Raw genomic sequence first — 72,089 nt, forward strand, 5'->3', positions numbered from 1 at the left:
TTATTTTGAAATTGCCTAAGTGTACTCATTTGCACTCATACTTTACTATACACTAATACACTAATTGACAGGTGCTTATATCTCATGGAGGACGATCATGACCCTCATTGTGTATAGGACATTGACAATAATGAGTATGAGGACGAGGATGAGCCTTATGATGTGAACAAGGAGGATGAATTGGGTGAGCTAGAGGACCAGGCTCAAGATGCGTTTGAGCGTAGGCTTAAAAAATTTGAAAATACAGCATGTGAGATTGTTGGTGAGAACCCGACTCCTGAAACTCATGGCTAAGGACAAGATCAAAACAACATAGGTGGTGGAAAAAGGGTAAAGGCACCGGCTCAAAGAAAGGGAAGGGGTCCGACGAGAAGTTTTAAGAAACCGGACGGTCCCATGGTCATGGAGTATGGCAACAACGGCCAACCCGGGGCCAAATGGCATCGACAATATGCTAATCAGGTTGGCATGTGTGCGCGGAAAATCCCCATTAAACTTGTAATGCGGAAAGTACCTCCGGGTTTGTTGGGATGATACAAGGGTAAGTGTGTTTTTGGCTCATTTAGACATTTTAAGAAACCTTAACCTTATGGTTGTTAGTAAATAGAAACTAATAATCGATTTTTATTTGTGCTTGCAGAGGCTGTTTTCTATTCCTAATGATCCCGAGAAGAGAAGGGTGTTTGAATCTTAATTAGCGTAAAGATTCAGAGGCTTTTTGTCCAACTTAACTAATGGATGGATCTACAAGAAGAAGAAGAAATCAAAGAAGAAGAAAGCTGATGAGGATGACCTTCTCCCTTGGCAAAATGGACGACCGTGTCAAAAGAAGACTGGGAAGAGTTCGTTAGAATGAAGACTCAAAAGAAATCCATTGTAAGTTTGTGTAAATTTGATCTCAATTAAATAATAGCTTGACTCTTTTTGTAGCAATGATACTAACATTCGTTTTTATGTAGGATCTTTGAGAGAAAAATAAAAAGAATGTAGAGATGAAGGAGTACGTCCATCGTATGGGGCCTAAGAAATTTGCTGAAAAGAGACCTGAGTGGATCGATAAGGGTTTATACCCTTAATCACTTCTAGTGGCATCGAAGGAACCCTCTAGTTCCACGATCACTACTTTAGTGAGTCGTGCTGGTGATTTCTTTTGTTCTCTCCATACGTTTGATAAGGAAACCGGAAAATGGGTCATTAAGGGTCCGGAAACAAAAAAAATGGCAGATAAGCTTGTAAGTTAAGTCACTTTTGCATCAAAATCACTATACAAACCATTAACTGTCTTACTGACATCCTTTTTCCTTTTGCTATGGCTTGAGCACACTCAAGAGATGGTGGAGGGCAAATTTAAACCAAGTATGGAGAATGACCCTTTCATCATGGCTTTGGGAAGGCCATACCATCCAGGGCGAGTAGTAGGTTTGGGAGGGTCATTTCTTGGATGGCAAAAGGTAATGGGTCCAGAATACAAGAAATCGGGTAGATCTCACCAGAGGAGTTGGATGCCAAGGTGACATCAATTAAGGAACAAGTACGCAAAGAGTTAGTAGATGAATTCAATGCTTGGGCAAAGTAGATGAACTTACCGACTTTGCCGTTCCTCGTGAGTACACCAGTCGACTCATGTTCTCAACTAAAAGGACAAGGAGAAGGAGATAGAAATGGAGGAGATGAGATACGTGGTGAAGATGTACCACCTGAGGTAATTTCAATCGGGTTATTAAAAGTTTTAAAATACTAAGTTAATTGAGATCTGAGGTCGCATGATTGATGTACTGTTGCAGGTTCCTAATCCTACACATGCGGACTCGAGGGAGTTGATAATCCAACACCGCATGAATATCCAAAGTTACGGGTGATTTGTAACCCTCTACCTTAATGAATTTCTATAAATTATCTATGCTGTAGTAAAAGACTTATTTAACAATCTTCTTTTTTTACTTTTTTAGGAAGACACCCGGTGTGCACTTCTAGCCCCGGGGCATGCAAAAAGTATGGAGTTGAGTTTCGTGGCGTATGGTAGTGCCCAAGCGACAACCGGTGCTACGGCGGGGCTAAATCATTACTCGGTTGGGATCGATTCGGTGGTTAAGGGGTTCAAAGACATCCCACTACCCGTACCGATAGATCAGGTTGAGATAACAGAGCTTTGGCAAGCTATAGGTAGCTTCGTTGATTGGCCACGTGCGTGGGTCATGTTGATTAAGGAGGTAATTTATTAATTTCTCAATTTTTTTATTGTAAAATAACCGTTAGGCACTCTCTAAATGCACCTCTGAAAAAAATTCGCCGAAATAGCACGACTCCTTGGCCCCCATCTCTGATGCCGAGGAAGCGGCAGCCTCGGCAAGTGCTCCCTACGATGCTCTGGCCTCCGGAGCGGCTGCCCGGGCAGCTTTGACCTTAGCAGCCGCTGCCCGGGCAGCTTTGACCTTAGCAGCCGCTGCCCGGGCAGCTCTAGACTCGGCAGCCGCTGCCAGGGCTGCTCCGGCATTGAAATCACCTGGCTGCCTAGAGCACCCCAGGCAGCGGCTTCTAGGGCTGCTGCACCCCTGGCAGCGGCTACCTGGGCTGTTGAAACCTCGGCAGCCCCTGCCTGGCTGCTGCAACCTCGGCAGGCGACTGCCTGGGCTGCTGCAGCTTCGGCAGGCGACTGCCAGGGCTGCTTCAGCCTCGGCAACAGCCTGCCTGTGCTGCTGCAGCCTCGGCAACAGCCTGCCTGGGCTGCTGCAGCTTCGGCAGGCGACTGCCAGGGCTGCTTCAGCCTCGGCAACAGCCTGCCTGTGCTGCTGCAGCCTCGGCAACAGCCTGCCTGGGCTGCTGCAGCCTCAGCAGGTGGATGTCAGCGCTGTTGTGGCCTTGGCAGGGGCTGCCTTTGCTGTTTCGGCAGCGGGGGTGGCTCCCTCGGGTGTTTCGGCCTCGGCGGATGTTGCATATTTTTTTTAAAAAAAAATTTTGAGCCAAATTTTTTTTTTTCTCAACTCACTAGGCGGAATGGCTTCTCACATGCCTATTTTCTTCATTTCTAAACTTATGAACTCATTCTTTCTCAAACCATATCATAATTACACATTTATAAGTGAATGTGACTTGAAATGATATAAAAGAAGCTAATTTCTTTGTTTTTTTGCTCCATTTCATCAAAATAAAGCAATTTCTTTCCAAAACAGCTTCTCACTTGCCTATTTTCTTCAATTCTCAACTTATGAACTTATTCTTTCTGAAACCATCTCATAATTACATATTTATAAGTGATTGTGACTTAAAATGACATAAAAGAAGCTAATTTCTAAGTTTTTGGGTCCATTTCATCAAAATAAACCCATTTAGAGCCGAAATGGCTTCTCACATACCTATTTTCTTTATTTCTCAACTTATAAACTTATTCATTCACAAACCATCTCATATTTACATATTTATAAGTTATTGTGAGTTTAAATCATATAAAACAAGCAAAGTTTTAAGTTTTTGGGCGCATTTCATCAAAATAAAGCCATTTTGAGCCGAAATGGTTTCTCACTTGCCTATTTTCTTCATTTCTCAACTTATAAACTTATTCATTCTCAAACCATCTCATAATTACAAATTTATAAGTTATTTTGAGTTGAAATTACATAAAACAAGCAAGGTTCTAAGTTTTTGGGCCCATTTCGTCGAAATAAAACCATTTTGAGCCGAAATGGCTTCTCACTTGCCTATTTTATTCATTTCTCAACTTATAAACTTATTCATTCCCAAACCGTCTCATAATTACATATTTATAAGTGATTGTGAGTTGAAATTACACAAAATAAGCAAAGTCCTAAGGTTTTGGGCCAATTTCATTAAAATAAAGCCATTTTGACCCAAATTGGCTTCTTACAGGCCTCTTTTCTTCATTTCATAACTTATAAAATTATTATTTCTAAAATAATCTCATAATTACATATTTATAAGGGATTGTGACTTGAAATGACATAAAAGCAACTAAGTTCTAAGTGTTTGGGTCCATTTCATCAAAATAAAGCCATTTTGACCCAAATTGGCTTCTTACAGGCCTCTTTTCTTCATTTCATAACTTATAAAACTATTATTTCTTAAATAATCTCATAATTACATATTTATAAGGGATTGTGACTTGAAATGACATAAAATCTTATTCTTTCTCAAACCATCTCATAATTACATATTTATAAGTTATTGTGAGTTTAAATCATATAAAACAAGCAAAGTTCTAAGTTTTTGGGCGCATTTCATCAAAATAAAGCCATTTTGAGCCGAAATTGTTTCTCATTTGCCTATTTTCTTCATTTCTCAACTTATAAACTTATTCTTTCTCAAATTATCTCATAATTACATATTTATAAGTTATTGTGAGTTAAAATTACATAAAAAAGCTAACTTCTAAGTTTTTGGGTCCATTTCATCAAAATAAAGCCATTTTGAGCCGAAATGGCTTCTCACTTACCTATTTTCGTCGTTTCTCAACTTATAAACTTATTCTTTCTCAAAACATCTCATAATTACATATTTATAAGTGATTGTGAGTTGAAATTACATAAAAGAAGTTAAATTCTTAAGTCAATGGGTTCATTTCATCAAAATAAAACCATTTTAAGCCAAAATAACTTATAATATGCCTATTTTCTTCATTTTTCAACTTATAAACTTATTCTTCTTAAACTATTTTAGATTTTGCAGGGAAGCAAAACTTCAAAGAGAAAGAGGGTGGAAAATCCTAAAAGCATTGATCAACCTAAGAAAAAGCTAAGTGAACAAAGGTCCAAGAGTGAACAAGTGTCGAAGTTGCACTCTTCAAAAGGTTCACCCATGCAACCTACTCCACTAGTTGAAGACATTGTTCTTCAATTTCTCTCTGCTGACATGACATTTCTTCACAAACGTGATTGTCATTTGGTCGATCCCATGGAATTTGCACTTCCTACGGCAATGTTCCACTATGATGAGGATGCAGTTGCATGGATTAACAAAGAAGATGTGAAGGAATTTCTACATGGTGCAAAGCTTAACATTTCCCCCATTCAGACATTCATGAGGTACTTCAATGCCAACATAATCTACACTTTTTTCAAGTTATTCATATTTATGGTGATTATCCTACATGTGATTAATTATTCAATGTTCATGCACGCAGAGCACTACAGGAGCACTTAACTAAAACTGATTCTCCTTATAAAGTTGGGTGGTTATGCCCCGATCAGTTATCCACAACTAGAATCATAGGTAACCCCAATGACGTGTTGTACTATGTTGAGCAGAGTATCAGGGAATCAGCGCTTGCGGGAGACAAGTTCATATTCGCCCCATGTTATAAAGAGTAAGTCTAAACATGTCAAATTCAATCGATTTGGCCTCATTATATGTTAAATCCTAAATATTAATTTGCTTGCCTATTGTGAACTTATGTAGGGAGCATTGGAGCCTCATGGTGATTTGTAATTCCAATAACACAATTTATCACCTTCATTCAGCTCAATCATCAGAGAAGTGGCTCGTGAAGTCTATATTGCAAAAGTAAATATATATAGCTACCTAGTGATGTTTATTGCTAATAATAACTAATTAAGTAGTCAAACGACTAATCAAATTTGAATGTACTTTTATTTAATACAGTGTTATGAAGAAGCTACATTGTCGTGCTCCACAGGGTCCAACATGGAAGTCACCGTTGGTAATTTACATGATATTGTGATTATCTTCAAAATATGTGTTAGTAAATATTTGCTAATTTCCTTTGCATGTTTCATTGATGTGATTTGTTTGTCATATGCTAGTGCGCACAACAAGAAAATGGACTTGATTGTGCTTTGTATGTGATGAGATTCATGCTTGACATAGTGACTCGTTGTACGGACAATCAACATCTTGATGAGGTAAGTCCTAAAACTTAATGAAATGCTATATTGATATGATTTCTAGCCTTAGACACCTAATATTACCCAACATTAACATGTTATGAGTAATAAAAAGGTCATTTTGCAAGAAAGGTAGAAAATGGGCTGAATAGAAGTCATATGGGCCATATTTGGGCCATTTTGTGTAAATATACTCTTTTGATGTGATTTCATTCCTTATACACCTATAACTAGATAATATTGACATGTTATGAGATAAATAAAGTTCATTTGATAAGAATTGTTGAAAGTGGGAAAAGTAAAGTCATATAGGCCATATTTGGGCCATTTTGAGTAAAAAGCGTCTTAAACCTTGGTGACATATATGGGCCATATTTGGGACATAAAATGCTCTTTTGATTCAATTTTAGGGGTTATACACATAAAACAAGGTGACATTGACATGTTATGAGAAACGAATAGTTCATTTGATAAGTAATGTAGGAAATGGGCTAAATAGAAGTCGTATAGGCCATATTTGGGCCATTTTGAGTAAAATGCGTTGTTAAACTTAGTGAAATGTTATATTGATGTGATTTCTAGCCTTAGACACCTAATATTACACAACATTGACATGTTATGAGAAATAAAAAGGTCATTTGACAAGAAAGGTAGAAAATGGGCTTGCATACCCTTATCATATAGAAAATTGTTAATTCACTTGTATTTGATCATTTGCAAAAGTCCATGTCAAAAGATATTTGTTTGAAATTTTTAATTTGACTCTTTTCCAATGTTTTGGCTCATTTTTACCAAGAGTTTTGGGTCAAACTCTTAGGATACCCAGACGAGACCTCACTCGTCCTTATTGGCGACTTTGGGGTTTAAAGGGCTTGTTGTAGCTAAAAACAATCGTGGTTCCTACGAAAGTTAGTCTTAGTGAATATTCTTTTCTCTTTGTTCCCTTTTCTTTGTTTGAATAAGTCTTTCTTCCTAATTCTTCTTGCGTTTGTTTTGCTTGAGGATGAGCAAAAGTTTAGTTTGGGGGATTTTTGTGAGTGGCATTTATGGCACACATTTAGTTTCTTTTAGTATGAAATTTTTTACTTTTGCTTCTTTTTTATTTCCTTTTCTCTAGTTTTTACTTGTATTTTCTCTATTTTGCATTTTCTTTGGTTGCTTTCTTATTTTCTTGTTGGGGTTTGGTGAGTCCGACTCACCATGGAAACAACCCCGACCCAAAGAACCACTCGCAATTAATAAAACCATAAAGCATAACAAATAAACATAAAAGGATAAAATCGGAATTTACCTTTGAAGCGTGCTTTGCCCTCAAAGTCGGACTCTTACTTGAAAGATTAAGCTCCTAAAATACGCGAGCCTCCAACGGAAATCCACCTGCAAAAACTACTAGCGACTTTTAGGTCAGTTACCTCGAGGTTAGCGAGGTCCGACCAAAACCCGAGTATTATATGAGTTTAAGAGTTTTTGCTAATGCAATGATCTATTGAACTCCTACTCAAGCAAGGAATTCTCATGCCATACTTTGACTATTTATAAGGAAGGATAGCTTGTGAATTCCACTCATCTTTCGATGTGGGACTTTCACAAAAAGATCCCACATGGAAAGATTGATGAATTCAATCCTTAGTTAAATAAACCAAGGAACAAGTAACAAGTGTCACATGGTTAGGTGAGGACCACTTTCCAACTTGGTCCCCAAGGTATTTCACATGCAATGTGAACTAACCATGTGTCACCCAACCTTGAGCCCCAAGTTGGCTTCGGTTGGGCCATTTTATTTTGGCACGTGTCCATGACCCATCGCCCCGGGTCCACGGCCCTTGCTACATGTGTCGCCACAGTGGCGCGCTGCCTACGTGGCACGCTACCACTTGGTGGCTACCACTAGGTGGGGCCAACGTGGCGGCTGCTACATGGAGTTTTGCCATATGTGCTGCCACCTGGCACGCTCCTATTGGGCGCGCTTTCCTAGCCTTTCGAGTGGCTAGGATTTTACTTGTTACTTGAAACATTTTCTCGTCTCGCCAAATCCTAAATTTTGGCTCGACATTTAAGATTCTCCGACGCTCGGTTTCGACTCTCCATGATCGAATTACCAACGTCTAAATATTTAATACTCGGGCGACGAATTAATTTCTCTCGAATTAATTCGTCTAGTCGGTTCGTTTACTGCTAAGGGTGTGAGCCAAAAAGTTCAGTCAAGATTAAGATGTAATATTAATTATGCATTAATATTACTGATCGGAAGCGGCCTCTACCTAGGAATTTCGATCACTTGACCTTACTGAATATATTAGCTTTCTAATAATTCTTAACCCACTAACGGAATAGTACACTTGTTCAAAGGACACCATTCCTTTCAATCTCCCACTTGTCCTTCCGGACAAGTGCGCATTTAGTGTACAACCTTTTTCCTATGACGCATAATGTCTCTTCATGAACTATAAGGTAAGATTATTTTGTCATCCTTATTACGTCCAGAAGTGTTTCTCGATTCCGAGTCCGACTGTCAATAAAGACATGATTTCTGAAATCCATCTGAGCACGACCATGCATTTTCACAGTCTCGCTCTACGAGAGGCCTTGTATACAACAAAGACATCTTCCCTATTTTAGTAGGGGACATTCCCAGTCTTGTAATGTAGCTCCTCTTACTGAGAGGACCTAGTCGTCCGAGTGTTGCCGTTATAATCCCCTATTATGGCAGACGTTTGACAACATCAAAGCGGACTAGTACTCAAACAAGAGAACTCACAATACTCATGGTCGAGCAAATAGGTTCCGATAGCCATAATGAGAAGTATACTTATGACGATTTTTAATCTCTTAAAGTATTCTCATAGGTCGATCCAGTATGGTTCTAAACCAATTCCTATGCAAATGATTTATGACATTCATGTCCTCGTAGCACAAGAAGCGGTGATATTAATCAGACTACACGCTAATCTCAATTGGTCATTAATCGTCCATCATTTAAATGACCTCGATTATGGATAATTTTCCATAATAATATTTAACGTTCACTTAATAGGTGTTTCCTTATAAAGACTGGTCTTGATACCCTATTTTGAATATTCTAAGAATCGAATGGAATCATTATTTAATTCTAAACCATAATTAAATAGCAAACGGAGTGAAAAAATTACATGAAATTTTAAATTACTCCAAAACCTGAATGGTTCATCTTATGATAAATGGTTTTTTCCGAATAGTTTAAGAGTATCACTCTTTATAAAACTTTATAGAAATCACACCAAATCTAATATGCTTGATTTCTTTCATGCAATTGTGAATGTTGTCGTTCACTCATTGCATAGGTTTAGTTATAATTACTTTGCTAATCTTAGCATCTTCATTACTGATCACTTTCATAATAAGATGATAAAATTTGAGAGTGTCATGGATTATATGTGATTTAGGATTTATTGTCCAAGTGATGGCTCCCACTCATTTTCATGATTGAGACCTTCAACTTGACGACCTACAATCATTAACATCCAGCAACGAACTTTCCATAGAACATCTTCTTTATTATCGCCATTAAGGCAATAATATTCTCAACATATATTTTAGTAGACTTCCTGATGATGCTTTGCTTGGGTTTCATTCCAAACGACTCACGATGATTAAGGATACCCTAATCACTTGTGATCATGGAAATTTTCCTTAAATTCCTGCACATTACACATGGATCCACGTCCATGTTACCATTCTCAAGCAACGACTTATTGTTAGCTCGTGCTTATAAACATCTTCCTTGTTAAGGATCTAATCCTTATTAAGGTTTGTGCTTGTAACATCAATTCTCAAATCGTATTTGTTTCCACAAGTCAAGATCTCATCCTGTTACTTATCCAAGTACTTTGGATGTTCTTTGCCATAATCTAACGATCTATTACATAGATTCAGGTTGATTGGTACTATATACATACTTTAGATGCTCTATTCAAGTAAGTCGTACGACGATTCCATATCACAGCGTGCATGATGGATTAAATTGCTGAGTAATTCTCAATCTTATTCCATCAATTTTTCATTTTAGCTTATTTAGTTTCACCGAGTCTTTGCTAAACAGTTTGCCTAGCTTATACTTAGTTCAAACATTTACTTAGTTTTATACATACGGTTCAAAAGTCTTTCAAAGTCCTTCAATTTATGTTTAACACGGTAAACTCCTTTACACGTTCAAACATTTTATTAAGTCTATACAATAGAACTTAATACCCAATACGTACTAAGTATCGTCTTTTTCTTGGTGCATTGTCAAAAATACTTTCAAATCTAAGCATTTAGCATTTGATAGTTATTTCACAATAGAGTTCGTAAACTTCTCATTGGACCTTTACTTTTGCTCCCACTAAATTTCTTATTCATGTGAATTTCTATGTTTCTCAATAAGTCAATCCTCTTATTAACTTTATGAGAAAACATGTTCCAATTCCTCTATGCAATGCTTCCTTTAATCCCATGACAGATTCCTTGAGCTTGCTTTCAAATCTAACATTATTTAGATTTTCAAAACCCTTAGACTATTCCATAGTCACTTCCAAAATCCTATTTTGGGAAGGCGGTTTTGGTATCTATTTTGCTATATTTCATATGAGCAATTTTGCTAAAACAATCACGAAAAGACTTTAGCATTCCGATTGGTGAATAGGTTTTTATTAAAATCAACTCCGTGAATTTAATTGTATCCTTTTCATCCAATGTAGCTATGTTTGCATATACATTTCCACATTTGTTAGTTTTCTCCTTGAAAACTTATTTGCAATCGATGGGTCTTTCACCCTTTATGCAAATTAATCAAGTTTCAAACATGATTTTCAAACATGGAGTCTATCTCGGATTTTTATGGCCTCTAGCCGTTATTCAAAATTTGGATTTGTCGTAGCTATCTTACAAGAAATTATTCCTTTAATATCTAATAGTAAATAGTATGATTGTAAGACTTAGGTTTATTTCTAACTTAATAGAAAATTTATAGGATTCAACCCAAGCCTTTGGTGAATTCTATGCCTATACGGGGTTATTGCATCAAACACTGAGTTTCAAAGCGCTTCCAAAGCCCTTTGATATTCTTATCTTACTCGAAATTCTCAAAAGTTTTGTGAGAAATGAATTCTCTTTTAAGGCACTTGTAAAGTCCTTTTGAGTATTCTTGATCAAGTATTCTCACGAAGCCCTTTTAAGGTCTTCCGAGATTCTCAGTTCTAGTTTGTTGCTAAGCTCGATGGTCAACGAGTTCATTTTCCTCCCACTTGTTGTTTTGGAAACGTGTTATTTTCTAGAAAGGCACCACTTAGAGCAACAAACCCTAAGTTCTCAATTAGGTTGTGGAGGTAATGCCCATGGTCTCACTTGAATGCTTACAAAGAGACATGTATATTGTCTTTGGGTAAAAGTTCGTCGTGATGAAACAAACAGTTAGCTCCCACTTGAGCTATCTTAGCCTTTAATGAGCCATTAAGCTCCCACTCAAACACCTAGCTCTTGCTAAGCTGGTGAGCTCCCACTGAGTCACTTAGCTCCTACTAAGCCAATAAACTCCCACTGTGGCTAAGAGTTTTAGACATGTACTTGAAAAGACATTTAGAAGATAATTCTACCCATAACTGAATATGGCGTCCTTTCTTAGCTTTGACATTTTTTTAGAGTAACATTAGTCCTTCGTTCAAATCTTAAGAAATTTATAGGAAGGAATGTGATCCATCATTGTTCGAGTCATTTTTAAATGGCATCAAGGTCTCCGTGAAGACATACTATGTTCTTTGTGTAGTTATTTATGAAAATTTCAATTTCATAACTTTGTGATGGTCACGCTTGGGTCAAGCAATCATCGCTCGATCTAATCTAGACGTTTTGATATCTTGCCAAGTCGATTCTGTACTTTACTGAACTCTTGAACTATTCAAGGTCAAGTTTGTTCACATTTGATGAATATAGCCATATTCTTTCAAATTCTTTGTGAGACGTTGAAGTAAATGAATCCTCTTTAGCTTTCGGAGTCAATTGTCTATACCAAGAACAATAGCTCTTTACATTGTCGGTTTCAACAAGTAAGACTTGCTTATCTTAGAACACTTCCGAATTGATAAACTATCAAGAGCCTATCTAATAGAGCGTTGAGTACGTTCTTGTCGATGTGACATTGCTAAAGATGTTCGGAATGCAAATCATGCCCATGAATTTGAGCTTTTTCTAGTTTGTCATGCTAAGATAATTTTTGTTTATAATCAAGAATTCTTGAGTCATGGTTTAGACAACCATGCCATTCAAATATATTTGCAATTATTGCTCATTGCTTTGAATGTGAGTCTTTCCGTGTGTAAATGGATCAATTGCTGATTATGGAACACAATAAACATTTATTTGTTCCAGCCTTAGCTTAAAGGTCTTTAAACAAAGCATTCATCCTTACAACTGATGTAGCACCACTTGCTTCATTCTTAGCTTGTAACTCGATAACTTTGCTTATCTTCAATAGTTTGAGGTCACTTTCAAAGTGGAACACTTAAGCAGTATTCGATACTTGTGAAGATAACGAATTGCTAAGTTAACTACAATAATATGAACTCATGGTTTGAAATGGAATCTTATTCCTTTTCTTCGTTCATAATTCCTATATGTCTTATCATACTTTATCTCATAATCTTTTAAGAACCATTTCTTTAAGAGTCTTTGACTTTTATACTTTGTTAGGCATAATTAAGCATCTAATGCGCCGTAAAAAAAGTTCAATATTTTCCTTTAATTCACGCTTGAATTACTACATCAACGAGTGCTTCTCATCTATGTATTAAGCGAAAACATATGTTGGTTATCAATATTGACAATTTTAGTTTGCAACTCAATACTTCATGTTTTATCAAAACTACCTAGTATTTTGAATACATGATGTCCAATCGTCCTTTCGGAATTTGTTATAAAAGTCATTTATGAGAATTGTATTTTAGACATGCTTTACTTTTCTTTGAGAACCATTCTCAAATATTTCCTTTACCAATCATGGAAAGCAATACAGTTTGATTTGGAATTCTACAAATATAAGTGCAAAGTATAACCATTTATCAAGTAAATAACATAATAAGTTGAAAATTAAAAGGTATTCATGCAAATCTTCAATCTTATTAAACGTCTTATCCACGCATTAAAATTGTCCCCATTTGGTGAGAATAAGTCGATTCCAAGATCCAAAGAAACAAAGAGTGGTTAAGCATGCTTTGGCTTGTCTTAACACTCAATCTCCTATGGTAAGCTCACTCAACAATTTATTCACTTTGCCACGACATGTTAGGGCTCCATCACTCATATCGTTGAGTACAACCAAAACCAACTTGCATACCCGGTATGCCTTACGTTCCTTGGAGAGTTAGTGATGCCTCGCTTTGGCGTAGCCCACCACTACCCTCGTTCGGTTGGTAAGTGTTATTTTGGAATTGTAAGTTTTACTCAATATTTAGGGACCTAGGGTTTCTATGTTGGTTGATTTAAGTGAACTAAATTAATCATAACAACATTCGAAATCCTAAACATGCATCTAACATATAATTCATATGCATAAACATAAATATATATCGAAAAACATAAATAGAGATGCATTTGGCAACTAGCATGACCCCTTGAGATCTTCTAATCTTCAAAAGGTCTTCATTTGCAACATCATGGCTTCGTGTTCCAAGACTTGACCAAAATAAATGCAACTACTAGCATCTACGATTAGGACTAATCTAAATATTAAGGTACAAAAATACTCAACGGTTCGCAGACCGTATTTAGATTTACAAAACTACATCACGGATCACAGTCCGTATTTTCTATCCTAATCAGGCCCCACTAGTTGCCATTTCATAAAACCTGTGACAGAATATACATTTCATTCATCCATTCACTATTTGTGAATGGCTCATGCATTTTACAACGATAAACAAGTAACAATGCATAAAACACATGCCCGCACTAGTAACTAATCTAGGTGGTTAATCCGATTAACACGCCTAATTAAAACAAGTCAAAGTTGTTTTAACCGATTATATAAATAAGCGCAATTAATATTTGAAGCTCCCACTAAATTCCGCATCCAACTAAATTAATCCAATTAATTAAGCCGGTAAAACCCAAAATTTGTCAAAATAAATTTTACCAATGCCGCTCAAAAACCGAGGCCTAGCCTCTAAAATTTATTAAAATAATTAAAACCAAATTACATTAATAAAATATTTCAAACGGCAAAATAAGCAAACACGAAGCCAACCGTACTCAAGTGGTTCACACACTACATACGTCCAACAACCCCCGCACCATATGGCTTGGCGCACGTGCCTTCACCACCCCACGTAGCACTAGCTAGGTACACCCTAGTAGCATTTGCTACGGGTTACAAGGTGCTAGACACAAGGCCAAGGCTGCTTGCCCCTTTACACAAAAACACCAAGCACATACATGCACTAAACGCTCGCACACCCCATGCACATGGCTGCACGCATCGAGCATGCCCTTGGCAGCCACATGTGGACTACTAGGCAGCCCGGCTAGCCACAGGAAGCTTTGCCTCAATTTGCGTGCCATAGCCTCGGGATTTTAATCCCAAATTTCCGGTGAAAATTTATTAATTCTAAATTAATTTTAGAGCTAACTTTCGTGAGCAAAAATGAAAATTTAAACAAGTCTAACTTAAATAAAAATTCATCCAAGTGCATATAACCAAAATTATTTCTAAGAACCATTCTTTAATAAAATTGGTTTAACTTGGTGCAACAAAAATAAGAGAGCAATTACTCACTATCAATTTAATTAATCTTGAGTTTTTGACAAAATAAAAGGGAGTTCGAAAAATGAACATAAGTTCAATAAAGATTCCAACTTTAATACTTGTGAATCCTTGAAAAAATTATATCTTTCAATATGAAGATAAACAAATTTCTATTACAAGTTTCAAACTTTATGAATTCAATCAAATAAAAAATGATAAAATCAACAAAGTTCAACAAAAATTCATGGAATTAGTAACTTAAAGTTTCAATCACTTAACATAATTAAAGATGGAATCTTTAGTACTTGGAAGCCTCAAAGAACAACAATTTCACACTTAATGCAATTAGTTTGCAATTATGTGAAAAATAAAACCAAGCTTTCAAACAAAAATTACCACCAAGTAATCATGCCTCAAGAGGTTTAAAATTGCATATAAAATATGTATATGCAATTAATTTTCAAAGTTAGAAAGACTTAAAAATTTTCGTAAAAACAAAAAATCCCTCGAAAAGTGCACTTCTGGTCGTTTTTTGATTAAAAACCGAGTCCTAAAAGGGTAAAAATTTCTAGAACGCCTTTTCCACCCAAAGTTCACTATTTTTTGGTCAAAATCCGGGTTCATGAGCTAAAGACAGCTCTAATACGAGGTTAAAATAGATAAAACGAGCTACTAATCTAATTAGCAACTTAATACCAGAAAAAATTAATCCATAAAAACACCTTGAAAAATATTATGATTTTAAAAATAAACGAGCGAGGCTCCGATATAGCTGTTGGGGTTTAGTGAGTCCAACTCACCGCGTACACAACCCTGACCCAAAGAACAACTTGCAATTAATAAAACCATAAAGCATAACAAATAAACATAAAAGGATAAAATCGGAATTTACCTTTGAAGCGTGCTTCACCCTCAAAGTCGGGCTCTTACTTGAAAGCTTAAGCTCCGAAAATACGCGAGCCTCCTACGGAAATCCACCAGCAAAACTACTAGCGACTTTTAGGTCCGTTACCTTGAGCTTAGCGAGGTCCGACCAAAACCCGAGTATTATATGAGTTTAAGAGTTTTGGCTAATGCAATGCTCTATTGAACTCCTATTCAAGCAAGTAATTCTCATGCCATTCTTTGGCTATTTATAAGGAAGGATAGCTTGTGAATTCCACTCATCAATGTGGGACTTTCATTAAAAGATCCCACATGGAAAGATTGATGAATTCAATCCTTAGTTAAATAAACCAAGGAACAAGTAACAAGTGTCACATTGTTAGGTGCGAACAACTTTCCCACATGGTCCCCAAGGCATTTCACATGCAATGTGAACTACCATGTGTCACCCAACCTTGAGCCCCAAGTTGGGTTCGGTTGGGCCATTTTATTTTGGCCCGTATCCATGTCCCATCGCCCCGGGTCCACGGCCCTTGCCACATGTGTCGCCACAGTGGCGCGCTGCCACCATGGCGCGCTGCCTACGTAGCACGCTGCCACGTGGCGGCTGCCATGTGTGCTTCCACATGGTGTTTTGCCATGTGTGTTGCCACGTGACACGCTCCTATTAGGCGCGCTTTCCTAGCTTTTCGAGTTGCTAGGATTTTACTTGTTACTTGAAGCATTTTCCCCTCTCGCCAAATCCCAAATTTTTGCTCGACATTTGAGATTCTCCGACGCTCGGTTTCAACGCTCCAAACTCGAAATACCGACGTCTTAATATTTAATACTCCGGCGACGAATTAATTTCTTCTGAATTAATTCGTCGAGTCGGTTCGTTTACTGCTAAGGGTGTGACTCAAAGGGTTCAGTCAAGATTAAGCTGTAATATTAATTATGCATTAATATTATTGATCGGAAGCGGCCTCCACCTAGGCATTATGATCACATGACCTAACTGAATATATTAGCTTTCTAATAATTCTGAACCCACTAACAGAATAGTACACTTGTTCGAAGGACACCATTCCTTTCATTTCTTGCTTTTCTAGTTTATTTTGCATTTTCCTCTTCGATTGTTTGCTTTTCTAAGATTCTAGGAAGTTGGCGATGATCGAGAGGCTCAATGGCTGTAGACACCTAACTGTGTATCCCAAAAAACCAAACCCAGTGATGAATACTTTTCACATCGCTTGATTATCGAACGAAGTTAAAGTGTAAAAATTCTTGTGATGTAGTCCTTTTAATAAATCTTTCTTTCTTTTTTCGAAAATCTACTCTATTGATGGAGAAAGCTAGTCTTATTTAGCTTGGTCCATAATAAGGGTCCAATAATAGAGTAGTTTGGTCGAGCTCGCAAAGAGCTTTCTAATGATATGTTATAAGCCTAATTCTGGTGACTTATGAGGAAGTTATAGCCAAAATACTGAATTGGGTGTAAAATGGTTTTATGGCCCAATGGTCTAGTGGATGGCCCATTAATTATTATTTCTAAAGTTATTAGTATTGATTCTAATTTACTAGAATAGTCTAGAAGGTTATTAGAGTTAGGATTGATAATTATTTTTGTAGAAAATAATAAATTTGATTAGAAATAAAATAAGTGTTTTATTAAGATAAAATCTGATTTAAAACTAATAAACATGGAGTTTGATTTCTTAATTATATTAAGTATTGGATTCCGTACAAAGGCGCATTTTATATTTTAACCAGCGCCAAACGACAAGGTTGTCGCCAAAGGGACAGAGCCTGTCACCATGCGTGATGGTTGTCGTTTCGCTCTGGATCCTTTCGGTGGCGACAGGAGCCAGTTTTATTCCGATTCAAATTCTAATTCTTTTCTATCGTTTCCAGACTATTTTCTTTAAAAATAGAGTCGCATTTCCCCGTTTTCAATGATCAAGATTCACATTCATCAACAATCATGAATAATTTCTCTCAGGCAATAGCTTACTCTTCTCCCTCTTTCTAAACTTTTCTTTTTACAAAATTCCGCATTCACAAGTTCTAGACACCCCTAGCCAAGTTCAAAGTTGGCTTCACCCTAAACGTGAAATGTTGATAATTTTTTAGGGTTTGGCTTGGTCCCAAATCTCTATTTTGATTAATTAATTGTTTGATTTAATATTTTCATTGAAGTTACTAACGCGTGTATTTTGTTATGAGAAAGATATATGAGGCATCGAAGTAAGTAATTTTACTCTTATATTGATATAGAAATCGTGCTTTGATTGTTATTATTCAAAGTATCATGTTAGGATGCTTTTATTGCTTTCTAGTATCATGTTTAGGGTCGCTTCGTATTCTTTCATCTAACACGTTAGTATCATGCAAGGGTTAAAGCTTTGATCTTTTAATGTTTAGTGACATGTTAGGATTTGTTATTAATCTTTTTAGTATCATGCCAGGGATCTTGTTGTTATTATGTTTTGATGAGATTGGTATTATTATGATGATTGTTGTTATTATGTTTCTTGATATTATTGTTATTTCTTGATCACGTGCTCTCTTGCAGGATTAAAGGGAATTTGTACTTGTAATCACGGTTAATAAGATAATTAATAATATTGTTTAGGCTAATATGATTATAATTCAAATGATCTCCAATAATAGATTTGTTTGGGCATTAATATTCAACCAACATAGATTAAACCGGATTAGAGGTTAACATATTGAATGTATGTTAGTGTAGACATCTACTTTTGGCCTCCTGTCCCTACAGGAAGTGCAATGACAATAAATAAAGCCATCTTCGTGTTGGATCAAAGTGAAGAATACTTATGGATAACTGGTTAAGCCACAAAACACAAAAGACTAGCCCAAATTAAAGAAAAGTCAAAACAAAGGTCCAATTACCTAAACCCGATCATAATTAGGCTTAAGCCCGTGCTTAAACCCTAATAATGACGGATTTAGGAGCGCCTAGGTTAAAATTTAGTGTTGCCCCAGAAAAAGCCGTGCGATCTCACAAAGTCGCGCTGGGATGCCGCACGCAACTATTTTAGTTGTGCGCGACACCCACCACAACTTTTAGAGTTGCGCTACGGAAGATTTGTAATTATTCGAAAATTATACGAAAAATATAAAATATAATCTTACCATAAAGCAGCGCGCAAGACCAATAGTTGCGTTTCACATAGTAGCGCAACTCTATAACTTGCGCTGGGTTGCCGCATGCAACTTCATCTGTTGCGCGCGATACCTGCTGCAGCAGAAAGCTCAAAACCCTAAACCTTATCCTTCTCTATAAATAAGAGCTTAAACCGAGGCTTCAACAGACAGAAATTAACCTAAAACTCTGGCTAAATGATTTGTGAATATGTGCAACCTAGCCCTCTTGCCCTAAACACTCACCCTTTCGATACTTTGTTACTACGGTGGAGGTTCCCCAACAAGAAGATGTCCATAAGTGTTCTAAACAAAGATCTAGCAAAGAGAAGTGGTAAATTCCCGAGCACTTAATTAATTCACCTTTATTTTCTTGTTTAAAAGGACTTTAATTAATTAATTAGTGTTGTTTGACCACTTTTAAAATAATTAATTAATCAATTCAACATAGTATCTTACGTTAAATAAAGACTAGAATTGAATGAAATAATTGTTGGTTGATCACTTAAGTCAAGGCAAATCATGTTTATTTATTGTTCTTTCACGAATATTATTAAATAAGAATAACGACTTTTGCAATGTAATTCCTACGTGAATTAATGCTTGTAAATAAAATCAACTAACATAGTTTTAGATATCACGTTGCATATATTGTTTGGTGATGAAATTGTGAAAAAGGAAGAGCTAGTAGAGGTCGTACTAGGGCTAGGATGACGATTCCCCTCTAAAAGGAATGTTATCTTAGTACCCTCACTCCCGAACTCATTTCTAGTTTATAGACCAATTTGGGCATGGGTAAACTTATGATTTGTGCTAATTATTCCATGAACTCGACAGAGAAGAAAGGCATGAACGAGGTTTTTGAGTTTTTTCTAAAACTCATTGGCGACTCCTACTTGTTTCTTATAAAAAAGTGTGATGATAGAATAAATTCTAATTCAAGGTCCCCCAAATAGTTAGGAATTCAAATCCTACTACACCTTAACAAGTGTAAAGTCCTAGGCTTTTAAGTGGCCAAGGGCATTTAAGGAGAGTACCCCTTACGATGGGATCACCTTCGTTACTGTGGAGACTCCGCTGGGGACTTAGATGTTACATGATTAATTCGTAGTTATGGTCCAAGGTATCAACCACTAGGTTGCCTATGGGTTGTAACGAGAATTAACTTGGATAATCTCTAGTTAGAGAGTGAGACTTGAACGCATAATATCTTCCTTTTGCACAAAAGTAAAAACCAAACAAGCAGCATTGCATCATGCATAAGCACAACACACTTAAACCATTGGGGATTGACTCATTGACTAGGGGTCGCCAACACTAGGCGTCTATCCCAAAAACAATAACAATCATCCCACCCATATCACCATTAAAAGGTTGGGAGGGCGATGTCATGTGTCAACACGTTGAGTTATTGATTTATGCATCGTTTCTTAAGGTATGGTACCTTTGGACACCTAAGCCTTTTTTGACCTTAGAATGGCATTGCGTGAATCTTGACTTATAACATGCTTATGTGATTATGTGACTATGTGCAACGTGTTAGGATAGACTTCTTTTTTTTTTTTAGTTTGGTCTAGGTTCCCAATTACGAAGTTGTCTCTTTGTTATGTAGTTCCATATTCAAAGGATAACATAAAAAAATAAAGTAAAATACAAAGGGTCAAATAAAAAAAATCGATTAAAAAAACGCTCGAATTAAAAAAATACTACGAGCAGGTGGCGCGCGCAACTCAAGATGTTGCGCGACCCCTCCCAGTGCAAGTTACTTTGTTGCGCGCGACAGCCGCGCGCAACTAAGTAACTTGTGCGCGCCCACTAGACGAGTCAGTTTTGATTCCTAAAAAAAATAAAATTGACTCGTCCGAATAATATCTTCATTGAAGAATTGTTAAGGGCGTTGTTATCCGTTTGAGTATATTTTGCGTCATTTTTTCTTTTTTTCTTCTTTAAAAGTAAGAGTATCGATTTACTTATCCTTTCGTACTCCTTTAGGTCCGGTTTTCAAGCTTGGGAAAGAGGACCCTCGGCCACTCGCATTCTACGTATACCACCCAAAGATCAACCCCTTTCAAACCACTTTCATTCGACAACTAATCCTAGTACAACAACAATGACAACTGTCGAAGAACTTCAACAAGAGATTCTTTGTATGAGAGAAGAAAAGGCTCAAGAGGCCGAGGAGAGGAGAATTAAGAAGATGGAAAATGCTGAAAAGAAAAAAGTTGATGCATTATCCTTACAAGAAAAGATGGAGCAATTATCCATCAAAGAAAAGTCGCTAGAGAAGCTAGTTCTTCGTTCTACAATGGGGAACAAGTACTTTGACGCAGAAAAGTTTGCTCCTCCCCCAGGACTTTCTTTACCAGAAAAGTTCGTAGCTACGGACTTTGCCAATATTTAAGGTAACCAATAATCCACAAAATCATTTAATGTGCTTTACTGGCACTATGGCACTAAAGGGAGTTGATCCTAAGCTTTATGCTTTGACTTTCCCTTTTTCACTAGACCCAACCGCAAGAGAGTGGTATTATGGGCTAGATCCAAAATTCAAAGCAATATGGGATGATGTAGTTTCGGCTTTCATCACCCAATACGAGAGTAACGTAGAGTTCAAGTCAACTTTACATGAACTCGAGATGATTAAGCAAGGCGACGATGAAGGTTTCCTTGCTTTCTATGGTAGATGGCGAGAAAAGGCGGCCCACCTTGCCCAAAGGCCTCCCGAACTTGAGTTAGCACAAAAATTAATTGAAAATTGTCATGAAAAGTACAACAAACATCTACGTTACCTTGGTCTAGACACTTTTCAAATGGTCTTTTCTGTGGCTACTAGGATTGAAGATGATCTTGCTAAGGAAAAAGCAAACAAACCTCATTATCATCATCAACCTAAGAATAACTACAAGAAGGGGAATGATAATGCATCATCCTTTATTGGCATATTTACGACATCCACGCAATACAATAACACGAATCGATATGATGATCCTAGGAAAAGATGGACAAAAGAGAGAAAATTTACTCCATTTCCTGTAAGCTATAAAGAATTTCTAGAAAAACTATATGTAATAGGCTTACTTGCCCCAACAGGGTCAACACCACCCACTCCACCTAAAAAGAGGTTTCCTCAATGGAATAGTAGTGCTTATTGTGCTTATCGTAGAGGCGTTGGACATGATACTGAACGTTACTATGTTTTAAAGCACAAAATACAAGATTTAGTAGACGATGGGAGAATTCCCACGCCTAAACATAACAATAATGCATCCCCCTTAGGGGTATTTCACATCGAGGAAGAACATATGGGAAGTGACGCGTTCAATTCTTTAAACTATATCACACCCATAGGAGAAACTCTATCCACAATACTCATAGGGGCAACTAATGAATTATGTGGACTATGGGACGACGACTTTCAAGACTTATATGTCTCTAAGTATGCCGTCGTCCCACCTCCATCTTGTTTGAAAAATGAAACAAATGGAACGCTTGATTGGGATCATTTCTTGATGAAATCGCAAGACTTATCAAATCACTCCTTGGATGAACAATGGCATCAAGCACAACTCATGGAGCATCTTGAAATGGAGGCACATCCAAAGCCTCTAGAAGAAAGTTGGTTTATGAATCCTATGACTAACCCAAATGAGATAGATCATTTAACTCGTTCTGGGCGAATCTACCAAACACCACCACCAAATGGATCTTCGACCACACAAAATCAAACTCAAGGTCAAACACAAAATACAATACCACCTCCACTTGAGGTGGAAAATCCATTGGTCAAACAACTTCGCCAATCCAAGTCGAATGTTAGCATTTGGGAACTCCTAAGTACTTCTAAAAAACATAGGAATTGTCTCATGAACGCTATAACTGCCTTATTTTTAAGTAGAGACACAACCCCTCAGGATATTATTAGCTTGCTGCTTACTAGCGAGAAATCCGACAAGTCAATCGTTTTCACTAATGATGATTTGCCTTTAAAGGACCTTACCCACAACAATGCGTTATATTTAACTGTGGGATGCAAGGGACACAACATCCCTCAACCTTTGGTAGACAATGGGTCGGCTGTAAACGTATGCTCATTACAAACGGCAAAATACTTAGGCTTAAATCCAGAAAAAGATTTCCAATCAACACAACAAAGAATAAAGGCCTATGAAAATTCGAGAAGATCGGTGTGTGGAACTGTTAAGCTACCAATTACCATAGGCCCAATTCAAAAGATGGTTGAATTCCATGTTATGGACATAAAACCTACATTCAACCTTTTACTTGGATGTCCATGGATACACGAGCTTGGTGTAATACCATCCTCACTTCATCAAATGATTAGGTTGAACTGTTAAGGGCTTCCTATGACTATACATGCTTCTCCACTCAAAATAGCAATTAATGTTCAATCACTCTTAGAAATAAACCATGATAATGATGAAGAGGACATATGGGGATTTTCCGTGGAGCCAATCTTCACAATCGAAATGGAAGAAGACTTGGAAGAACCATTCAAGCTTGATCCATATTCCACTCGGATAGTAAACAACATCTTGCTTAAGAGTAGTTACTTTGTTGGGATGCCTTTGGGAATAGGAATGAAGAAATCTCTCTTACTTCCTATCCTAAAGAAAAGCTTCTCCTTTGGATTGGGATATAAAACAACCAAAGAAGAATTGAAGTCTCACGATGCCAAAAACAAAGCACGTAGAGACAATAATAAGAAAGGGATAATCACTTTACTCCCATCCTATCAACAAACCCTTAATGGACGATTCATTAGGGAGGGAGAAAATTACCCATGCTACGACTTTCCAGAACCCTTAGTTTTGGAAGGAATCAAGAAGCCTGGATCTGATATATTTCATGATTGGTACTTCTTGGATGACGATCTTAGTATCGTTAAATCAAAACACCCAACTCTAGGGTGCTCTGATGGGCAAGCATTTAACTTGCTATTTGGACTAGAGCAAAATCATGTCGCAACAATGACCAATCAAAACGCCATTCAAGATGAAGCCTTTAACCCAACCTCGTTGATCTACCCTTCAAACGAAACTTTTGAGCATGGATGAAGGAAATCTTTCAAATGGATCAATCACAAAGGCGATAAACTGGAGATCGTCACAGGCGAAGGGAAGATGTTTGAAGAATCAGACGACGAATCTATTGTAGACTCTAGGGAAGCTGAAAATCTAGGCCTTGTGGCCATTACTGAGTCTTTATTTTCTTGTTCTAAGGACAAAGATCCCAAAAAGGATTCTTCTCTTGATGTAATCTCTTTTGATTTTAATAATATGAGCTCTCTTTCCGAGTATATGCCTTCTCTTGAATTTTTCGAATACTCTAACAATCAATTTAATGAAGATGATAACATTAATAAATTGGTTGAATTAATGAATGAACGAGAAAAATAAGTCCCTATTGTTGAAGAAACTGAAATAGTTAATATAGGAACTAATGAAAAAAAGAGAGAAGTCAAAATTAGCTTAACTCTAAATCCGGAAGAGCGATCGACCCTCATATCGACGCTCAAAGAATTCGAAGACGTGTTCGCTTGGTCATACAAGTACATGCCTGGAATAGATAAGGAAATCGCGGAACATACCATTCACTTGGACCCTACTTCTAAACCAGTAAAACAAAAACTTCGATGAATAAAACTTGATGTCGCATTAAAAATAAAAAGAAGAAATACAAAAACAGTTGGACGCCTGTTTTATTCGCGTATGCAATTACCCAGAATGGGTAGCGAACATCATTCCAGTCCTTAAAAAGGATGGACAAGTTCGTATGTGTGTCAACTTTAGGGATCTTAATAAAGCTAGCCCTAAAGACAATTTTCCTCTACCACATATTGATATATTGGTAGATAACACGGCTGAACATGCGATGTTATCCTTTATGGATGGATACGCAAGTTACAATAAAATTTTAAGGGCAAAAGAAGATGAAGAAAATACATGCTTTATTATCCCTTGGGGTACGTATTGCTACCTAGTTATGCCATTTGGTTTAAAAAATGCAGGAGCTACGTACCAAAGAACGACTACGACTCTCTTGCATGATATGATGCATAAATAAATAGAAGTATATGTGGATGATATGATAGTGAAGTCCAAATATATAATGGGACATATAAAAGCTTTATGCAAATTTTTCACTCGCATAAAAGAATATAAAATGCGATTGAATCCACAAAAGTGCGCCTTCAGAGTCACTTCCGGCAAGTTACTCGGATACGTAGTAAGCACACGTGGCATCGAGATAGATCCCTCTAAAATAAAGGCAATTGTTGACATGCCTCACCCTCAAATAGAAAATGAAATTAGGGGATTCCTTGGTCAGTTACAATACATTAGTCGATTTATCAACAAATTGACTATGACCTATGAGCCAATATTTAAAAAATTGAAAAAAGAGGAGAAACATGAATGGGACAATCAATGCCAAAAGGCCTTTGAGAAAATCAAAGATTATCTCAATAGTCCACCAATTTTAGCACCACCAGTACCCAAACTACCTCTTAGGTTATACATTACAGTTACAGACACAGCCACAGGCGCCATGTTAGCAAAAGAGGAAGAAAAAGTCGAACGTGTAATATATTATATAAGCAAAAAAATTCATCCAATACAAAATAAAATATAGCACTTTGGAAAAGACAAGCCTAGCATTAGTGTGGGCAACCAAAAAGTTACGACATTATATGTTACCACACACTACTCATGTGATTTCTCAACAAAATCCGATAAATTATTTGTTTGAACAACCACACATACAAGGAAGGATATCTAGTGGTTGGTGATGTTGGCTAAATTTGAGCTAAAATATATTCCTGAAAAATCAATGAAAGGAAAAGTAATTTTCGACTTCCTAGGACAACATCCAATTCAAACAAGTCATGTAGAAACTACTCATCTTCCAGATGAAGAGATTCTCATGACACAAGATGACAAATGGGTAATATACTTTGACAGTGCGTCCAATAAAAAAGGATGTAGCATAGGAGTGTTACTCATAAGTCCAAAGGGAGCACATACTCTAATCTCTGTTAAATTAGAAGCAGCAGCTAGCATAGGTGTGCAAAAATTAGAGGTATATGAAGACTCCAGTTTGATTATAAATCATATATTAAAACAATGGAAAATAAAGAACTCCACAATGATATTATACAAAGCACACATAGAGCAACTCGTCGAGCATTTTGAACATAATGATTTTAAATATCTCCCAAGGGATGACAATCAATTTGCCTATGCGCTAGAAATATTATCCTCAATGGTAAACATTCCAGATCACTTAAATATGATGCCATTATGCGTTGATAGAAGAGAAGAACCAGCGTATTGTAACTTAATAGATGAAATAAATGACATTGAAGGAGAAAATCCTTGGTATGATCATATCCTCCAATATATTACTGATGGCACATATCCCGAAAATACTTCATTGAAAGACCAACGAGCCTTACGAACACTTGCGGCCCAATATGGTCTAATAAATGGTCAATTATACAAAAAAGGAACTAATGATCAAAGCTTATTATGTATAGGCCAACCGGAAGCCACACGCCTTATGGAAAATACTCACAAAGGTGTTTGTGGACCTCACATGAATGGAAAAATGCTTTCAAAAATAATTTCACGGCAAGGGTAATATTGGTCCACTATGGAACATGATTGCATACAATATCTTAAAAAGTGTCCACAGTGCCAAATGTTCGCTAATATACAACACCTTCCACCATGCGAACTATACAATCTCACTTCCCCTTGCCCTTTTTCGACTTGGGGAATTGACATAATTGGAAAGGTCTCTCCAACAGGATCAGGAGGGCACGATTACATATTATTTGCCATTGATTACTTTACTAAATGGATTGAGGCTGCTTCTTACGTGAATATCAATTCTAAACATGTCGCAAAGTTTCTCGAACGAAACATAATTTGTAGATATGGAGTTCCACATGAACTAATTACTGATCAAGGATCTCAATTCAAAGATGAAGTCGAGACCCTTTTAACTAATTATAAAGTAAAACATCTTCACTCATCCCCATATAGACCTCAAATGAATGGAGCTGTAGAGTCGGCAAATAAAAACATAACAGTCATCATTAAGAAAATGGCAGAAAATTACAAAGACTGGCCGAATAAACTACACTTCGCATTATGGGGTTATAGAACGTCTATACGAACATCAATAGGGGTAACTCCATACTCTTTAGTTTTCGGAATGGACGCAGTTCAACCAGTCAAACTGGAAATACCATCCCTATGCATCGTACTTGAAAGTAAGCTACCGGAAGCTAAATGGGTAAGAGCGAGGTATGAAAAGCTTTTATTCCTCGATAAACAACGATTAAGAGCTTTGCATCATGTACATGTCTACCAAAGGCGCATTGCGTGTAATTTTAATAAATGGGTAAAACCTAGAAATATTAAAAAAAGGTGACTTTGTACTAGAGGAGGTTTGGGGTCCACCAACCGATCCAAGAGGGAAATTCAAACCTAATTGGATAGGTCCCTACCGCATAATTGAAATCTTATTAGGAGGAGCCGTCAGATTAATGGGTATTGGAGGAGATGAAATTCGCCAATTAATAAACATTTATCGCCTTAAGAAATATTACATATGAAATCCGGATAAAACTCGTTCACTCATACAACAAACCTTACACTAGTAGAAAAATAACAACAGGCAGCCCCTAAATGGCACCGGTTCAGGCCAAACCGGTGGCCAAAACCGGTCTAGAAATGGGTGGGATTTTAAACCAAGAGCAATGGCACCGATTCAGCCCAAACCTGTGCCAAAAATGCAAAGGGCACCGGTTTGAACCGGTGCCATTTTAAAAAAAAAAAACCCCGCCTCTTTTCCTTCTTCCTTCTCTTTCTATTTCATTCATTTTGGCTGCTTCAATTCTCTTCTCTCTTAATTGTTCGATTCCTGCAAGCCCTCACCTGCGAAACCCCTCACCTCACTTGCACTCTTGCCGCCACCGTTGCCGGCCACCATCACCGCCGCCACCCCTGCCCTTCTCTTTTTCCCCTATCGTGATTTCTCCCCTCAGCTCAACCCCCTCCACTGACCTCATCTCTTCTTTTCCCTCTTCATTCCATGGCCGCGCCACCGCCCTTAAGGTCGCCGCTGAGCCACCGCACCACCGACCACAGCTACTACTCCTTCTCTCCTCCCTTCAAGCTACATTAAACTACAAGAATTGTTAGGAAAATTAAAATTTAGGTTAGAATATAATTTTACTTCAATTTGTTTCAATTACTGGTTTTTTTATTGGGAAATTGTGAAAATATTAAAACTTAGTAACCTTGTTACTCATTTAGATGGATATTAGTATGTTTTAATGGTTAATTTAATTTATTTTGATGTGTAATTTTGAATAAAGTAGAGAATATTAGCCTTGTTACTTAATTAGTTGAAATTTGGTTTGTTATAATGGTTAGTTTTAAGTTGTTTTGATGGGTAATTTTGAATAAATTAGAGATCGGAAACCTTGGTATTAAATTAGTTGAATTTTGGAATGTTTAAATGGTTAATTTAAAGTTGTTTTGATGGTTTTTGAATAAATTAGAGATTAGTAACCTTGTCACTAAATTAGTTGAATTTTGAAATGTTTTAATGGTTAATTTTAAGTTGTTTTGTATGGCTAATTTTGAAAAAATTAGAGATTAGTAACCTTGTTAGTTTAGCAATTTTGAATAAATAAAATGAATTTTGAACAAAGTAGTGAATACATAGTTTAGCAATTATTAGTTTGATGAATGATGTGTTTTAGCTTAGAAATAAATTAGTGAATTGACATGTTATAAGAAAGAAATAGTACATACATAATATTTAACCTAATTTTTGTTTTTTGTTTTTTGTTTTTTAATATATAGATTCATATGTGAATTGAAGCACGTGTTTAGCTTGAGGACTACATATTGAGCTCAAGTGGGTACTTGCTATATTGGTATGACTTATTAACTTTACTTAGCTATATTTCTTTCTTTTTATCCACTTAATAAAAGTTTATTCATGAAATTGCAACTTGTGCATTGTTTAATTGAAAATAAATACATCAATATATAGAATACTTGCATCATCATATGCCTAGATACCCGTTCAAGGCTTTCTCATAAGGAGAAATTCTTGAATAGTCCCCCGTTGGGACTGTTCTTAAATGTGTACTCTCACTTAGGTGGTGAATGTATGTTTTCTTTTCGATTTTGAGGAACATCTTGGCTTACCATTTCCTCACTATGTTCTTTAGGGACATATGTGGGTAATTAATTATATACATCCTGTACTTGGAGAACTAGAGGGGAAATGCTGCCGGATTTTCCTTAAAATTGGAAAGTTGACGTACATTCACTAGTGAGAGTAGACATTCAAGGATGGGTTAGGTTGGAGTGATAAGGACCCTTTGGAAACATGCATTTTTTCACTATATGAATGGTATATTCACGTTTTGTACTTGAATTTGATTTACATAAAATATGTAGCAATTACACATTATTCACTATATGTTGCTATATATGTTTAGAGACAATTTACTAAATAGAGAAGGATTGTGGTTGGATGTATGGTAGACGCGATAAATTGGAATTTTGGAATGGGGTTCAAGAGTTTTGCAAGAGGGCTTTATCTTATCAACGCAAATTGGGTGGAAAAGGCCTTTATTGTCCTTGTGTTGATTGTAATAATGTGAATGTGGTCGATAGTGTTGAAATCATTAGAGATCATGTATTATGTCGTGGGTTTAGTGAGCGCGGAGAAATTAGATCGTTGACTAACCTCCTCACGACCAAACAAAATTTATTATAATCCTAAACTAACCCCTAAACAAGTCTGGTGGTAAGTTCGGAGTCGAACCACAAGGAACGGTGATGTTAGATTGTTCTCGATCTAATGCTTAAGCTACGCCAAATTCGGTTTATGGATATTGTACACTACAACTACACTAACACACATACAAAGACCAAGATATTATAAAGTCTACTAGGGGAAAAGATCCACTTTGAACAATTAACAAGTTAATGAGAATCCAATTGATAATAAATCATGCAAAGAAAGAATTAAAATGGGAATTAATTACACTCAAGAGCAATCTCTCAAATTCCTAGCCTAATATACAATCAAGGTGCATAAAAGAAATTTACCCAAAATGCAATCAAATATATAAATTCTAATTCATGTCAAACTAGAACTAATATACAATCAAGTTTGCTATCATGGGAGATCAAACCAATCTTAAACAAACAACACGCCATCATCAATTCAATCAATTTAATCACACAATTATCATCAAATTTATCTCAAATAACTCAATTAACCATTACAAAGTTCCACTCAACACCTAGTAGAAGGAAATCTAGTCAAACATGATTAATAAAGCAATTAAAGAAGGCATAAAGAGAAAATAGAGTAAGAATGCTCATTGATATAAGATGGAGATCTTTAAATCATCAAATTCCTCCTTTGATTATCCAAAATCCATGTAAACCATTGTGTTTCTCACTTTCTCTCTCCAAAATTTGAGAGTTTCTCTCTCTAAAAACCTAAAACTAACCTAAAACTACTGAAAAAATGAATTCCCCCCTCTAAAATGAGCAAAAAATCTATTTAAATCCCTTACTAAATTGCCTAGGAAGCTCCGCAGCAAGTCGAGCAGCGCGTAGAGGAGCGGGCGCTCAAATTTTGTGCACGGGTGCTCCTAGCTGCAGAAAAATATGGCAGAATCGTTCCAGAAAGTTTGGAGCAAGCGCTCCTCAAAGGTGCGCGCTCGCTCCTCTCGGACTAGGCAAACTGCTCAGCTTCAAATGAGCATATTTCCCACGTTTTATATTGGAATCGGGCATAAGACCTGTCGTTGGAAAGCCCTCGAGATAATCTTTCATCTCCAATTAGAATCGCCACAAAATATTTTGTAGGTCAAAATATATAGGCATTTGAAGTATGATCTTAGCAAATCAAGTGCACGTTTCTTCATTACTTGTTCTTTTATGTTTTATATTTCTTCAATCTTGATCAATGAACTTATTCAAGTGTTCCTAAACATAAAAGTAAACCAATAAAGTTTAATCTAATGTCATAAGCCACCAAAATATGCAAGAAAAGCCAAAATTGAGCAATAACGACATTTCACACACAAACATGACAAATGTAGTAAAACATTATTAAACCAAGTAAAAAGATATATAAACTATGAAAAACTAACTAGAAAACTCCTAAAAATAGCGACATAAATGACACATATCATTTAGGCATTTATACCATGTGTGGATTTGGTACGGAGAAAGTGGAGAGTACAGTGGGGATCTTGATCGGAATGATGTGCGTGTTAGAAGAAATGAGAATCATGTGGACGAGGAATAAGAGAATGATGACTATATTGTTGATAATGGTGAGGATGGAGCCGATGATGATCAGGCGGATGAGGTCGAGGATGAACAAGTGGATCAATGAGATGTTGCATGGTGTTGAAGGTTGAGTGTTTGAGTTATTATCAGAGGCTTCCAAAAAGCCTTTATATCCAGGGTGTAAATAATACTCCAAACTATCGGCCGTGCTAACACTTTTCAACATTAAGTCAAAGCATGAGTGGACGGACATTAGTTTTACTTCTTTGTTGACCGCATTAAGTGATATGTTGCCCGATGGGAATGAAATTCCTAAGTCTTGCTATTACGCAAAGAAGCTCATGTGTCCCTTTGGTTTGGAGTATAAGAAGATACATGCATGTCCTAATGACTGTATTCTGTATGGAAATGAGTATGAACAATTGCAGGAGTGTCCACGATGCAAGCGGTCGCGTTACAACCGCATGAGTTGCAATCCGGGTACTAAGGGACCTCCTGCTAAGGTGTTGTGGTATCTTCCCATTATTCCAAGGTTTAAGCATTTGTTCTCAATATAAAAAGACGCTTAAAACTTGAGGTGGCATGCAGAGGGAAGAAAGAAAAACATAATGCTGAAGCATCCAGCTGACTCTCCACAGTGGAAAAACATTTATTTGAAGTTTGAGAAATTTGGTGATGAAGTCAGAAATTGAAGGCTTGGGTTGTGCACGGACGGGATGAATCCATTTGGCACTCTTAGTACCCAACACAACACATGGCTGGTACTTTTAGTGATTTATAATTTGCCTCATTAGCTGTGCATGAAACGTAAGTATGTAATGGTTTAATTGCTAACAACGGGGCCTAGGAAACCTGCAAACGACATAGATGTTTACCTTGGGCCGCTTATTGACAACTTGAGAAAGATGTGGGACGAAGGGGTTTCAATTTTCGATACTCATCAGCACGAGATGTTCACATTGCGTGCAGGCCTTATGTGGACTATAATGACTTCCCTGCATATGGAAACTTGTGTGGGTACAAGGTCAAAGGGAAAAAAGCATGCCATATATGTATTGATGACACATCAAGCGTATACCTTACTCATTCTCGCAAAGATGTCTACTTGCGGGATCGAAGGTTCCTTAGGCGTGATCACCCATACCGTAGGCAGAAAAAGGCTTTCGATGGAACAATGGAAGAGGATACTTCTCCTAGACCATTGACTGGTGCTGAGATTTGTGCTCGTGTGAAAGGGATACGAATGGTGTTTGGAAAATCAGAAAAAAAAAAAACAGTGTTCTCAACTGCTTTGTTTAAGAAAGAATCAATCTTTTGGAAGCTTCCGTACTGAAGAGAACATGACGTTAGGCACTGTCTTGATGTGATACATATAGAGAAGAATGTGTGTGATGCTCTTTTGGCAACGCTTTTTAATATCCAAGGCAAAACAAAGGACGGAAAGGGTGCACGGTTAGATTTAAAAGAGATGGGGATTCATCCAGAATTGTGGCCTTAAGAAAAGGTTAGAAAGGGGAAGGAACCGAGAAAAGAAGATGAAAATGTTTCGAAAAAAGGGAAGGAGAAGAGCAAGGGAAAGGGAAAGGCCAAAGATGCGTCAAAGAAGAAAGTTGAGGGTAAAGGGAAGGATGAAAAGAATTATTTACCCCTGGCTTTCTATACATTGTCAAGGGTACAGAAACGTATGTTTTGTGCATGTCCGTACGACATTAAGGTTCCATCAGGGTACTCATCTAACATGAAAATATTTGTAACCTTGAATGGAGAATTGAAGCTAACAAGTATGAAATCCCATTATTGTCACATTATGATGCAAGTATTCCTACCAATTGCAATCTGTGGTATTCTACCATAGCACGTGAGGGAAGAGATTACAAGCCTTTGTTCCTTTTCAATACAATTTGTAGCAAAGTGCTTGATCCTTGTACACTAGATGCTTTGCAAGTATATGATATTGTGACTTTGTGCAAATTTGAGATGTATTTCCCACCCTCATTTTTGGACATAATGGTTCATCTAGTTCTTCATTTGGTGCATGAGATTAAGTTGTGTGGTCCAGTGTTCATGAGGTGGTGCTACCCTTTTGAACGACACATGGGTACATTACAAGATAAAGTACGGAACCGGGCTCACCTTGAAGGAAGTATGATGTAAGGGACCGTGGGTGAGGAGATAGGTAACTTTGTGGAGGACTACATAGGCCTTGCTCAACCTATTTGTCTTCCTACTTCTAGACATGAAGGTAGACTTGATGGTCATGGCACAATTTGGTCGAAAAGAATGTCACCTGACTGAGATAAGTTCTTACAAGCACACCTTTATGTGTTGCACCATGTTTCAGATGTGCACCCATATTTAGATGAGCACATGGCTAGTTTGCGTGATGAATTTCCATCTAAAGGTGAAAGGGCACTTATGCAGTTGCATAATAAGAGGTTTGTTAATTGGTTTAGTGGTCGAGTAATGAGTCGATTGGATAATACTTATGTGACCGATACAGTACGGTGGCTTGCGTACGGTCCTAAGGATGATGTTCGTTCATTTGAGGGATATGACATCAATGGGTACACTTTTTGGACCGAGGGTCGTGATTTGAAATCTTCCTCTACCCAAAACAGTGGTGTAACGCTTGTGGCATCGTCAAGGGAGTTTGCAAGTGCTAAGGATAAATCACCTGTCGATGCAGAGTTGTCATACTATGGCTGAATTCAAGAAATATGGGAGCTTGATTATTGTAACTTCACGGTTGCTCTTTTCAAGTGTAAGTGGGTTGATAATATCAAGCATAACGTCAAATATGAGGACTTTACTCTTGTAGATCTTGGCCACTTGAATGATAGTGCGGAACCATTTATCCTTGCATCTCAAGCTAAGCAAGTGTTCTACATAACTGACCTAGTCGATTCAAAATGGTCTATAGTGCTAGCTGGCAAAAGAAGAATCCTAGGCATTGGAGATGTTGAGGATGAGGAAGAATATGATGCGTTTGATGATTCTGCACCTTTCGCTATTCTTAGACCCGTTATACTAAATGACATAGACAACAAAGCAGGTTATATGCGATAAGATCACAACGAAGGAATTTTAGATTGAAGTAGTATGATTAAAAGTTAGTAATGGTTTCATTGCAAATATAGTTTAGTTATCATGTATATAGGAGCATAAGTAGGAAAAAATGACCATAAATGGCATAAATGAGCTTGTATTTGTCCCAAATCCTTTGTTTTGTATATAAACTAACATGTTTCTAATTTGAAATTGCCAACGTGTACTCATTATCATGCATATACAAGGTTATAGGACCATAAGTAGGTGAAAATGGCTTAAATGACCTTCTACTTAACCCGATTCCTTTGTTTTGTGTATGAACTAACATTTAATCATTCTATGAACTCATATTCATTATATTTAACATGTTTATAGTTTGAAATTGCCTAAGTGTACTCATTATCATGCATATACAAGGTTATAGGACCGTAAGAAGGTGAAAATGGCTTAAATGAGCTTTTACTTAACCCAATTCCTTTGTTTTGTGTATAAACTAACATTCAATCACTTTAACAACCCATATTCATTATATTTAACATGTTTGTAGTTTGAAATTCCCTAAGTGTACTCGTTATCATGCATATACAAGGTTATAGGACATTAGTAGGTGAAAATGGCTTAAATGAGCTTCTACTTAGCCCAAGTCCTTTGTTTTGTGTATGAACTAATATTTATTCGTTCTAACAACCCATATTAATTATATTTAATATGTTTTTATTTTTAAATTGCCTAAGTGTACTCATTTGCATTCATACTGTACTATACACTAATATTGTTTTATGATTGCTTTGACAGGTGCTTATATCTCATGGAGGACGATCATAACCCTCATTGTGTAGAGGACATTGACGATGATGAGTATGAGGACGATTACGAGTATGAGCCTTATGATGTGAAAAAGGAGGATGAATTGGGTGAGCTAGAGGATTAGGCTCAAGATGAGTTTGAGCGTAGGCTTGAAGAATTTGAAATTTCAGCTTAACGTGCACCGCCTATTGAAAATACAGCATGTAAGATTGTTGGTGAGAACCCGACTCCTGAAACTCATGGCTAAGGACAAGATAAAAACAACATAGGTGGTGGAAAAGGGGTAAAGGCACCGGCTCAAAGAAAGGGAAGGGGTCCGACGAAAAGTTTTAAGAAACCGGACGGTCCCATGGTCATGGAGTATGACAACAACAGCCAACCCGGGGCCAAATGGCGTCGACAATATGCTAATTAGCTTGGCATGTGTGCGCATAAAATCCCCATTACACTTGTAATGCGGCAAGTACCTCCGGGTTTGATTCAAACCTTTTGGGATGAAACAAGGGTAAGTGTGTTTTTGGCACATTTAGACAATTTAAGAAACCTTAACCTTATGGTTGTTAGTAAATAGAAACTAATAATTGGTTTTTTTGTTCTTGCAGAGGTTGTTTTCTATTCCTAATGATCCCTAGAAGAGAAGGGTGTTTGAATATTTATTAGCGGAAAGATTCAGAGGCTTTAAGACCAACTTAACTAATGGATGGATCTACAAGAAGAAGAAGAAATCAAAGAAAAAGAAAGTTGATGATGATGACCTTCTCCCGTGCCAAAAATGGCCGACCGTGTCAAAAGAAGACTGGGAAGAGTTCGTTAGAATGAAGACTCAAAAGAAAGCCATTGTAAGTTTGTGTAAATCAGATCTCAATTGAATAATAGCTTGACTCTTTTTGTAGCAATGATACTAACATTTGTTTTTATGTAGGAACTTCGAGAGCAAAATAAAAAGAATGCAGAGATGAAGGAGTAAGTCCATCGTATGAGGCTTAAGAAATTTGCGGAAAAGAGACCTGAGTGGATCGATAAGGGTTTATACCCTAAATTGCTTCTAGAGGCATCGAAGGAACCCTCAGTTCCAGGATCACTACTTTGGTGAGTCGTGCTGGTGATTTCTTTTGTTCTCTCCATACTTTTGATAAGGAAACCGGAAAATGGGTCATCAAGGACCCGGAAACCAAAAAAATGGCAGATAAGCTTGTAAGTTAAGTCACTTTTGCATCAAAATCACTATAAAAAGTATTAACTATCTTACGGACATCCTTTTTCCTTTTGCAACGGCTTCAGCACACTCAAGAGATGGTGGAGGGAAAATTTAAACCAAGTGCGGAGAATGACCCTTTCATCATGGCTTTAAGAAGGTCATACCATCCAAGGCGAGTAGTAGGTTTGGGAGGGTCATTGCTTGGATGGCAAAAGGTGATGGGTCCAGAATACACGAAATCGGGTAGATCTCGAGCCACTGTTAACTCACCGGAGGAGTTGGATGCCAAGGTGGCATCAATTAAGGAACAAGTACGCAACGAGTTAGTAGGTGAATTCAATGCTTGGGCGAAGCAGATGAACTTACCGACTTTGCCGTTCCTCGCGAGTACACCGGTCGACTCATGTTCTCAACCAAAAAGACAAGGAGAAGGTGATAGACATGGAGGAGATGAGATACGTGGTGAAGATGTGCCACCTAAGGTAATTTCAATTGGGTTATTAAATGTTTTAAAATACTAAGTTAATTGAGATCTGAGGTTGCATGATTGATGTACTGTTGCAGGTTCCTACTCCTACACATGTGGACTCGAGGGAGCTTGATAATCCAACACCGCATGAATATCTAGAGTTACAAGTGATTTGTAACCCTCTACCCTAATGAATTTCGTTATATTATCTTTGCTTTAGTAAAAGACTTATTTAACTATCTTCTTTTTGTACTTGCTTAGGAAGACACCCGATGTACACTTCTAGCCCCGGGGCATGCCAATAGTATGGAGTTGAGTTTCGTGGCGTATGGTAGTGCCCAAGAGACGACCGGTGCTACGGCGGGGCCACATCATTACTCGGTTGGGATCAATTCGGTGGTTGAGGGTTTCGAAGACATCCCACTACCCGTACCGATAGAGGAGGTTGAGATAACAAAGCTTTGGAAAATAATAGGTAGCTTCGTTGATTGCCCACGTGCGTAGGTCAACTTGATTAAGGAGGTAATTTATTTATTTCTCAATTTTTTAATTGTTAAATAACCGTTAGACACTCTCTTACTACACCTCGGAAAATAAAACCGCCGAAATAGCACGACTCCCTGGCCCCCATCTCCGATGCCGAGGTAGCGGCAGCCTCGGCAAGTGCTCCCTGCGCTGCTCCGGCATCCAGAGCGGCTGCCCGTGCAGCTCGAGCCTCGGCAGCCGCTGCCCGGGAAGCTCCGACCTCGATAGCTGCTGCCCGGGCCGCTTCGGACTTGTCAGCCGCTACCGGGGCTGCTCCGGCATCAGAATCGCCTGGCTGCCTGGAGCACCCCAAGCAGCCGCTGCAGGGGCTGCTGCACCCCTGGAAGCTGCTGCAAGGGGTGCAGCGGCAACGGCTGTAAGGGCTGCTGCACCCCCGGTAGCGGCTACCTGGGCTGCTGCACCCCTTGCAGCGGCTACCTGGGCTGCCTCAGCCTCGGCTGCAGCCTGCCTGGGCTGCTGCAGCCTCAACAGGCGGCTGTCGGCGCTGTTTGGCCTTGGCAGGGGCTGCCTTCGCTATTTCGGCAGCCGGGGAGGCTCCCTCGAGTGTTCCGGCCTCGGCGGAAGTTGCATATTTTTTTTAAAAAAAAATTTGAGCCAAATTTTTTTTTTCTCAACTTACTCGGCAGAATGGCTTCTCACATGCCCATTTTCTTTATTTCTAAACTTATGAACTTATTATTTCTCAAACCATATCATAATTACATATTTATAAGTGAATATGACTTTAAATGACATAAAAGAAGCTAATTTCTATGTTTTTTGCTCCATTTCATCAAAATAAAGCAATTTCTTTCCAAAACGGCTTCTCACTTGCCTATTTTTTCTTCAATTCTCAACTTATGAACTTATTCTTTCTCAAACCATCTCATAATTACATATTTATAAGTGATTGTGACTTAAAATGACATAAAAGAAGCAAAGTCCTAAGTGTTTGGGTCAATTTCATCAAAATAAACCCATTTAGAGCCGAAATGGTTTCTCACATGCCTTTTTTTTTATTTCTCAATCTATGAACTTAATATTTCTCAAAACATATCATAATTACATAGTTATAAGTTAATGTGAGTTGAAATGACGTAAAAGAAGCTAATTTCTATTTTTTTGGGTCCATTTCATCAAAATAAAGTCATTTTGAGCCGAAATGGATTCTCACTTTCCTATTTTCTTCATTTCTCAACTTATAAACTTATTCATTCTCAAACCATCTCATAATTACATATTTATAAGTGATTGTGAGTTGAAATTACATAAAAGAAGCAAAGTTCTATGTTTTTAGGCGCATTTCATCAAAATAAAGTCATTTTGAGCCGAAATGGTTTCTCACTTGCCCATTTTCTTCATTTCTCAACTTATAAACTTATTCATTCTCAAACCATCTCATAATTACATATTTAGAAGTGATTGTGAGTTGAAATTACATAAAAGAAGAAAATTTCTAAATTTTTAGGCCCATTTCATCAAAATAAAACCATATTGAGCCGAAATGGCTTCTCACTTGCCTATTTTCTTCATTTCTCAACTTCTAAACTTATTCATTCTCAAAACATCTCATAATTACATATTTATAAGTGATTATGAGTTGAAATTACATAAAAGAAGCAAAGTCCTAAGTTTTTGGGCCCATTTCATCAAAATAAAGTCATTTTGACCCAAATTGGCTTCTTACATGCCTCTTTTCTTCATTTCTAAACTTATAAACTTATTATTTCTAAAATCTTCTCATAACTACATATTTATAAGTTATTTTGACTTGAAATGACATAAAATAAGCTAGGTTCTAAGTTTTTGGGTCCATTTCATCAAAATAAAGCCATTTTGAGCCGTAATGGATTCTCACTTGCCTATTATCTTCATTTCTCAACTTATAAACTTATTATTTCTCAAACCATCTCATAATTACATATTTATAAGTGATTGTGAGTTAAAATTACATAAAAGAAGCTAAGTTCTAAGTTTTTGGGTCCATTTCATCAAAATAAAGCCATTTTGAGCCGAAATGGCTTCTCACTTGCCTATTTTCTTCATTTCTCAACTTATAAACTTATTCTTTCTCAAACCATCTCATAATTACATATTTATAAGTGATTGTGAGTTGAAATTACGTAAAAGAAGCTAATTTCTAAGTTAATGGGTTCATTTCATCAAAATAAAACCATTTGAAGCCAAAATAACTTATAATATGCCTATTTTCTTCATTTGTCAACTTATAAACTTATTCTTCTCAAACTATTTCAGATTTCACATGGAAGAAAAACTTCAAAGAGAAAGAGGGTGGAGAAGCCTAAAAGTATTGATTAACCTAAGAAGAAGCTAAGTGAACAAAGGTCCAAGAGTGAACAAGCGTCGAAGTTGCACTCTTTGAAAGGTTCACCCATTCAACCTACTCCACTAGTTGAAGACATTGATCTTCAATCGCTCTCTACTGACATGAACTTTTTTCACAAACGTGTTTGTCGTTTGGTCGATCCCATGGAAGTTGCACTTCTTAAGGCAATGTTCCACTATGATGAGGATGTAGTTGCATGGATCAGCAAAGAAGATGTGAAGGAATTTCTATGTGGTGCAAAGCTTAACATTTCCGTCATTCATACATTCATGAGGTACTTAAATGCCCACATAATCTACACTTTTTTCAGGTTATTCATATTTATGGTGATTATCCTACATGTGATTAATTATTCAATGTTCATGCACGCATAGCACTACAGGAGCACTTAACTGAAACTGATTCTCCTTGTAAAGTTGGGTGGTTATGCCCCGAGCAGTTATCCGCTACTAGAATCATAGGCAACCCCAATGACGTGTTGTACTATGTTGAGCATAGTATTAGGGAATCAGCGCGTGCGAGAGATAAGTTCATATTCGCCCCATGTTATAAAGAGTAAGTCTAACCATGTCAAATTCAATCGATTTGGCCTCATTATATGTTAAATCCTAAATATTAATTTGCTTGTCCATTGTGAACTTATGTAGGGAGCATTGGAGCCTCATGGTGATTTGTAATTCCAATAACACAATTTATCACTTTCATTCAGCTCGATCATCGAAGAAGTGGCTCGTGAAGTCTATATTGCAAAAGTAAATATATATAGCTACCTAGTGATGATTATTGCTAATAATAACTAATTAAGTAGTCAAACGACTAATCAAATTTGAATGTACTTTATTTACTACAGTGTTATGAATAAGCTACATTGTCGTGCTCCACAGGGTCCAACATGGAAGTCACCGTTAGTAATTTACATGATATTGTGATTATCTTCAAAATATATGTTAGTAAATATTTGCTAATTTCCTTTGCATGTTTCACTGATGTGATTTGTTTGTCCTATGCTAGTGCGAACAACAAGAAAATGGACTTGATTGTGATTTGTATGTGATCAGATTCATGCTTGACATAGTGACTCGTTGTACGGACAGTCAACATCGTGATGAGGTAAGTTCAACATCGTGATGAGGTAAGTCCTAAAACTTAATGAAATGCTATATTGATGTGATTTCTAGCCTTAGACACCTAATATTACCTAACATTGACATGTTATGAGAAATAAAAAGGTCATTTAGTAAGAAAGGTAGAAAATGGGCTGAATGGAAGTCATATGGGCCATATTTGGGCCATTTTGTGTAAATATACACTTTTGATGTGATTTCATTCTTTATACACCTATAACTAGATAATATTGACATGTTATGAGATAAATAAAGTTCATTTGATAAGAATTGTAGGAAGTGGGCAAAGTAAAGTCATATAGGCCATATTCGGGCCATTATGAGTAAAAAACGTCTTAAACCTTAATAAAATTCTCTTTTGATTCAATTTTAGGGCATATACACATAAAACTAGGTGAAATTGACATGTTATGAGAAAAAAATAGTTCATTTGATAAGTAATGTAGGAAATAAGCTATATAGAAGTCGTATAGGCCATATTTGGGCCATTTTGAGTAAAATGCGTTGTTAAACATAGTGAAATGCTATATTGATGTGATTTCTAGCCTTAGACCCTAATATTACCCAACATTGAAATGTTATGAGAAATAAAATGATCATTGACAAGAAAGGTAGAAAATGGGCTGAATAGAAGTCATTTGGGCCATATTTGGGCCATTTTCTGTAAATATGCTATTTTGATGTGATTTCATTCCTTATACATCTATAACTAGATACTATTGACATGTTATGAGATAAATAAATTCCATTTGATAAGAATTGTAGAAATTGGGCAAAGTAAAGTCATATAGGCCATATTCAGGCCATTTTGAGTAAAAAGCGTCTTAAACCTTAATAAAATGCTCTTTTGATTCAATTTTAGGGCTTACACACATAAAACTAGGTTTCAATGACATGTTATGAGAAATAAATACTTCATTTGATAAGTAATGTAAGAAATGGGCTACATAGAAGTCATATAGGCCATATTTGGGCCATTTTGAGTAAAATGTGTTGTTAAACTTAATGAAATGCTATATTGATGTGATTTCTAGCCTTAAACACCTAATATTACCTAACATTAACATGTTATGAGAAATAAAAAGTTCATTTGACAAGAAAGGTAGAAAATGGGTTGAAAAGAAGTCATATGGGCCATATTTGCGTTAATATGCTCTTTTGATGTGATTTCTTTCCTTATACACCTATAACTAGATAATATTGAAATTTTATGAGATAAATAAAGTTAATTTAATAAGAAATGTAGGAAATGGGTAAAGTAAAGTCATATAGGCCATATTTTGGCTATTTTGAGTAAAAAGCGTCTTAAACCTTAATAAAATGTAGTTTTTTGAATTAATTTTAGGGCTAAGACACATAAAACTAGGTGACATAGACATGTTATGAGAAATAAATAGTTCATTTTATAAGAAGTGTTGGAAATGGGCCAAATAGAAGTCATATATGACATATTTGATAAAATACATGTTGTTTTGCCTAATTAATTAATTCGAACATAATTTTTTTGTATTTCAAGTTTTGCAAGGTCCAAAAGGATGGTCCTTTGACAATCAAGGAACTTAATGAAGTTTGTGACATGTTGGCGTCTTTTATCACCTTCAACATGTAAATGGAATTTTAATTGTAAATTTATATTAACTTTTGAACTATATTATTATTCATTATTTACTTACTATCATTTGTATATATATATATAACACTTTTTTTTATTGTATTGCGTTTGGGAATATTTATATCTATATATATATGAATTCTTGTTTTTAATATTATTTGTATCTTATTATAATATTTAATAATATTATTATTATTAGTAATTATAATAATAATATTATTAATTATTTTAATTAATATTATTGCTGGAATTACAGGTTATTATTAATGCTGGAAATAGGGTGTTTTTTTTCATATTATTGCACGAAAAATGGAAAAAAAAATATATACATATATATATACGAGCTGCCACCAAAAAATATTTACGCGGGAGTTTATTTTAGGCACTGGTTAACCGGTGGCCAAAATAGTGAAAGGCACCGATTTTGAACTGGTGCCAAAAAGGGGGGTAATTCGCACCCTCCACATAGAAACCGGTTCAAACCGTTGCCTTAGACCGGGTTTGAACCGCTGCCTATTGCTACTTTTCTACTAGTGTTAATTAGCATTCAATTGAAAGATTCTAAGTGTTATGCATTTTACCGAATAACACGGTAAAATACATAACACTTGAGGGGGTAATTTAGAAATAATAAATCGTTCTAAGTGTTCAACTTTTTTCGAACATTACGAAAAATCTTCACACTTGGGGGGTAATAATATGAATTTTTAAAATAAATTTTTTCGAGACATTCGTAGCAGAGGCGTCGCGCGCAACTGGAATAGTTGCGCGCGGATGTCACACGCAACTAATTTTGTTGCGCACGACAGGCTTGCGCAACTCCAGAAGTTGTGCGCGCCACCTGATGACGAACTACGCACCCGATTTTTTTTTCGTTTGAATGAAGTTGCGATTTCTACTTACGATGAAAAGAGGGTGCTTCTTAAATATAACATATAGTCGGAAAATAAAATTAAACTTTGATTTAATTCTTCTAAACAAGGTTTGATTAATCCTTTCATTTAATTTCTATCTAAGAGATTAAAGAAAAAATGAAAAAGAAAAAAGAAAAACAAACACATAAAAATAAATAAATAAATATAACTACGCAAAGATCTGATTTTGTAATGAGAATACGTAGGCAATCTTTATGATTCGGTCATATCAAAATATAAAAATATGAAGCTGATTTTATTTCATTCAAAATTCAAAAGAGAGACATTATTGAACTAGATAGTAAAACGAAAAAAAAAACATAGTAGTGATTACACTTTATTCGAAAAAAAAACTAATGGTAAAACTGTGTAACACTCTAAGGTTTTACTATGTCCTCGATTGTCACGGATGATGGAGGAGTAGTTTCCATCGCAGCATTTTCAGAAACCTTGGAGCTTTCCCCTACACTCTTCTTTTTCAATTTTGGGATTGGGGCCTTTGCAACCTGCTTTCCTTTCCCTTTGACTATTGGGGCTTTCTTGTGTGTATTTAGTGAAGGTTCTTTAATTTTCACACCATGTTTCGCAGGTTTGGAGGGAGCCTTTCTTTTTGTTTCCTTCGAACGAGCCTTAGGGGACGAGACGTCTAACTTTCTTCTAACTCCTTTGTTTTGACCACTAGGAGCAGTAGTAGTGGTTGAATGCATCAAAGGCTTAAGTGGATTACGAGCGATGGCACCTTGAAGTTGAGATCAAGCCTTGTTTAATTCACCCTTATCCGCCGCATTCATCCAAACCTTGTAAAAGGAAGATAATGTGATACTCGCAAAAGGATTTTGTATTACCCATTTAGGAAGACTTGTCCAATGTTCCATCCAACGAGCAATCCTTTCTGGTTTAAAAGTCACATCTTTAGGGGCATCACAATCTTGCGGAGGAATATATTGCCTCATCCCGTATTTTCTCATCACCCTACAAGGAAAAATATAAGTAGTGCTAGATAGGCCTACAAGCCTAATGTAAGGGAAATTGAGACTATTCCCAATCATACTATTTATGTTCCACCAAGGAATCACAAACCGTATGTTAGGAACTCCATAACAGAAAAACGACGTCCATTCCTCTTCATTCTTATGCTTATAAAGGATTCGACATCCAGGAAATGTCTTTACTCCATTAGCCTCAAGGTTTTGAGGCTGATCAACAATTCACAAACGCTCGATGAGCCAAATCTGAAAAAAAAATTATTTCGCGATTTATTACACGAGCAAGTGGCGCGTGCAACTAAATCAGTTGCGCGAACCCTTCGTGCGCAACTCAGAAGATTGCGCTGGTCATGCCAGCGCAACTTCTTGACTTGCGCTGATAAACGCTGGAAAAAAAATTAAAAAAATTTGTACGTGTAATAGGAGTGGTCTTCCCGTGAAACCTTTTTCGTTAGGATCTCCTCTAAGGCAATTCAAGCACAGAACAATTTCCGCCAAAACCAAAGGAGGGGTGAATGACACCCCTTTATTTGCTCTACTATGGACATCGAATAATCTCTGTATTCTTTTCCTGTCCTAAGTAAATAATTAACAACAAGACAATAACATAAAGCACGAATTTTAAAGCGTTGTTTAGTCATGTTGTCACGAGGGGCGACGAAGTGTTCAATAAATTGAATTAAATTCACGCCATCTTCGATTCCTATGTTGGTCATATCATTGTCGGACAAACCAAAAAATCTTTGGAATATAGGTTTGAGATCCGACAAGGTAGGCCAATAAGTCACATGGAGAGTGTTTGTACGGAAACCTAGCAAGGCCTCGAACTCAACAGGAAGGGGGACAATTTCATCCCCTCTAAACAAGAAAAGATGGTGGTTAGAGTCCCAATGGTTGACTGCGGCATGAAGAAAATCAAAGTTAACCACTAATTGCATATAATTCAATTAAGGGTCCAAGTGATAAATTTTGAAAACGAGTTTGTGCTCGGTTGAAAGGTAAGTGACCCATTGCTTCAAACGTTGTTCAAAGGTCTTCACCATTGTTCAAAAAAAAATAAATTTGAGAGAGAATAAGATTTTAGAAAGATTAATTCTTTTTAATTTCTTATGTTACTTGCGAATGAATGTGAGATGATCAAAAGCCTACACAAAACCACGTTTAAATAGACCCCAGAGTGGCAAATTTTCGGTAAATTCAGTTTAAAGGAAAGTTCACTGACAGGTGGCACGCGCAACTCCTGAGTTACGCGCAACACCCGCGAGCAACAAAATTACATGCGCGCGACTCCCCTGACGCGACATGTAATTATGGTTAATTTCGTATTTTGGCTCATATAATGACGAAATCTTCACGAGATCTTAAGACGAATCATACGCTTGCCTTCTAACACTTTGTGTCCCTTTTCTTGCCTACTTTTTATTTTCTTTTATTATTTTCTTGTTTTCTTTTTATTTTTCTTTTTTTCCATTGTTTTCCTACTTTCTTTTTCTTTTTATTTTCTTTATTATTATTTTCCTACTTTTTTATTTTCTTTTTTATTTTCTTATTCCTACCTTTTGCCTTTTTTTTGAGTTTGTTTATTTTTTTTCGAGGGGGGTAAGTCGGGAACCCTTTCCCTCCCTCGAAATTTTTTCGCATTAATGTACACATGAAAACAAAAAAAAATTATGTATATACAAATGTGTCATATATATACAAAATATATATATATAGGTCCATCCCAATATCATGATTATATGGCTGGCCTAAACGATAGCAAGTCATTAGAACTACCCCAAAATGGGGGTTCTAAGACTTGAGGGATAGCAAGAATGCGCATAACTCGAGACATGGGGGCTCCAATAATATCAATAAATAAAAACAAAATGAGATATTCGTGCCATTCGAGCTACTTTTAAGAATCACCTAACTACAAAGGGTTTACGTAGATCTCGAGCCTTACAATTTTCAAATGTATCACAATGATTTAATAATATGTTGTTCCTTTGAAAACTATGTTTGCAACTAAACTTGGCCATTAAACATGATACATACTCAAGCCATTTTCAAGTTCAACTTCAGAAACTATTCTTAGTGCATAATTGTTGTTCCAATACTTCAACTTACTCTAGAGATTAGAGAGTATGACTAGTATAGAGCAAAAGAAACAAAATCATGATGCATAAAACACACTTGCTCATACAAAGGTTTAGTACTCAATCATTCATCATGAAAATTTTATCAAGACACATTATTTCATGAGTTAGAATGTAAACAAAAGACTCCTAAATTCTAAATTAAAGGGTCTTCATTATTATCCATTGTTCCACGCATTAGAATTTCGCATAGGGGATAACATTTACTTTCTCGAGATTCAAAATAGTGAAAGAAATTCAAACTCAAAATAAAGAATTCAAAAGTAGCCAGAATAGACTAAAAATTTGAACAACATTTCATTTTTCCTCTTACTTAGTCTAATGAATGATCAATATTATTAGACTTAGCAAATTTCTTTGTTAAAACTACGAATGGTCAAAAAAACGATTTAAACACACTAGTTTAATCGTTTCCAAGATCCTATTTGATATCATAATAAGACAAAAAACAAGATTTCTAGACCCATTTCAAGCAACATGAAAGGGTATAATTATTAAAAACAAACAAGTCATCGAAGTCACCCAACATTGAGGGCTACAATATTCGATAACATAAAATGTGGGCTCAAAAGCCCGAAATATAGCCAAACTACTCTCGATCGATGATGTCTACAAGAATTCCCTAAACTAACTAGTTTTGTACAAATTTAGAGATCACAGTTTTATAAGTGAATAATAGTAACTGTCGGTCATTTTTATCATTGAAAAAACCAATTTTGAAACTTACGTATGAAAAAATAAACATGAGTCGCAAGAACAAATTCATGCTATTATAAAAGTGCAAAATTTCATTTATAATTTTAATGCATAATTGTTATTCTAAACACTTCAATTTACATAAAAATTAACAAGTATAGTTTATGTGAGCAAGCACAAAGTCAAAATTAGAACAAATAAAAAAGACACATATATGCTTGACATGCTCATACAGGATCAACAATTTATCACTTCATATTAAATTTTTTGCAATATATTGCTTAAACATGTCACAACAACAAATAAAAAATTCATGAAAACAAGTCGAATAAAAAACATCCAAATTCAAAATTTGGGGTTTAATTGTTCGAAAATCGCCCAAATTCAGTCAAGAATGAACGAATTATAGAAAATATGAATAAGGGACGAGATCTACTTCCTTTTGCTTCAAAAAACAAGAAAATCCGAGCTCTTTAGAGAGAGAGAAAGAAGAGAAAAATCGTGAAGGAAGGAGAGAGAAAACGAAATGAAAAATCGCGCTCAACGATTCTCTTGTTGCTGACTTAAATGTCGCGCGCAACTGAATTAGTTGCGCGTGACAGACCATCGCAACTCAGAACGATGCGCGCGCCTGGCTGGTGCGATCTACTTAGTTGCGCACAGTTACTGGTCACTAAAATGACTGGTATCCAGATTTTGATTCGTTTGATCATTTTTTCAACGGTTTTTGCTCGTTATTAGTCGTAATGGCACGTTATCAAATTTTTTTAAAAAATTGCTTTTCATATTGTAATTTGTTTTCTTCTTTCTTAGTATTTTGCATCATTCTTACATGCACACAGTGCTTTGTGCCTTCCCCAAGCATACGTTTTGAACTTTTTTGTAATAGTGCCTTAAGACGTTCCGTGGTGGTGCTTTACGTAAAAGCACCCATAGACAGGTTTGTCATTTTACTGTACTGACGGTATAAATATTCGGGTTTTCTTCTTTTTTCACGTTAGAAGCAAAAAGGAAGGAGTTTTCATGCAGCGTAACAATGCAAATGGTGTATCGTACGGCGCAAATTTGTACGGCGTAGGTGTTGCGTAAAATTTCACTCATCCCAAGCTTTACGAGATATACCTCTCGGAACTAACAGGTAGAGAATTAATGTAGGCGTTAGCTCAACGAGTCGACAGGCGCGCCGAACCTTCAGGAACAAGCACTTCTTGAACGGGAACATATACGAAAGTTAGTGCGCTTACTAACTTACCGGACAGTTAGGGTGTCGAATCCACCCCCTGTATAAAGAAGTGACGAGACGATGTCGCGCCTATGTAGTCACGTGCCCCAAGTCCTGAGACACATGTACTCATCTTGTGGACCAAACTGATGAGAGAGTTGCTGACTTTCTTCCCTCTCACTGAATTTGTTTATATGCCTCCAGTCTTGAGACATGTATTTCTATCTTGTGGACGTCCGGCTCGAATACCGGACCATTTCGACTCGAATACCGAAAACCCCTTTTTCATCTTTTACTTTGTTAAAGTCAGGCTAAAGTTTCAATGACATATTGAGGGACTTTAGACCAACGATGAGACGATTGAGAGGAAATCCTCCCCTTTTATTCATCTCTTCTCATGACATGACTTCACCCAGAATACTTTTACTTGTAAGAGAATTCTACAATTGCAAAGGATCAATCTAGATTCTTTAGCGCATTAAGACTAGGAAGGAATTTTTCTAGCCTTAATAAGCTACTTGTTTTAAACACTTAGCGAACCAAGGATTGTTTCGACATCCTTAAACATTACTGAAAGATTCTCTATCCTTAGAGAACTTCGCAGAATGAGTCTCGGATTTATTTCCTTGACTACTTTGATCATCGTCTATTCAAGACTCGATCAAAGTGGGGGATAACTATAGACATCTACTTTTGGCCTTATGTCCCGATATGAAGTGCAATGACGATAAATAAAGCCATCTTAGTGTTGGATCAAAGTGAAGAATACTTATGTATAACTGGTTAAGCCACAAAACAAAAAAGACTAGACCAAATTAAAGAAAAGGCAAAACAAAGGTCCAATTAACTAAACCCGATAATAATTATGCTTAAGCCCGTTCTTAAACCCTAATAATGACGGATTTAGGAGCGCCTAGATTAAAACTTTGTGCTACAGCAAAAAAAGCCGCGCGCTCTCACAAAGTCGCAGTGGGCTGCCGCGCGCAACTATTTCAGTTGCGCACGACAACCAGCACAACTTCTAGAGTTGCGCTGCGGAAGATTTGTAATTATTCAGAAATTATACGAAAAATATAAAATCGAATCTTACCTTAAAGCCTCGTGCAAGACCAATAGTTGCGCTGCACATAGCAGCGCAACTCTATAACTTGCGCTGGGTTGCCACACTCAACTTCATTTGTTGCGCGCGACACTTGCTGCGGCAAAAAGCTCGAAACCCTAAACTAATCCTTCTCTATAAATACGAGCTTAAACCGAGGGTTCAACAGACAGAAATTAACATAAAACTCTGGCGAAATAACTTGTGTGCAACCTAGCTCTCTTGTCCTAAACACTCACCCTTTCAATACTTTGTTACTACGGTGGAGGTTCCCCAACATAAAGGTTCCATAAGTGTTCTAAACGGAGATCTAGCAAAGAGAAGTGGTAATTTACCGAGCCCTTAGTTAAATCACCTTTATTTTCTTGTTTAAAAGGACTTTAATTAATTAATTAGTGTTGTTTGATCACTTTTAAAATATCTAATTAATCAATTCCACATAGTATCTTGCATTAAATAAAGACTAGAATTGAATTAAATAATTGTTGGTTGATCACTTAAGCCAAGGCGAATCTTGTTTATTTATTGTTCTTTCACGAATATTATTAAATAAGAATAACAACTTTTGCAATGTAATTCCTACGTGAATTAATTCTTGTGAATAAAATAAACTAACATAGTTATAGGTTTCGCGTTGCATATATTGTTTGGTGATGAAATTGTGAAAAAGGAAGAGCTAGTAGAGGTCGTACTAGGGCTAGGATGAAGATTCCCCTTTAAAAGGAACGTTATCTTAGTACCTTCGCTCCTGAACTCATTTCTGGGTTATAGACCAATTTGGGCATGGGTAAACTTATGATTTGTGCTAATTATTCCATGAACTCATTCCATGAACGAGGTTTATGACTTTTTCCTAAAACTCATTGGCGACTCCTACTTGTTTCTTATAAAAAAGAGTGATGATAGAATCAATTCTAATTCAACGTCCCCCAAACAGTCGGGAATTCAAATCCTACTACACCTTAACAAGTGTAAAGTCCTAGGCTTTTAAGTGGCCAAGGGCATTTCAGGAGAGTACCCCTTACGATGGGATCACCCTCCTTACAGTTATTCAGAAAGCAAAAATAAATATGAGAGGAATAAAGTAAAGCCCTATTTTTAAGGAAGGTTCAATCTCTTATAGGTTGGATTTGTACCTTCATCCCCAAATATCCAGTCATGGTTCGAGACCACTATGGAGTTAGCGATCTCATGGATCGTGAAGGGGTGTAACCTTCACCCTGTGAACGGTTTAAAAGTTCTTAAAAATTGTTGGCGAATCTTTTACTCTAGCTTCCTTTCCTTTGGACGCCACCATGCTGAAGTGTATGATCACAATGGGGGGTTAAGTGTGGGATGCTTGAAATACTCCATACACTGGTATTTCTCTTAGGGTTTTCAACCCAAAGATTTATCCCAGTCCCTCCTATTGAGGCCCAAATGCAAAGGAGTCCAAGAGTCAAGTCTTCAAGGTTACGCCCTCATACCGCGTGGACATGAAAAGGCGGTGTTGAACCCACCAAGATGGCTCCTAGAAATTGCCTATATCGTCATGCCTCATCCAAAGCTCACTGGCTCATCTTTGAGCACACAAGAGGATATGCCCTACTCCCATGGCGGTCGCGCGCGCAAGAGTTGCGGCCACGTAGGTGGAAGGTGCTGCCGCTCGCGAGCCAGGAGCGGCCGCACATTCTCTCTTCCCTGTTTCTGTACCCATTTTGTTGCGGCCGCGTTAAGGAGTGAGAGGCCATGCCTTTTGAGGTCTCTTTTGGACGTCTAACTAACTTCTTAGTCAGATTTACTATATATAGATTTCATTCATTTTTAAAGAGGGGAATCAACTAGAAAAATAGAATAAGAATTAGTTTTTAATGAAGTTTTAGAGAGAGAAGCTCTAGATTTTGATGATTGTTCTTAGATTTTAGAGAGAGAAACTTGGTAATGTTGATGAATTCTACTTTCAATGTTCTACCTCTATGATTTTGATCAAAGTTTTATAAGAATTTTTTTTCCTTAATGCAATTTCATGTTTTATTTTGATTTTAATTGAATTACTTGTTGTTTGTTTTGATTTAATTTTTGATAAGTCTGAGCATATTTTAAATACTATGTTGATGACAAAATTTGTGATTAGATTAGCTTTGTTGTTGAGTTGAGAGTAGATTACTTGTTGGGGATATGGTGAAGCTTGTATGAGTGATAATTCATGGTTAATTGGGGGAATTTTATTGATTATCATTGTGATTAAATTAGTTAGTTAAATTTTTGCATGTGCTTGATATCTTGAGGAGTGATCAACCTCAATTATCGTGCTAGATTGCATAATAGGTTTCAATGACACGAGCAATTGATTTGGAAGCTATTATTATCGATTGATCTCAAGTTTGTGATTTTCCTTTGATGTCATATGTAGAGACATCTAGGTTGACCCTAGGAAATAGCCTATTGAGTGATTTTGATTTTAATTCTTGCTTTCCCTGGCATTGTATGCTTGATCGATTTCTTTCCTAATTAACGTGCTTATCATGAGTGCATGTGAATCCCGACTCCCTATCATTCTTTATATCTTTGTAGTAATCGTTTAATTTCATTGTTAGAATTGTTAGACCAACCCATATTTAACCTTCGGTATAGCTTAAGCTTGAGACTGTAGTAAGTAACACATTCCCTAAGGTTCGACGGACTTACCCCTATACCTAGGGTTGGGTTTGGTTGTACAAATTTTGTTTTGATTGGGGAACTTAGTCACCAACGACCTAGGTTTATCCGTCATAAGTGCCCTATGCATACAATCTCAAAAGAAATAATTAGTAGCACAACTACAAATGTAGCCAAAAAGAGAAATATTTTTTTGCATTTTTCAATTAAAATGAAGTAGACTCAACAACTATAGCAAAGCACCAATGTCATTCCCTAGCAACGACGCAATTTTGATGCGTGGTAATCTAGGTTGTTGAAATCTAGACCACCACCAATCAAACAATTAAGAAAATCAAACTTATTCCTAGTATAGGACAAGTCTGAGTCGAACCACGAGGAATGAGGCCGGGGGGAGAATGCTATAGCATATGGTCAAGCTACTTCGAAGAATGAGAGGTAAATTAAGGTGTAACTAAGGTTTCAATCAACTAAACAAATTAAGAAAATAAATATTATTAACACTAGCGATTAAGGTTCCACATCCAAGCTCAATGATCTTGCCAATCGATGAAGAACATAATTGATTTAAATATTGCAAAGGACAAACAATAGTTGAAATTAATAGAATTCAAGAGCTATCTCCTATAAGTCAAGCTAGGGTTCACTATGAATGATTAACAAGGAAAATCACAATCAAATTCCACTAATTAAAGCAATTCTCAAATCAAGGGTTCATGACATTGAAATTTGATATGCAATCTAGATTAATCATCTAGGTTTATCAATCCTGACCAAATTAATCACATGCACAACTATGTCAACCAATTTAATTGCAACAATTCAATAAACCAAGAATCGTCAACAAGCAAAGGTCATCAATCAAGCATGCTACCATTTCTCCCTAGCTACTAATCTACTCATTAAACATATTGAAATTAAACAAAGCAAATTAAATCACAAATATCATCATTTCAATCTATCGAAAAGAAAATTAAATCAAACAAATTCTCAAACCAAAGATCAATAATCAAATCAGACATTTAAGAATTAAAAGAAGGATCAAGTAAAAAGTAAATTCAAGGGAATAAATTCTCATTAATTTTCATTGATTAATGAAGAAATCCAAGCTTAATGAAGTAATTTGAAATATAAATCAAGTAATCTAGTGTTTCTCTCTCTACTTTCTTTCTCTACTTAATCAGGAATAATGTCTCAAGTACAAATAAAAACGTTATCCCCCAAAAAGGAAAAGTCAAGGGGTATAAAAAGTAAAACAAACATAAGGATATGAAGGGGGCGGTGCACGTGCACAACAGCCCCGTGCGCGTGCACACATGGGTCTGCGCGCGCGCACCTTTGCTGCACTCTTGCGGCGCGCGGCTTCTCTTGCTATATCATGACCCCTTGTGTGAATTCTGCTCTTAGCGCTCTCGTGTGTCCCTATCGACGACGCTCTCGTGATGAAGCTTGCAAGGAGGACAACCCTTGATCTTTACATAATTGCGTGTTCATCACCTTAGTCAATAAGAGCGCGACAACTTAAACTATTGAAACTTCACCTACAAAATTTCAACTAAAAATTAAGGGAGAAAACAAAATGGAATTAAAATAAACTAAAATCACAAATTAAGAACTAAAATCATGAAAAAACTCATAAAAGTAATCAAAAAACCAAAATGAGTTATACTACCTCCGTTTCTTATTATGTTCAACAAAGGAATATTTTATGTCTCACAAATAATACCCCTTTGTTGCACATAATAATAAATGGAGGTAGTATATTAAGACGAAAAATCAAAGAAAGCTAGGAAAATAAATTGAAAATAAAACAAGAAAATATAGAAAAAAGAACTAAAAGTTATTCTATTGAGCGCCATAAATGACGCTCATCACCCCCAAACTCATTTCTGGTACACGTAGACCAATTTGGGCATGGGTAAACTTATGATTCGTGCTAAATATCTCTTGAACTCTATTTGTTAGAAAGGCATGAACGAGGTTTATGAGCTGTTCTAAAACTTATTGGCGACTCCTTACTTGTTTCTTACAAAAAAGAGTAACGATAGGATCAACTCTAATTCAAGGTCCCCCAAACAGTCAGGAATTCAAATCCTAAAACACCCTAACATGTGTAATGTCCTAGAATTTAAATGGGCCATGGACATATAAAGAGTAGGATCCCATACGATAGGCGCACTCTCCTTAAAGTGGCGACTCCACTAGGAATTTAGAGGTTACAAGATTAATTTTTAATTATAGTCCATGGTTTCCAGCACTAGGTTTGCTATGGGTTGTGACGGGAATTAACTTGGATAATCTATAGTTAGAGAGCGAGACTTGAACGCATAATATCTTACTTTTAACAAAAGTAAAATCCAAAAAAGCAACATTGCATCATGCATAATCATAGAACACTATAACCTTTGGGGATTCGCTCATTAACTAAGGGTTGCCAACACTAGGCTTCTATCCCGAAATCAATAACAATCATCCCACCCTGTAGGGAATATTTCAAGCATCCCACACTTGAGCCCTACTGTGATAATACACTTAAGCATGGTGGCGTCCAAAGGGAAGGAAGCTAGAGTAAAAGAGTCACCAACAAGTTTTAGGAACTTTTAAACCGTTTACAGGGTGAAGGTTATACCCCTTAACGATCCATGAGATAACTTCAATAGTTCTGGAACCATGACTAGAATTTCGGGGATGAAGGTACAAATCCAACCTAAAAGAGATTGAATCTGCCTTAAAAATAGGCCTCTACTCATACTCATGTGCGCTTTCAGACTAACATACAATTCATAGGTTAACCCTAAACCTGTTTAATCTATGTTGCACTATTACAAAAAAGGAAAAGAAACCATTTAAAATAGGCCTAAGAGACCATGAATGGTATGGTTTCTATCTCAGTGGTCTCTTTGGATAAGAAACCACATTTTCGATGTGGTTTCTTAAATATTACTTAGAAACAAAACTTGACAGAAGTATGTTGTCTTAGGTCTTTCTTTAAGTGGTTTAAATAGAAGGATGAGAAACTTCTTTTGTCAGAAGTGTGGTTTCTTAGATATAATATAAGAGACTAGAGTTGCTACAACTATAGTCTCTTAGACTTTATATGTTATAATAATAATAATAATAATAATAATAATAATAATAATAATAATAATAATAATAATAATAATAATAATAATAATAATAATAATAATAATAATAATAATAATAATAATAATAATAAAATTAGAAATCAAAATTAAACAAAACACATTTAAACGTAAATATGAAAATTATGGAGAATAAATAAAATAAACATTCTGACTTCGTTTTCATTCCTTTCAATGTTTAATTATTGATATATTTACAAACTAATTAATGATAGAATATACAATAACCCCTCAATACAACCTTAATTATCAACTACTCCGTCCGGTACAGATCTAGTAATTGATTTTTTTAAAGACGAACAAAAATGTCCGAGTAGCTTCCTGCATCTCCACCACCCTTGTTGCTCAAGCATTGCCATCACCACGTACAACCACCATCTATGGACCTGAAATTCAATACAAAAATTCAACCATTAAATTGAAATATTGTCTATACCCATAAACCTTTCTCTTCGGATTATATCCAAAAACTACTACAATTATTTAAGAAACCATTAAACTGATATAAATCGGTCTGGAACCATGACTGGAAGTTCGAGGATGAAGGTACAAATCCAACCTAAAAGAGATTAAATATGCCCTAAAAATAGGCCTATACTTTATTCTTCTCGTATTCATGTGCGCTTTCTGACTAACATGCAGTCAATAGGTTAGCCCTAAACCTGTTTAATATATGTTGGTTGAATATTAATGCACAAACAAATCTATTATTGGCGATAACTTGAATTATAATCATATTAAACAAAACAAGATTATTAATTATCTTATTAAGCATTATTATTACAAGTACAAATTCCCTTTAAACATGAATAAAAGGCGTGATCAAGCAATAACAATAATAAATAAAATATCAAGCAACATAATAACATTGACAACAAATCATCATCAAAATAATATGATAATATTAGCAAGATCCTAGGCATGATACTAACATGATTTATAACAAATCCTAGCATGTCACTAAAGATTAAAGATCAAAGCTTTAGCCCTAACATGATTCTGACAAGATATTAGAAAAGAAATAGGAAACATCATAAGCATACATAATATCATAAATATTAATTAACCCTAAACATGATACTAGGAAGCAATAAAACATCCTAACATGATACTAGAAATCAACAAAATAATCTAAGCATGATTTCGATCTATATCAAAATATCAATAAAGTAATTAAATTACTTACTTCGATGCCACATATCTCTTTCTAATAACTTGAGTGCACCAGGATGGCCCCAAAGTTCAGCCATTTTCTTTTTGAGTCCGAGGGTCATTCTAGGGAAATGCCCTTGCTTCTTCAAAATGTAATTAATATTGGTGTTTGAATAGGGATCGAAGTCGAGATGACACTTCTCCTCTTCTTCGATCACGAGAACATCATCGAGTGAAAACCCCCAAAGATATTCGTCTTCTTCGTCATGTTCAACATGGACGATAGGAGTGTCAATAACTTGAATGCGCATAGGAGAGGCATCAATGGTGATTGGAACCCCTCCAACTATGGCTTTCACCTTCTCGTGCAACGATGATGGAATCGCCTTTAGCTCATGAAACCAAGGGCGTCCTAACAACAGATTGAAAGAGGCCTTAATGTCTACCACCTGAAACTTAGTGCGACGTTCAATGGCCCCAGTAGTTATGTTTAGTGTGATAGTACCCACGGCTTGACGGCAAGTATTATCATAAGCGTGAATCCCTTGAGTAGAGGGAGTCAGTTCTTCATTCTTTATGCCCAACTTCTTTGCAGTGCGGAGTGGGCACACATTGATTGCAGAGCCATTATCAACCAGGCTTATAGGAACATTCATCTGCCTACACACTATAGTGAGGTGTAAGGCCTTATTATGTTGATCCCCTTCTGGGGGCAGATCCTTGTCAGAAACCGAAATCAGATTGCTAGTACTTGGCAATTTAGTAGTGAGAAAGTTGACCAGTCCTTGAGGAGTCATATCATCATCAACTCCTATTTTCACCAGAGCATTCATCACAACCTTTCGATTCTCATGAGAGGTGGCCAAAATCTTCCATACATTCATCTCCACCTTGGTCTTTTGCAATTGTTTGACCACAGCGTGTTCACAGGGTCGATGGGATCAACTATCGGATGTGATTGTGGTGGAGGTGGACTAGGTTGCTGCAACCGTCCACTTCTGGTGAGAACCTTGACCTCAAGGTCTCCCCAAACATCTTCACTTGTGCCAAGGGATGAACATGCTATATCCTTGAGATAGACGTCTTCATCATCACTATCCCAAATTCCATTCATTTCTTCATAGCTCGAGACAAATACCACTTTCGGCAAAGGTTCATTCACAGGTTGAATGAGTATTGACGGATGAAAGGAGACTTCATCTCCCATGATAGCCAAGGAATTGGAAAGAGGACCTGTTTGAATTTTAGGCTTCTTGCCCCTTGGAGGGATAGGAAGTTGATTAACATCAATTTGGTCTTGGATCGCATCCTTCAACCTCCAACACTTCTCAGTATTATGACCCTTGCCTTGATGAAACTTGAAATAAGCATTGGGGTCATAGCTAGCGGTCCTATTCTCTAGTCGAGGTTCTGGAAATGGTCCAATTGGCATAATCAATCCTTGACCATGCAAACGGTCAAAAGCAGCATCATAAGTCATTCTCAAAGGCGTGTAAACCCTCCTTTGTCTTTGGAATCTTTGAGGAGGAGTAGTAAGGGCCAGCACATCGTTGATATTGATATTGTTGGTAGCATTATTGGGCTTGGAAAACGAAGAAGGAGTGTCGTTCTTCTTGTTTTTCCAAGTATTGTTATTATTGTTGCTACCAGCGGTCTTCATCAATTCATCCTCGATATTGATCCCAATATCTTATACAGCTTCAAAGGTACTCAGAGGCATAAACTTCAAGTGTTGCTTGTACTTATGAGTCATATTGGCAATGAACAAACGAACCATCTCTTTTTCCTTGGGGGGATCCACTAAGAGCGCGGTTGTTTCCCTCCACCTGCTTAAGTAAGTGGTGAAGCCTTCATTCTCTTTCTGTTTGAGAATGGAGAGTTCACATTCAGAAGTCTTGGCTTGAATGTTACACTTGTAACGATTCATAAAGCTTTCAGCAACATCCTCCCAGGTCGCGACATGTTTGGATTCCAAAGAGTAAAACCACTGTTGACAGGCATGCTCTAAGGAAAGAGGGAACACTGTAGGGAAGAGTGTCACATCTACTCCCTTAAGAGCCATGGTTGTAGAAAAAGCCTTCAAATGGAAAAGCGGATTATTAGTAGGCTTGAATTTGGGAATGTCAGCAGTGGAAAACTTTTCAGGAAGCTTATCCCTTATGGACGAAGAGGTGACAGGTTGTTCCACATAAGTGAATTCTTCGGAAATCTTACTCATCTGTTCCTTAATCTTGTCCATTGCAGCGGTAGTGACATTGTTTTGATTGTCTTGCTCTACCGTGTTGACCCTAGTGGTGAGTGTTTGCATCATGTTAGACAACATTTCAATTGTCTTGTTGATGTTATCGATGTCTTCCTTAGTAGCCATTGGTTGAAAGTAGACTGGAGATGGATCTTGTGTAGATGATTGTGGTGGTTTCCTTGTACGCCTCTTTGGTATAAGAGGTTGTTGAGGTATTGACTCGAACCGTAACGGTCTTGACCAAGTGCTGTGACACCGAAACAAACACACCTTTAATGACCAAACTTAACCTTAACCCATCCGGATAAAGAAAAATAAAAATTAAAAATTTGAATTTTTAAAATCTTTAATTTTGAAATTCTTTTTATTAATAAAAAAAATATGGGAGGATACTATCCGACTTCGAAAAAAAAAGACCCAAAAAAAAGACTACCCTAAAATACGGTCAAAAGGTGGTGCACGGCTAAAGAAAAAAGTGTGTGAACACGATATGTGAGTGATTAAGTGAGGTTATGGACGTGTGTTTTGACCGTACAGCTAGACATGACACCAAAATGGACATATAAACTACATACTTACGCACAAAAACCGAAGAAAGACTATCGGGACACATTTCCTAGGCATCGTGTCACGGTGCTGACTGTCGTGACACGGTGCAGTCTACCGTGGCGCGGTACTGTTCACCGTGGCGCGGCAGAACATGTCGTGACACGGTGCGCAGTTCTAGGTCTGTTTTGTGATTTTAATCGATTTTAGGTCCGTACTAATTACTATGTGGAAATAAAAACCCTCGGTCATGGGTTGAACAAAAAAAAGAGTAAACCCATGAAGGTTAGCACCAAACAGCCATGTAGCACTTAGTCATGATGATGTAAAAAAAGTTCGCAACCTAGAGTCAAGATCTATGTTCAACTATTGGTCAAGCTTTAGGTGTCAAAAGGGTACCATGGTTAAGAGTTTGGACGCGTTAGCAAGGCAACCTCCGTTGAGGGTGTATGCCAACGGGCGGCTCCGCGAGTTCGTGATGAAATCGAACTCGACCCCATGGTTTGGGTGGATTTAATAACTCGGATGAACCCTTATTGCAATGAGCGTTTTTGAGTTGATAGAGCTTAAATCCCCCGGGGCTAAGACGCATGTAGAACACACACGTTTTTTCAGAAAAATCGAAGGAAGTTGACTGTGAGAAGAGAAAATAAGCCACCGGACTGATTTTAGGACTGCCGTGAGACGGTGCACTGTACCATGACACGACAGTTTTTTGCCGTGGAACGACAGTCAAAATCTGACTGTTGCCCAATTTTCCTTCGTACGCAATCAAGTTATTCAATTTCTCCTACGGGACAGACCTAAATGCGACGTTAAACGTCTATGCATATGCAAAAATGCCAAATTAATCACAGGAATATTTTTCAAGAATCTTTCAAGTCTCATCTATTCATCTTAATTAAATATCGATCACTCAAATCGATAAATAACTAAGAATCCTCCCTAGTGGAATCGCCAAATTGTAGGCGTCGCTCGAAGTGCGCCTACGTTAAAGCATGTGGTGAATATGCTTGGCAATCATAGGAAGCGGGAATTGACATATACGATTAGGGACAATGAAAGTAGGAAGCCGCCAACAAATTTTTAAGGAACTTGTAAACCGTTCACGGATCATAAAAGGCGACCACGAATAAAGGGACAACGAAGGTAACAACGATTGGCCCGTGAAGGTTACCCCTCATTCATAATCCATGAGATTACTAACTCCATATGGTTCGAAACCACAAAAGGAGGATCGGGGATGATGGTACGAAGTGAGTTATGGAGTCACATTCGCCCGTATTGGCCTCTACTCGATTCTTATAGTGAAAAGTGATTCTTGTGATCTCAAAGGCATACAAAAAAAATATTCAATTTGCTCCAAACTACTATTAAGCTAAATTGGTTGAATATTAATGCAACATATAATTCTAAAATATTGTGATCACTTTATTTAACAACAAGATTAAAAAGGAACCTAAACCGGTTGTCCAAATTATCTTATTAGGCGTGATTTTCAATTACATATTCCCTTTAAACATGTAATAAGATGATCATAAAAATAACAATTAATATTGGAAGCAATTTAGCAATTATTCCAATAATATAAAATCGTTAGAAAAATAATAGAAATAAGAGGAACATAATTCTTACTTTGATTCTGTTTGTTTTCAACTACAAAATAATAAACGAGTTAGTAACTTCAAGGAAATAATAATAAAACAATAATTAAATTAAACTAAATAAAGTAGAGTTGATTTGGGGCCAAACCCTCAAACAGTTCTACCTTTCACTCCTTAGCTTAAGGACAGAACGACGAGTAAAGTATGGACTCCTTGGAGTACTTGAAGAAGGAATTTTGAAAGAATAAAGGGTAGGCTAGTGTTTAGGCTAAAGCATAGAAAAGAGAAAAAACTAGAGAATAAATTGATGCCCTGTACATCAGAAATGAGGGGGTATTTATAGAGAAAATTTGCTGAGGGAACACACGGAACCCTAAAATGATTAAAAACCCTAAAAAAGTATCCCGCGACACGGCAAAATGTACCGTGACACGGCAAGTCCCACCGTCAGACGGGAAATATTCCCGTGACACGGTGCAATTTTTGAGTGACGCAGGAAATTTTTAGTAAATGGGGAAGAAAACGCGTGAAGGGTTTACGCGGAAAGGACACGGAAATTCCCGTGTCACAGCAAGTTTCCCGTGTCACGGGAAATCCCACCGTCAGACGGGAATGATTCCCGTGACACGGTGGATTCCTGCTGTGGCGCGGGAATTTTCAACTCGTTTTTCCGTCTAAATACATTTTTACCCCTAATTTCGTTCAGCATTTTAAGTGTCGATTGATAATTTCGGGCCTTTTCTGATTTATTATTATTTGGGCTAAAATAAGAAAATAAGAAAATAAAATAAATAAAATGTTTGGGCCAAAAATAAATAATAAAACAATAAAATAAAAAAGGTTTGGGCTAAAATTAAATAATAAATTTGGGTTGAAATTAAAACTATGCTTTTATCAAACATCAACACTAATCCATGGACTGTTCAAAAATACGAATTTAATCAAATACGATTTTTTAAGCACTCTCGGGATTAAATACTGAACCCGACCAATAGTGGCAGTGAAAGGTTGTTCATCATCGGGTTTGGTTTTGGGGAGACATTTTTAGGTGTCTACAGGTAGTTGTCTAGAACTAGGAGGATCATGAAGCCGGATTCTACTTGTTTGTGGGTTGTTTGGTAGTTGCTCCCTATCTTCGATTTGATAACCTTAGTGAGTTTTTGCTACAACCATGTGTGATTCATACTTTTTCAAGCTTTCAAAATATTCTTGCATGAGCGGCGTGGATCCTTGACTTTCGCAAACCTAATCTAGAATCTTTACGTATGATTCCTAAGACCGAGACCAAACCACCTAGGGAGGACAAAGGCATCTTTTCGGGGAGGTATTTTTCCTTTTTCCAAGATAGTGTCCTTCTTTTTACTTTTGGTTTTTGGGATTCATTTTCCTACTTGGTAGCCCTTTGAGCCTTTTTCCCTTCTTTTCGAGCCACATATTTAGTTCTTGAGCCTTTTGTTTCATTTTCAATTTCATTTTTGGTTTTTGTGAATCAATGGTCATTGTTGTTGGAGATTGTGCTCTATAAGTTTGGAACTTGGTTCGAGTTTATGAGCAAGTTTGTGTTGTATATACATTGTGAATAATGGCAAATGTCTAGTAAAAGTCGTCCTAATTCAAAAAAGAAAGGACAAAATAAATGAAAGTTTGAAAATAAAAGTCATCTAAAGTTAAAAGAGGCGAGGAGAAGCACTACTAAAGAAAGAAAACAAAAAAAAAATAAAAATAAAAAAAAGTGAAAAATGCAAAAATGCAAAAATATTTTGATGTGAGTATTCTCCCTGTTTTAGCATTGCGGACAATGCTCCATTTAAGCTTGGAGGGAAGCGTTCTCACGCTTTTTGTGTATATGTTTGTGATCTTAGCTTTGAATAAGCTTGGGGGTGTTTCTTCTTATGTTTAGTGCTTACTTGATTATGATGTTGAGGTTTGATCACCCTTTGCTTCCCTAATTAGGAAAAACATCAAATTTTAAATTTTAGCCTACCTTAACCCTTTTTACATTACGTTAATACCTTTGGGAAAACCTTTTGACCTAGGGGTTGAGTCATTCATCGGTGGAGGGAATCATGGGTTATAGCCTAAGGAAAGGGGATGCGAAGTCAAGATGTCGAGTAGCCCAAAAATTTGATCTTTTTCCGTTTCCTTCGCGGAATCTATTAGATGCTCACTAAGGGGAGATATGAGATTAGTAGGGGGGAACGCGGTAAGACCTTTTGGGATGAAAGTGGAGTGTGATAACTAGTTCCTATGCTTAGCATATTTATGTTTCAATCAACCTTAGGTATCTTTAAGTATGAACTCCCTTACTTGTTTAGAAAGATTTGCATTCATTTGTGCTTGTACATGCGGAAAAGTCCTTTCATGAACATGTGTTTGCTCTTCTTTCCTTTTGATTTCCTTCCCATGCTTTTCCTTGTTTATATTATTATGAGAGTTATAGGTTAATCTCTTAGGAAACCTTTACCAGAACATCACTCGTCCTCTAGGGCAATCTAGGGGTTTAAATAGCTTGTCTTTAGTTGCTAAAATTGACCGTGATTCCTACGAAAGTGAGTTATTGTATATTCTCATCCTCTATCTTTCTTATTTCTTTCTTTGCTTGAATAAATTCATCATTTTTCCCTTGGGTTGAATTTTATTTTGCTCGAGGACGAGCAAAAGTTTAGCTTGGGGGAATTTGATGAGCTATAAGATTTAGGTCCTTTTTCTATATTTTCTTTCTTTATTTTCCTATAATTTTCTTAGTTTTCCTTGTTTTTCCATTATAATAACTCATTTTGAGTTTGATTAGTTTTTATGAGTTTTTCATGATTTTAGTCCTTAATTCATAGATTTAGTTTTATTTCTTTTAATTTTACTTTATTTATTTCCATTTTATTTATTTTATTTTATTTGTCTTCTATTTCTCCCTCATGTGCGGTTGTTCGTGTAGGTGATTGCTCGGGACAAGACTCGATTAAAATTGTCATATTCGGAGTTTCGATATTCAAGCTTGAATTTTCGAGGTCTTAAGTTCAAAATAAATTAAGTGTTGCAACGATAACAAGCCAACAAGTCTCACCCCATCTCACATCATCCTTTCGCTGCCAACATATCCTTCACCCCACTATTCTTATCCTTCACCACACCAAGCCTCCTTTCAACTCCAACAACACACAGCGGCAACAACCCTAACAACATCTCCAATTACACACTCCCATCACCACGCATCTGCCTCTCACATCAGAGCAGCCTCTGCTCCATTTCCACCACTCAAGCAACCTCCCTTATTTCCCCAATTCACCAACAACTACAACAACTCCTAGCCGCCCCGACATCACCCAAAATCAGCCCGCCATAACTGCAGCTGCTACCCCTGCTCCAACCGCAATTAACACCACTAGCAAGCCGCACCTAGCTGAACACGGCAGCCACCCTTCTCCACCACACTAAAACAGCCCCGACTCAATTAAACGCCACAGCAATCGAAGCCCACCTTTAGCTGCCACCAATCAAACTCAATCAAGCCCCAATTCAATTGGAATTCCCTGAGGGCGCGGGTGTGAGAGGAGCGGACGCGAGGCTCGATGCACCAAATCTGCCAATTTGTGGCAGTAAGCAGCCGGGACGTGCCGCGACCACTCCGCGGGCGCGGCGACTCTAGAGAGGGCACGGCCTAGACCACCGCGGGCGTGGTCTTCTGGGTGTGAAAAAACCCCTATATCACGAGTTTCGTACGTGATTTTGAATGAAAATCGAATGGTCTTGATATGAAGCTCGAGGATAGACGATGATGATGAATGGTGGTGATTTCATGATGATGATTGCTGTTGGTGTTTGATGGCGAAGAGCTAGGGATTAAAACCCCCATTTTATTGCACCCAAAATCGAAGAAGAAAGGAGTCTGACGGTTTTGGGTGGGAATTAGTGGGGTTTAGTATTTTCAACTTTTTCTTCAATTTTTATTTCTCTTTTCTTATTTTCCTTTTCTTTTCTTAATTGATTTTCTTTTCTTTATTTTCTTTTCCTTTTTCTTAGTTTATTTATTTTATTTTCCTTCTTTTATTATTTTTCTTAGCTTAGTTTAAATACCCATTTTTGGGGGATAATTAGAATCTAACTATTATTCTATTTTGAGAATTAGCTTAGATTAGGAGGTTCTCTCTTTAGATTAGGAGTATTTTTAGAGAGAGAAAGTGAAGGATTTCAATGGTGATTGAGATATTGAAGATACAAGTGTGACAATTATGTCCAAGATCTTCTCTATTATCAATGAGCATTCTTAACTCTATCTCACCTTATTGCTTTATTTAATTTCATGTTTATTTGAATTGATTTTGATGTTTGATGCTTGTTTAATGTAATTGTTCTTGATATTTTGTGAATTCTTGATTTCTTTAGTTGATTGTTGATTAGATGATGATGTTAGAGTAGTTGTTGGCTAGGAATTGGGTGAAACTTGTATGATTGATTAATTGTGATTAATTTGGGAATTGTGTTGATTGATTGTTGAGATTAAAGTGATTAATGAAGGTTTGCATGTGTGTAATTCGATTAGGCCTCGAGAATTATGCTAGATTGCATTATAATTGCTAATGACACGAACAATTGATTTAGTAATTGCAATTATCGATTGGTTTTGATTGTGATTCTCTTAGTTTTTTATTCATAGTGAACCCTAGCTTAAAAATTAGGAGATCGCTCTTTGATTCCAATTGATTACTCTTATCATTAATTTTCACAACCTTTGATTGACTTGATCTTTCAAGTTGTTGCAATTGACATGATTACTTGTTGATCCCCGTTCCTAGTGTTTTATTTCCTTGGTTACTTGTTTTGTTAGTTGTTAGTTTCCTCTCTTACCTTTGTCTTCGACCTAGCTTAGGCGCATAATTGAAAGTGCTTGAACATTATCGTTCCTTTGGGTTCGACCCTTGACTTGCCTCTATACTCGTATTTAGGTTTGTTAAGTGTTTATAAATTTAGTTTGACTGAGGGAAGATTAGATAACGACCTAGTTTTCCACTCGTCAATATGGATTTAGATCTTAAATCAAAGAATCAAGATGCAAGAATATTGATTTAGATGTTGTATGGGGTTTTTCTGATTGTGATGTTGTAAATTTTTTTATTTATTTATATTGTAATTTTTTTTTATTTATATGTTGTAATTGATCTATATTATATATTGTAAATTTTCGACTATATTGATTGATATTTGATTAATATTTTGTTGTTCTTATTTATTTTAGTCGATTTAATTTTAAAGTGAAAAAAGACAAAAAAAAATTAATTTTTTGGGCTTTTTTGGCACCGGTTATCCGGTGCCAAAAACATTGAATATATTTTAATTGGGCTTTTTTGGCACCGGTTATCCGGTGCCAAAAACATTGAATATATTTTAATTGGGCTTTTTGGCACCGGTTTCGAGTTTTGCCGCCGGTTTGTTTCACACTTAGTGCACATGCGAGCTCGTCCATCCTTTTTAGGGACTGGGACGATGTTTGCTACCCATTCTTGGTTTTTACATATGTGAATGAAGCATGCGTCTAATTGCTTTTGTACTTCTTCTTTTATTTTTAAAGCGACATCAAGTTTCATTCGTTGAATTTTTTGTTTCACTTGTTTAGAAGTAGGGTTCAAGGGAATGGTATGTTCCACGATTTCCTATCTATTCCAAGCATGTCCTTGTATGACCAAGCGAACACGTCTCCGAATTCTTTTAGCGTTGATATGAGGATTAATCGCTCTTCCAGATTTAAGATTAAGTCAATTTTGACTTCCTTTTTGTTTTCAATAAGTCTCATATTGATTGTTTCAGTTTCTTAAATTAGAGGGTTCTTTTGTTCTCGTTTATTCATTAATTCAACCAGTTTGTTAATGTTATCATCTTCTTTAGATTGATTATTATAGCATTTAAAAGATTCAAGAGAAGGCATACATTTGGAAATAGAGCACATATTATTAAAATCAAAAGAAAGTACATCGAAAGGATAATCCGTTTTGGGATCATCATCCTTAGAACTAGAAAATAAAGACTCGGTAACGGCCATAAAGCCTAAGTTTTCAGCTTCCTTAAAATCTAGACTAGACTTATCAACAGATTCTCTGAACATTTCCCTTTTGCCTGTGGTGATCTCTAGCTTGTCACCTTTATGGTTAATCCACTTCAAAGTCTTTCTCCATCTATGCTCGAAGGTGTTGTTGGAAGGGGTGATCAACGAGGTTGGGTTTAAAGCTTCATCTTGGATGGCATTTTGATTAGTCATTGTAGCAACATGGTTTTCCTCTAGTCCAAATAGCAAGTGAAACGCTTGACTATCATAGAACCCTAGAGTTGGGTGTTTTGACTAAACGATTTCGACGTCGTCATTCAATAAGTAGTAACCGTGGAATATTTTGAATTCAAGCTTCTTCATTCCTTATAGAACTAGTGGTTTTGGAAAGTCATAGCATGGGTAATCTTCTCCCTCCCTAACGAATTGTCCGTTGAGAGTTTGATTGTAGGATGGGAGTAAAGAGATTATTATTCCTTTCTTGTTCTTGTCTCTACGTACTTGGATCTTAGCATCGTGAGACTTGAGTTCTTCTTGGTTAGCTTATATCCCAATCCAAAATAAAAGCTTTTCTTTAGGATAGGAAGTAAAAGAGATTTCTTTATTCCTATTCCCAAAGGCATCCCAGGAAAGTAACTACTCTTGAATAAGATATTGTTTACTATTGGGGTGGAATATGGATCAAGCTTGAATGGTTCTTTAAGGATTTCCTCCATTTCTAGGGTGCAAATTGCCTCTGTAGAGAATCCCCACATGTTGTCTTCATCATTACCATGGTTAATTTCTAAAAGTGATTCATCATTTATTGCTATTTTAAGAAGAGAATCACGTATATTCATATGAAGTCCTTGATAATTCAACCTAATCGTTTGGTGGAGCAAAGATGGTATTGCTCTAAGCTCATGTATCTAAGGATGTCCAAAAGGAAGGTTAAATGTAGGTTTTATTTCCAAGACATGGAATTCAACCATCTTTTGTATTGCGCCTGGGTAATTGGTAGCTTAACAGTCCCACACACCGATCTCCTTGAATTGCCATAGGCCAATACTTTGTGTTGTTGATTGAAAGTATTTTTCTAGATTATGGCCTAAATATTTTGCAGTTCTTAATGGGCATACATTTACAACATACCTATTGTTAAATAAAGTAAAAGGGATGTTGTATCCCTTTCACCCCACAGTTAGATATAATGCATTGTTGTGAGTAGTGTCGTTAGAAGGCAAATCATCACTAGTAAAGGTGATTGACTTGTCGGATTTTTTGCTACTAAGTAAGCTAACGAGATCCTCTGGAGTTGTATCCGTACTTACATACAAAGAAGTTAGAGCATTCATAAGAGACTTCCTATGTTCTTTAGAAGTACTTAGGAGCTCCCAAATGCTAACATTCGCCTTAGATTGGCGAAGTTTTAACCAATGGATCTTCCACCTCAGGTGGAGGTGGTACTGGATTTTGAACCCGATTTTGAGTGGTTGAAGATCCATTTGGTTACATTTGATAAACTCGCCCATAATAAGTTAAATGATATATCTCTTTAGAGTTAGTTGTAGGACTCGTGAACCAACTTTCTTCTAGAGGCTTTGAATGTGCCTCAATTTTAATTTAAGATGCTCCATGAGTTGTGTTTGATGCGATTTTTCATCAAAGGAGAGATTTGATGATTCTTATGATTTCCCCAAGAAATGGTCTCAATCAAGCGCTCCACTTGTTTCGTATAGGAGACAAGGTGTAGGTGGGATGGCGTCATACTTTGAGACATATAAGTCTTGGAAGTCATCATCCCATAACCCACACACTTCATTAGTTTCCCCTATGAGTGTTGTGGTTAGAGTTTTCCTTATAGGAGTGATATAATTCAAAGGATTGAATACATCGCTTCCCATATGATCCTCATAAATGTGATATGTTTCCAATGGGGACACATTGTTGTTGGGTTTAGGCGTTGTAATTATCCCATTGTCTACCAGGTCTTGAATCTTTTGCTTTAGGACCAAGCAACGTTCAGTATCATGTCCAACACCTCTATGATAAGCACAATAGGCATTGCCATCCCATTGAGAGTTTCTTTTTTCTGGAGGAGTGGGTGGTGTTGGCCTTGTTGGTGCAAGCAATCCTTTTTTGTTTAGTTTTTCTAGCAATTCTTTGTAGCTCACAGGAAATTGTGTAAACCATTTTTCACTTACCCACGTTTTCGAAGGTCATTAAATCACATTTTTCTATTACATTGCGTGAAAGTCGCAAATACATCAATAGAGGATGAAGTGTTATCATTCCCCCTTTTGTAGTTGTTTTTAGGTTGATGATGATGAGGCTTTTTTGCCTTTTCTTTAGCAAGATCATCTTCAATCCTAGTAGCCACAGAATAGACCTTTTGAAAAGTTTCTACACTAAGGTAGCATAGATGTTTGTTGTACTTTTCATGACAATTGTCAATGAACTTTTGTACCAACTCGAGTTCAGGTGGCCTTTGGGCAAGGTGGACTGCCTTTCTCGCCATCTGCCATAGAAAGCAAGGAAACCTTTGTCGTCGCCTTGCTTAAGCATTTCAAGGTCACGTAAAGTCGATTTGAACTCTACGTTACTCTCATATTGGGTGATGAAAGACGAAACTACATCTTTCCATGCTGTCTTGAACTTAGCATCCAGCCCATAGTATCATTCTCTTGCGGTTGGGTCTAGAGGTAAAGGGAAAGTAAAAGCATAGTGCTTAGGATCAACTCCCTTTAAAGCCATGGTTCCAGTAAAACTCATTAAATGATTTTGTGGATTATTAGTCACCTTGAATATCGGCAAGTCCGTAGCTATAAACTTTCCTGGTAAAGTAAGTCCTGTAGGAGTAAACATTTCTGCATCAAAGTACTTTTTCCTTATTGTGGAACGAAGGATAAGCTTCTCCACTGACTTCTCATTCATGGATAGTTCATCCATTTTTTGTTGCAAATCCAAAGCTTCAGCATTTCCTTTTCAGCTTTTTCAAGTTTCTTAATTCCTCTTTCTTTGACCTCTGGAGCCTTTTCCTCTCTCAAACGAACAATCTCTTCTTGGAGTTGCTCTTTGGATGACATCATTGTTGGACTAGAGTAAGTTGTTGAGGGAAGGTGGTTTAAAAGAGGTGAATTGTTTGATGATAAATGTAGAATGTGAGCGCCTAGGAGTCTTCGTTCCTAAGCTTGGAAATCGGCCCTAAAGGAAGTACAAAAGGTTAAGGAAATAGATGTGCTTGTTTAGAAAAAAGAAGAAAAAGAAAAAAAGGGAAAAGACGAAAGATGCATTCGAATGGATAACATCGCCTTAAAACAATTCAGTTATAACGATATTGTTTGTATGACTCAATTGTTCTTGAAGAATAAAAAATATCTTGTAACTGTAGGCGCGCACAAGTACCAAGGTTCCGCGCGAAAGGCGCGCGCATTCCAGGCTCTTGGTTGGTCGTGGTCGCGCAACTAAATGAGTTGCGCGCCACCTGCTTGGACGATTTTTCTTTTTCGAGCAATTTTTTTTTTACTTTTTTTTTTTATGTTTGTGCCTCAATTTTTTTTATCAATTTTTTTATGATACCCTTCGAATGCGACTCAAAATTACGAAGGGACAACTTCGTAACTGGGAACCTAATAAATTAAAAAAGCAATCCTTAACACGTCACATATAGTCATATATAGTCACATCAGCATACCATAAGCCAATATTCACACAATGTCTTTCTAAGGTTACGAGATTTGGTGTCTAAAGGTACTATATCTTAAAGAACGATGAACAAATCAATCACTCAACTTGTTGACTCATGGAATAGCCATCCCAACATTTTGTTGGCGATATGGGTGTGTAGACACCCAAATGTGCCTCCCCAAAACCAAGCCCAGTGTTGAATACCTTTCACGTTATTTGATTATCGAACGATGTGAAAGTATAAAATGTTTAGTGATGTGGTTGTTTTTATTAAAATATCTTCTTTTTGTTTTTGAAATATTTTTTTCTTACTCTATTTATGAAAAATAGCCATTCCAATTTAGTTTGGTCCATGATAAGGGTCCAATAATAAAATGGGGCTTGAAAAGACCTTTCCAACAATATATTATTATAAGCCCAATTCCAATGAAAATGAGGAAGTTATGGCCAAAATACTAAATAAGGCTCAAACCGGATTTTACCTACGACCCAATGATAATGTGGAAGGTCAAAAGGTTTAATCCCTAAAATAATTAGGATTAATTATAAGAATAAGTTTTCTAAAAGATCATAATTATCCTTTTTTTAAAAGTTAAGATCAAAGAATTCGAAATTGAATAAAATTTCTCTTTTTGAGAGTCCCTGTTCTGTGTGAAATGGCAGATGATCAGATAATATTTTCGTGCCTCATACTATTTATCCAAATCTTATATGGTTGGATAAATCTTGAAATTATCTTTCCAATGATATATTATAATGTTAATTCTGAGCTGTAACGAAAAAGATATGAAAAAAATACGAAAACTCTATCCCAAAACTGACACGTTCCTACTATTTTGGCCATCTCTTTTTTTATCTATAAAATATTTTAATCCAATTTTAATTGGTATGGAAATTAGACTTCAAGATCTTTCCAACCATATTATATGACTTATTTAGACTTTATGGATCAAAGGATATGATAAAAACAAAATCCGCAAAAATCTGTCCCACGCCAATGCCAAACGAAAGGTTTGTCGCCTAGCGCTAATACCTATCGCCTGACCTTATACTTGTCGTTGTGCGCTAATCCTGTCCGCAAAACAGGGAGTTTTTTTTTTTTCTGAATGGAACTCATTTTCTTTTCGATCGGTTTCCGGACTATTTTTCTATAAATAGGGTCCTTGGCCTCCGTTTTCAAAATCATCAACAATCATCTAAGTCTATTCTCTCCTCTCTTAATCTAGAAGCTTATTCTCTCTCCCACTTTCTAAACCTTTCCCTGTTACAAAAATTCCACATACATTAATCCTACACACCCACCAATGTATTAATGTATGTGGAATTTTGTAACAGGGAAAGGTTTAGAAAGTGGGAGAGAGAATAAGCTTCTAGATTAAGAGAGGAGAGAATAGACTTAGATGATTGTTGATGATTTGAAAACGAGGCCAAGGACCCTATTTATAGAAAAATAGTCCGGAAACCGATCGAAAAGAAAATGAGTTCCATTCAGAAAAAAAAAAACTCCCTGTTTTGCGGGACAGGAGTTAGCGCACAACGACAAGTATAAGCGTCAGGCGATAGGTATTAGCGCTAGGCGACAAACCTTTCGTTTGGCATTGGCGTGGGACAGATTTTTGCGGATTTTGTTTTTATCATATCCTTTGATCCATAAGTCTAAATAAGTCATATAATATGGTTGGAAAGATCTTGAAGTCTAATTTTCCATACCAATTAAAATTGGATTAAAATATTTTATAGATAAAAAAAAGAGATGGCCAAAATAGTAGGAACGTGTCAGTTTTGGGATAGAGTTTCGTATTTTTTTCATATCTTTTTCGTTACAGCTCAGAATTAACATTAATAATATATCATTGGAAAGATAATTTCAAGATTTATC

This window comes from Chenopodium quinoa, unplaced genomic scaffold, assembly GCF_001683475.1.
Source record: "Chenopodium quinoa cultivar QQ74 unplaced genomic scaffold, ASM168347v1, whole genome shotgun sequence".
NCBI classification, from domain to species: Eukaryota; Viridiplantae; Streptophyta; class Magnoliopsida; order Caryophyllales; family Amaranthaceae; genus Chenopodium; species Chenopodium quinoa.